Source organism: Palaemon carinicauda, chromosome 9 (genome assembly GCF_036898095.1).
Source record: "Palaemon carinicauda isolate YSFRI2023 chromosome 9, ASM3689809v2, whole genome shotgun sequence".
Lineage (NCBI taxonomy): Eukaryota > Metazoa > Arthropoda > Malacostraca > Decapoda > Palaemonidae > Palaemon > Palaemon carinicauda.
In genome coordinates, this window is record NC_090733.1 from 145490511 (window position 1) to 145551458 (window position 60948).

Below are 60948 nucleotides of genomic sequence, written 5' to 3' on the forward strand. Positions count from 1 at the left end.
CTGTTTCAGTTTGAAAACAAGGGCCTCATGATTAACACGGTCAAAGGCAGCACTAAAATCAAGGCCAATCATACGAACTTCCCGACCACAATCAAGGGATTTCTGTACAGCATTGGAGATTGTAAGAAGGGCATCACATGCTCCAAGGCCTTTACGAAAACCAAATTGCAAACTAGGGAGTAGATGATTACCTTCAGCAAACCTATTAAGACGTTTTGCCAGAAGACGTTCAAAAACTTTAGATAATATGGGAGTTATGGAAATTGGGCGGTAATCAGTGGGACTTGAGCTACCACAAACACATTTACATAGAGGAGTAACATTACCAATTCTCCAACTAGTGCTAAAAGCTCCTCTTCTTGCTAACTTGCGCAAAATAACAGATAACTTTGGAGCTAAGAAATCTGCTGTCTTTATAAAAAACAAAGGAAAAATACCATTTGGGTCTACACCTCCATAAGCATCAAGGTCCATCAACAGAGCTTTAATCTCACGAGATCGAAAAGCTAAACTAGTTAGTTTAGCCTCAGGAAAACAGGAATGAGGAAGTTCAAGTTTTTCATTACTCTGTTTACTGTCAAAAACATCAGCCAAAAGGGTTGCCTTTTCCTTTGGACAGTGAGTGACTGAGCCATCTGGTTTAAGTAAAGGAGGAACTGTTGCATCTACACCAAAGAGTGCAGATTTAAGGGTAGACCACCATTTATGTTCCTGAGTTGTACCAGAAAGTGTTTCTTTTATGGTTAAATTGTACTCCTTTTCAGTTGAGGCATAAACTCTCTAAGCAAAAGCTCGAAGCTGAGTATAGTTGTTCCAGGTCAAATCTGATCTGTTCCCCTTCCAAAGATGATAGGCCTCCTGTTTCTCCAAATAAGCACGTCTACAATCATCATTGAACCACGGTTTGTCCTTCACTCGATACCTTAGCACACGAGAAGGGATACGCCTATCAATTATGTTGACTAGATTCTCATTCAAAGGGACAACAGGATCTACACTATTATATAATTGTGACCAATTCAAGCACAAAAGATCATGTAAAATCCCATTCCAGTCTGCTTGGGATTTCATATAAATTTTACAAGAATATGATATATCAGGGACAGGTTGCTCAGTCTTCACTAATAATGAAATCAAGGCATGATCAGATGTCCCGACTGGAGAACCAACCTTACTAGTTATAACGCCAGGGGAGTCAGTGTATACGAGGTCCAAGCAATTACCAGACCTGTGAGTAGCTTCATTTATGATTTGCTCACAGCCTGATTCAGAGGCAAAGTCTAAAGCTCTTAAGCCATGGCGATCGGTAGGAGAGATAGAACTTAACCACTCCCTATGGTGAGCATTAAAATCACCAACAAAGACAAAAGAAGCCTTTCTATCATCTTCTTGTATCTCAGCCATAATGGTAAGAAGACAATCGAAGATAGAATCATCTATGTCGGGATTCCGGTAGATCGAACACAAATAAAAGTTGTTATGCCTGCCACAAACTTTTATTACCTGAATCTCATGACATCCACATTGATAGCAGGACTTATGAGAAGCAGGGTACTCGGTCCTAATATACACCGCCATTCCCCTGGCCCTAGGGATGGCATCACGTTTCAACATTATTGGCTTCTTAAAACCAGTTATAAGGAGCTCAGATGAGTGCCTCATATTAGAAACCAAAGTTTCTGAGCACAAAAGAATATCATACTGTCTGGACGCAACTGTAAGGTCTTGGATATTTGCATGAAGACCACGAATATTGCAATACAGAAGACGACATTGACGAAATCTAGGACGTACTGGTCCCGGATTTCGCTCAATGTCTCCAGACAGCATAAGAATTAATAGAAATAAAAAAGAGACAGCATACTTAAAAACTAGATTAACAAGAATTATAACAAAAACAATAAGTACAGAATTATAAACAAAGTGATTGATGATACCCATAGACTATAGTAAAAAGTCGGAAAAACTGGTCAACATGGAGGAGCCGATACACCATGCAAGGCTAAATGCCCTCCAGGATAGCCACTTCAACTGAAGGGAGGACAGTAAGGATGGTTTTGAGAAGAAAAATAATCAGAAAAAGGAAAAGACAACCTCTTGATAAACCACCAGGCATCCATGGCCCTTCTATTAAGCCTGCCCAACACACCATTTCAAAAAAACAAGAGGAAGAAAAAAAAAATAAGATAGAATAGTGTGCCTGAGTGTACCCTCAAGCAAGAGAACTCCAACCCAAGACAGTGGAAGACCATGGTACAGAGGCTATGGCACTACCCAAGACTAGAGAACAGTGGTTTAATTTTGGAGTGTCCTTCTCCTAGAAGAGCTGCTTACCACAGCTAAAGAGTCTCTTCTACCCTTACCAAGAGGAAAGTACACTGAACAAATTGCAGTACAGTAATTAACCCCTTTGGTGAAGATGTGTTAAGTATCTCATTGTTGTCAGATGTATGAGGAAAGACGAGAATATGTAAAGAATAGGCCAAACTATTCTGTGTAAGTGTAGGCAAAGAAAAAAATAAGCCGTGACCAGAGAGAGGGATCCAATGCATTACTGTCTGGCCAGTCAAAGGATCCAATACCTCTCTAGTGGTAGTATATACTAAATTAAAAATGTGGTAATTACTTAAAAGTGTTACTATTTGTAAATTGTATATTTCATGGACACTACTGTGTAATTACTCCATTTTTAATTTGGTATATATTTTGAATATACATCAAATGTACGCTGGCATCACGAACTTCTGTTTGGTTGACTATGTTGATGGTTGACGATGTCAGTTCCAGGTCGTTTAGTGGGGAAACCAAACTACCTTTTTTTATCATTTTAGTTTTTGTAAATTTAACTTGTTTCCCATGTGGCGAATTGTTTTAAATTATGAAAATGTAATAGAGAATACAATAGCTTTGCATAATTTGGCAGTAAATAGAGAGTGTGGTCTTGTAAATAAATACCATCATTGATGTACTCAACCACTGGATCAATTACGTACAACAAACCGGGCCGGGATGCCATCGATACATCACAAGATAGCGCTTTGCCACCTCAGCAACCGCAAGGTATGTTTGAAAATTAATTCAACTTGAGCGTCGGTAACTTAAATCGATTCAAGCGTGGATAGCTACTCCGTCTTTCGTTCCTTGAAAAAATTCGTGTCTCTGGGATAGCCATATATAAGAACAAAATACCAGTTTAGTTTCCTAGACTTCGTGCGCTTGGTGACATGGTAGTAGGCTGACGTGGACGTAGTTGTCAAAACCAGTTTGATCTCTCAAGAAAATTACATGTGAAATGAATATTAATGTTGAATCATTTTGAAAACACGGGAAAGTCAAAGAATTCAATCGGCTGATTGGCCTCAGCGTAACTGATTCTCGATCGGTATCTGAGATATGGTGAGTGAATCCTGTGCAACCAGTACGATAATATATCATCTTTAGTTGACTAAACTGATTGAGGAACATTCAGTGAAGTATCTATGCCTCATTTATTACTCCCTTAAATGACCGGCAGTAGGCTATGCATCATTTATGACATTTCTTGCTAAATATTTGCCGTTAATCTTGATAATTGCTATGAATGTTTTATACATAAAACTGAACACTGGAGCATCGCGGTATATATATATATATATATATATATATATATATATATATATATATATATATATATATATATATATATATATATATATATATATATATATATATGTGTGTGTGTGTGTGTGTATATATATATATATATATATATATATATATATATATATATATATATATATATATATATATATATATATATATATATATATATCGTTCCAACGTTTTATGAGTTCGGTTTGTACCTGTTAAGACATGCAAAATATATTTTCTATTCAACATTTCGCCATTGGCCCTGCAGAACAACTTAATTGACTAGCGCATTCATTCTTTAACTGCTGATTCACGGGTGATCCCACTTTGTAAAAAAATCTCATCATATTAGCTCTTCTTCTTTCCCACCGTTATCCCTACATTAAGGCATGATTTCTAATTTTGCAGAAGGTTATTTTTACGATCGCATTGTCTTGCTGTCATCAACCAGTTATTGTAATAGCGGTGGACCTAACCTTCAACTTAATAGTCCAACTGCGTGCCAGCAGGATCTGCATTAATTGGGAGTGGGCCTAGCATTTTGCTAAAAAAGGAAGACTGCACTTTGCAGCTGTCTTTTTTTTTCACTTTCGACGACACACAGGGCATACTATAGACCTATTCACGCACACAGGACATACTGTAGGCCTATTCACGCACACAGGACATACTGTAGGCCTATTCACACACACTGCGCCACGCTATCCTTCAAGCACTCAAATATAATAATAGGTTTCTTTGATATCAAGGCCTCTCAATTCCTATCCTTTTGAGACCTTCCCCCTACTATCTATTAACACTTCAGACTTATACATTTTTTCTCACTAAATCTTTGTCGTGCATTCTTACCACATGACCAGTCCACCGGAAAGTGCTACGGTAAATCATTACTTCTGCATGTCACCACGTTTTTCACTTTATTAACTCTTTTATATTACGCAAATGGTTCATCTCAACCACTTTAACATTTTCTTTTTAATTTGCATCCGTCCTCCATATTCCTTTCCATAAAGCAGGGTTGGGTAAAAAATCCATTTACACATTCAAGCACTTCTTTTTTCCAACATCCATATAAAGCAAAGCAAAGTGTAAAGAATTTTGAAATTTCATTTTATTATATATCTTTCTCATATACTGTATACTGTGTATATATGCCACCCGTTGAGATATTACCGTTAGAGTTATTGGGGCCTTTGACTGGTCAGACAGTACTTCATAGAATCATTCTCTCTGGTTACGGTTCATTTTCCTTTTGCTTACACATACACCTAATTGTCTGGCCTATTCTCAACATATTCTCCTCTTTTCTCATACACCTGACAACACTGACAATTTTTCCTCGCTCAATGGGTTAACTACTGCAATTGAATTGTTCAGTGGCTACTTTCCTCTTGTAAGGGTAGAAGGGACTCTTTAGCTATGGTAAGCAGCTCTTCTAGGAGAAGGACACTCCAAAATCAAATAATTGTTCTATAAGCTTGGGTAATGCCATGACGTCTGTACCATGGTCTTTCTCTGTCTTGGGGTAGCGTTCTCTTGCTTGAGGGTACACTCAGGCACATTATGCTATCTTATTTCTCTTCCTCTTGTTTTTAAATTTTTTATACTTGTGTATTTATTTTAATGATGTTACTATTTAAAAAAAATTTTAAGTGTTTACTGTTTGTAATTTACTTATTTTCTAATTTCCTTTCCTCACTGGGCTATTTTTCCCCGTTGGAGCGCTCGGGCTTATAGCATTCTGCTTTTCCAACTAGGGTTGTAGCTTAACAAGTAATAATAATAATAATAATAATAATAATAATAATAATAATAATAATAATAACCCTCTCACCAAGATATGACTACTTCCTCTCCCGTCTTCCGAGGGACGGGGAGACCTGAGCGAATATGTATATATATATATATATATATATATATATATATATATATATATATATATATATATATATATATATATATATATATATATATATGCACAGCCAGATATTTACTCTTTATTATACAAGTATAATCAGATGTTAATCCCAAAAATGCTTTTAAAATCGAATCCACTTTGCCTCAGGCATAAAGACCAAAATGATCATGATTATTCCTATAACTCCCTTGGCCAGGGTTCGAACCTATGCTTCAGAGTCTCAACAAAATAGTCATTAGACTTCAGTTCGTTTAATGTCAGTTTCAGTTTCGAATCTCAGACATAGGTGCTTATTAGTAGTATTATTATTATCATTACTTGCTAAGCTACAACCCTAGTTGGAAAAGCAGGATGATATAAGCCCAAGGACCCCAACAGAGAAAATAGCCAAGAGAGGAAAGGAAAAATGTAAAACTAAAATATTTTAAGAAGAGTAACAACATTAAAATGAATATCTTCTATATAAAATATATAAACTTCAACAAAACAAGAGGAAAAGAAATTAGATAGAATAGTGTGCCCGAGTGTATTACCTCAAGCAAGAGAATTCTAACCCAAGAGAGTGGAAGACCATGGTACAGAGGCTATGGCACTACCCAAGACTAGAGAACAGTGGTTTGACTTTGGAGTGTCCTTCTCCTAGAGGAGCTACTTACCATGGCTAAAGAATCTCTTCTACCCTTACCAAGAGGAAAGTGGCCACTGAACCATTAAAGTACAGTAACCCCTTGGGTGAAAGAGAAGCAGCATTATCCGCACAAGTTGTTCAATAATTTCTTAACTAAGAATAAAAATATTTTGCCGGTTCGCATATCTCTCTCTCTCTCTCTCTCTCTCTCTCTCTCTCTCTCTCTCTCTCTCTCTCTCTCTCTCTCTCTCTCTCAAAAGTATACAAATTGCTGTTTAAATAATACAACTTACAACATCAAAGTAATAAAAACGATGACATTGAGCATCCACCCGTGGCCCTAATCGATCGGTAGATCATCCAAAGTTATCTCGGAGCACCGAAACGTTTATATCTCAAGTACACCTGTTGAAGCCTTGTATGTTAAAATCTAACGGTGCAAAAAATGAAAAAAAAATGTATGTCGTATTTCGAATATATGATTCGGAGAAGACTCTGCGTGCTGGCAAATTGTTATGGTGCTGTGGGTGGCAGGGTGGTGATTACCGGAAAAAAAAAAAAAAAAAAAAAAAAAAAAACTTAGGACTTTGCTATGACGCGGGCGAGCTTCGGTGAATCTGTCGACATGGGTCCTGCTGTCGACTATATGTTGGCCTGCGCAGATGACGGAAAATCCGGAATATTAATAATCACCCAATGGCACAATTTATCATGCAAAGGCTTTAATGGCGATCTGGATATCATACACAGTGAATCTATTGGCAAATTTCAAATTATACAATTACATTTAGATTTCTTTCTCTGGGACATATGATAACATTTGAGAGAGAGAGAGAGAGAGAGAGAGAGAGAGAGAGAGAGAGAGAGAGAGAGAGAGAGAGAGAGAGATGTAAAGGCTTTATTGGGCAAACTCTGATTGAGCTGTATCATTCACACGAAGATATGGGCGCTAAGTTGAAGGTTTTTTTTTCAATGGAGAGACTGGTCCCCTGTCGATATTTCCTTACTGTAATGAAACCAGGGTTAAAAAAAAAAAATGTTCCAGCAAAGATACGGTAGATTCCAGAACCTGAAAGTATTCTCCAGTTGTCGAGACCTTTTTTCAAGATTACATGAAAGAAAGCGCAGTGAAATATGTGCAGAATAATTGCCTTATAGAACGACATGATGAAATGGCACTATATATTTATTCTATTTTTGACCTAAGTGCGTCTAATGTATATAATAGACCTTGGGTGCGTCGTCACTCAACAGTAAAAAGACCAAATTGCTCATGTAATTGGAAAGCTACCTCTCATATTTACGAAGAAATTCACCATAAACTTCGTGATCGTATAAATGACAGCTGCGTCCGGCGGTCGCACGCAACCTAGGCAAGGAAGCGATTTAACCATTGCTTCCTTGCGACGGTGAATGCTACGAAAAAAGAATATAAAAAAAAAAAAACAGAAGAAGAATTCGTGCGTGTTTGGACTTCATTCATAATGCAGAAGTTGAGAAGCCCTTTCTGAGGATTTAAACGCTGGTGGCCTCGGCGGTTGCGGTAATGGCTCTGAATATTGATTGGTCAGAGGGTGGCAGGGGGGAGGGGTCATCTCTAGGGTTGGTCGGAAGGATAAAGGGAAGTAGAATTGTTTTGTTCTCCGTCTTAGCGAGTGTCGGAATTTGACCTGATCCAATGGGTGCTCATAAATCAGCAATTCAGATGACCTGAGCAACTTAAAGTTAATCACTGTCTCATGACGAGAGTTTGCCTCAAACGAAGGTAAAAGAAATGGGCTCTGATCGGGACAAGAATTCTTTTGGCGAAGATAAGTAATGAAGCTGCCTAAAGTTGGTGGTATTACATTGGCTAAGACAGGATTAAAATGAAACTATTAGAAAGATTACTCGAGTGTCATATGTTGATGAGATCATGATGAGGGGTAGATGGAGATGGTTGGGGCATGCTCTTCGCACTCCCTAAGAGAGATTAGTTCACCAAACGGTTAACTGGGCTCCACAAGGCACTAGAAGAGTTGGAAGACCCAGGCCTACATGGCTTAGGACTATGAAGCGTGAAGTATGAGATGATGAATGGAGAAGTATTGAATCAAAAGCTCAAGGTAGAGACGACTGGCGAAATCTAACCGAGGCCCTTTGCGTCAATAGGCGTAGAGATGATGATGATGAGGGCTATCTCGTGCGCAAATGATAAAAGAAATAAAATAGTTATGAAAGAGATATGGTCAAATACAATATCTATTACGCGTATCAAAGATAAAACGCATTAAATGAAAATAGTAATTTTGAAAGCAAATTGCTTAAAGGAATGAAAAAAAACTGAATTGCAATAATAAACACCGAACATGCTCACATACCTTACTTTAAGGACTGCTTTTATGGCCCTATACTACAGGGGAACCCTACTCTCTACAGGACCTTCACAGTCATTTTATCCTAAAGCACAATTCCCAGCTTGGTCAAAGTCGTTTCGTGAGTTTTGGTGGGAGAATAGCACGCTCACGAAATGAAATGAATGTTTCAGTCGGAATGTAGTCAACAAAGGAAAAGAAAAAAAAAAACAGGTACTCTACTGCCACTCGATATGAAAAACACGCACTAAAACTGAACAAAGGATAGGACACGTGCTCATGTTTTCATATAATTTACTTTCTGTTAAACAAATTGTCGATAGGAAAGTTTTCAAGTCATTCAAACTTCGCACTCCCCAAGAGAGATTAGTTCACCAAATTTTCAACTAGGCTCCACAAGGTACTGGATGAGGTGGAAGACTCAAGCCTACATGGCTGAGGCCTTTGAAACGTGAAATAGGAGATGGTGAATTTAGAAGTATTGAATTAAAAGCTCAAGATAGAGACGATTGGCGAAATCTAACCGATTCCCTTTGCGTCAATAGCCGTAGGAGATCATGATGATGATGACGCTTTCATCAAGACAAGGCGTTAAGAGAAAATTTCTAAGAATATAAAAGAAGATGACATATTGAGGAAGAAACAATGTGAATCAATATATATATATATATATATATATATATATATATATATATATATATATATATATATATATATATATATATATATCATACGTCTTTTTCTTCTAGAGGTTGACATCTTACATATTTAACCCCTACAAACTTGTGCAAATCAGAATATTATGTATACTTATGTATTCTTATACATACAAATGCACGCAACGCCCAAGTCCAACCCGTTTCCAATGATAGATCATCCTTGTAATTACAATATGCAAGGGAAGCACTCGAAATCTTTACTTTACGTCCTTCGGTAATTACAGCCAGAGTTTTATGACTCATCCCAGGTCTGTCTCTCCGGTGCCTGAATAGCCCAAAGGAAGGGGGTTCGTTTGGGTGGGGGCTGGAAGTGAGGGTGGGGGGGGGAATGAGGTTTTCGCTAGCCATTCCAGACTTCGTTTTCAATTGCTTGTTTCCATACTAATGACGTCCCTCTTCCCCCAGGGGCTGGACGCCTCTTTTTCCATAAGTTATTGGTCATTTTTATTTTTATGGTTTTTTATGTCTTTTAGAACTGTTTTTTTTTTTTCTCTGGTTTAACATTATTATTTCTACTATTCGGAGAGTGGTGAACATGGCGGTGATGATGTACTGTAATAGTGATGATGATGATGGTGGAACTCCTTGTCATTATGAGAATCTTACTACTACTACTACTACTACTACTACTACTACCACTGATGACAACAATAATAATGATAATAATAATAATAATAATAATAATAATAATAATAATAATAATAATAATAATAATAATAATAATAATAAGAAGAAGAAGAAGAAGAAGAAGAAGAAGAAGAAATTCAAAGGTAATGAGAAATTGCTTAAAATATGTGTACAAATCTGAAAACTTAGAAAATAAGTATTGAAAATCGATTATCCTATTTCAAGGGAAGAAATTGTTAAGCTACTGCTGGGAAATGACCCAAGATTCTCTTAATATTTCCCACCTTATATCGTTCTCTCTTCACGTAATTAATCTTGGATATAACTGCGCTTGCTGGTTCAACTTGTGTAGAACATCAAAATCTTACTTAAATCATGATTCTGAGGTAAATTAATTCATATTTAACTCTTGCATTCGTTTGTTTTCATCTTACTAACAGTACTTCATTTCAATAATCCTAATGAATAATTTGTAATACCATTATTATTATTATTATTATTATTATTATTATTATTATTATTATTATTATTATTATTATTATTATTATTATTATTATTATTATTATTTTTTCTTCTTCTTATTATTATTATTATTATCATTATTATTATCATTATAAACTAAGCAAGTTGGAAAAGCAGGATGCTATAAACCCAAGGGCTCCAACAAGATTAAATAGCCCAGTGAGGAAAAGAAATTTATTATTATTATTATTATTATTATTATTATTATTATTATTATTATTATTAGCTAAGGTAGAACCCTAGTTGGAAATGCAGGATGCTATGAGCCCAAGGGGTCAAACAAGAAAAAATAGCCCAGTGAGGAAAAGAAATTTATTATTATTATTATTATTATTATTATTATTATTATTATTATTATTATTATTATTATGAGCTAAGGTACAACCCTAGTTGGAAAAGCAGGATGCAATGAGCCCAAGGGCTCCAACAAGAAAAAATAGCCCAGTGAGGAAAGGAAATAAGGATGACTGATTGGTTTTACTGGATCCACCAGTGTCTGACTTTAGTTAATGAATATATTTTTTTCAGTGGATATTAACTAATTTATTTTACAACTCACACATTTCTCACGATTCATTTCGATTTTCTTGTTGCTATTCCTGCAATTCTAGTTGGTAATGGTTAAACAATTCGTTGGAAGATTGCCTTAAATTTTCCATCCTCATCTACCAAATCTTAATACTTCTGATCCTACATTTTCTTTTATTGCAGTTAGTATTTGATAATTTATAGCTAGTGACACTTTTATCCATTACATCTTCTTTTACTCACGTGGGGCATTTTTCCATACATTAATTAGCAATAGTTTATTTCGGAGATGTTGTTTATCTTCCAAGTGACACTCGTAAATTGCCAATCATCGTCATCATCATCTCCTCCAACGCCTATTGACGCAAAGGGCCTCGGTTAGATTTCGCCAGTCGTCTCTATCTTGAGCTTTTGAATCAATACTTCTCCATTCATCATCTCCTACTTCACGTTTCAGAGTCCTCAGCCATGTAGGGCTACGTCCTCTAACTCTTCTAGTGCCCTGTGGAGCCTAATAAAAAGTTGAGAGTTTGGTAAACTACTCTCTCTTGGGTAGTGCGAACAGCATGCCCTAACCATCTCCATCTACCCCTCGCCATGATCTTATCCACATATGGCACTAGAGTGATCTCTCTTATAGTTTCATTAATAATCCTGTCCTGCCATTTAACTCCCAATGCTAACCTTTTATCCTTCTTTGGAAGACAAAGTTGTTTTAGAGCTTTCTAACTTTCAAGTAATAATAATAAACTTTTGGCGGTATGCCTTGCATTCCAGCTGATATTTCTGACGCAATTGGAACTATTTATTTTCACGAATTTATTTTTAAGATAAATTCATAATTAATATTTTCTGGGTTGAATATAGTACAGAAAGTCCCTCTTCAGTTGGCAAGTATTTGCATTTATATCTCAAAATGTTTTTTTCAGAATTTTTCTATAGGTTTTGCAAAAAAAAAAAAAAAAAAAAAAACGTAATAGATTCTACATTCTATATAGGAATATATTTCATCGAGTTGGATATGTGTATAACTGATCAAAAGAAACGAATCCAGTATAAAAATATTGACAAAGTTTTAGGACGATCAAGTGTTGTAATAAATTGCTGATAATTATAATCCAGGAATGACTCAAACTCTTTGGAAAATCCCACATATTTTAAAAAACGAAATGTAATTTCTCAATCGCATTTCCAGAGCTTTATTTACCTCGAATGACCTTTTGATTTTATTTTCTTTTTTTATTGTCACCTTATACCTGGACTCAAGGCTTGTATTCACCCACACTCTCCTGTATAGCGATAACTATTTGCCTTTGTTCATTGCAAGATTTATGGAACTGTTTTAAAACCTCTTTTATAAATAAGGAAAAGAACAAATGTCGATAGCCTCTTCCGGAAATCACTGGAACGTATCCAGCCACGCTCGTACGTCGAAAATCAGCCATAGAACAATTCTTTTCCACCCGCGCGCCCATCACATTTCCAAATATAATGGGCAGTATCAAATTTTAACCTTTAATTATTATTACTGTTATTACTTGCTAAGCTACAACTCTAGTTTGAAAAGCAGGATGCTATAAACCCGTGGGCTCCAACAGGGAAAGTAGCTCAGTGAGGAAAGGAAACAGGAAAAAAATAAGCTATTTTAAAAACAGTAACAGCATTAGAATAAATATTTCCTTTATAAACAATAACAAATTTTACCCAAAAAAGTGGAAGAAATAAGATAGAATAGTGGGCCCGAGTGTACCCTCAAGCAATAGAACTCTAACCCAAGACAGTGGAAGACCATGGTACAGAGGCTATGGCACTACCCAAGACTAGAGAACAATGATTTGATTTTGGGTTGTCCTTCTCCTAGAAGAGCTGCTTACCGTAGCTAAAGAGTCTCTTCTACCCTTACCAAGAGGAAAGTACCCACTGAACAATTACAGTGCAGTAATTAACCCCCTGGGTGAAGAAGAATTGTTTGTTAATTAAAAAAACGTAAATAAATACCACTTTAATCAAAGATATTCAATTGCGCAACATTGCTTATTAGTTGACCTTGAAATACAAAATGTAGCTCACGAAACTTAATCTTTTGTGAATTCACTCGATTTTGCTTCAATTTAAAGAACGTTTACGCAAACTCTTGCAATATAAGATGGAAAGGATTTCCAAGACGCGAATGATTTCGATTCGCTTATCTCTTATTCAATTTGAAAAACATGAAAATGGTTGGTCGGTTGAGACACCACAAAAGTGTCAAATGTAATACGATTCTGTGGTAGGGACATTGCGGAAGAATATTATTATCACGAGTAAGTAGATTTTTATACGCAATGAAAATGAAGTAATAATAATAATAATAATAATAATAATAATAATAATAATAATAATAACTATTATTGTTATTATTATTATGATTACTTGCTAAGCTACAACTCTAGTTGTAAAAACAGGATGCTATAAGCCCAGGGGCCCCAACAGGGAAAATAGTCCAGTGAGGAAATGAAAAAAGGGAAAATTAAATATTTCAAGAACTGTAACAACATTAAAATAAATATTTCCTATAAAAACTTAAGCAAAACAAGGGGAAAAGGAATTAGATAGAATAGTGAAGCCGAGTGTACCCTCAAGCAAGAGAACTCTAACCCAAGACAGTGGAAGACCATGGTACAGAGGCTATGGTGCTACCCATGACTAGAGAACAATGGTTTGATTTTGGAGTGTCCTTCTTCTATAAGAGCTGCTTACCATAGCTAAAGAATCTCTTCTACCATTACCAAGAGGAGACTACCCACTGAACAACTGCAATGCAATAATTAACCCCTTGGGTGAAGAAGAATTGTTTGGAAATCTCAGTGTTGTCAGGTGTATGAGAAGAGAGGAGAATCTGTAAAGATTAGGCCAGTATTCCAATTCCCCGGTATCTTATGACGAGTGATTCCCCTGTTGTATATGCAGATATTTCATTTTTATTTTCTTACATCATTCTGAATATAAAATGCCTAAAATTAAATTAAATTTGTCTTGGGAAACTTAAAAGAACTTTTTAAAAGTACAAGCAAATGCATTTCCATATGATCCTCGTGGTGTTTATATTATGTTGGCCATTAAATAATGATTTGAAATTCATTATATATAAAAGTGTAGCTGAAATATATCTTAATTGTAGCAATAAAGTAAAGAAATATATTTTAGCATTCATGATTTTAAGATTATTGAATTTATTGGTGATGAAAAGTGTGTTCGTTAAGTACAGCGTATTATGTATTAAGAAAATATTACTTTTTATGATAATAAAAACAATACAACAATTGAGAAACGAAAGCAAAAAAATCTTTATTTTAACATTTTCGAAGATATTCCCAATTTAATTAAACATTCTGGGCTATTTTAGCATTTAAGATCAATAAGATTTCTTTCATAAATAAATCTATCAATACTAAGGAATGCATTCAATTATCAAATACTGCGTAATTTTTGAGACAATTACTTGAAAAGAGAATAGAAAATGAACAATAAGTATAGGATATACATTTTTTCATGATAGGAAAAATTATGATAAAATATTTTTAAAGGTTTAAAGGTCTCATGAATGACCGAGATAAGGGGCAGTGACGTTGCCCTATCAAGCAGGACAATGCCCTAGAGACTGACTATATATACATCCGATCAGCGCCCAAGCCCCCTCTCTACCTAAACTAGGACCAAGGAGGGCCAGGCAATGGCTGCTGATGACTCAGCAGATAGACCTCTAGACTCCCCCAACCCACCATCCTTAGCTCACAGGGATGGTGAGGTTGCAGCGACCAAGGAACTAACGATTTTGAAAGGGACTCGAACATCGACCACCCCATAGTTTTATTTAAAAAAAAAAAGTATCATGAAAAGTCATATTATTGAATCTAGTTTTATAAAAGATAGTTAGATTGGGAATATGCATATCAGTCATGTCATGTATAAAATGGAGGAATTATTGGTATAGATTTTGAAATAACAAGAAAAAATCTCTAGGTATCAGAAACAAGGTTGGCTGAACACATGAAAATCGTATGCTATTATAACATCGTCCTCATGCTGGGTGGTCTAATATTGACATGCAATCGTAGTACAGTACAGCCCTCAGTCCCCAGAGATCTAGACCCATCCTACCATACACTGCATAGAGATATACTTGTAGGTGTTCGCCTTTTTCCCTTCATATCCCAAATAATACTCCACCATACATAATATGGAATTTATAATACACTATAACAATCTTCGTGAGGGTGCCTTGAAATATATATATATATATATATATATATATATATATATATATATATATATATATATATATATATATATATATATATATATATATATATATATATATGTGTGTGTGTGTGTGTGTGTGTGTGTGTGTGTGTGTAGATAGATAGATAGATAGATATGTGTATATATGCACATATGTATAATATACGGTACCCTTAAGTTCTCTTTTCGCATAGGAAATGAAAGAAAAATGTAAACCTTTTTTTTTTTCATTTCCTATTGATGATTCATTTATCATTCGTCACAACCTGTTTCATATTCATCCTCTTTGATATTTTTCCCTTGGCTTAGTGATACCATCAGCATACAATACAGTAAGAACTTTTTAATTTTACGTTCGAACAGGTCATGATCGTTTTCTATCAGAATCCTTTGTCTTCGCCACCGTTAACACTGACAGATTACAGGTTTAAGAACAAACATGAGTCCCTGTAGTCTAATCCCGTCGTTCTTTAGGAAATAAGCTTTTCATCGAAGGAGAACATATGATTTCATGTCTATTAAAACCTCTGTTCTTTCTTACTTTCATATTTTTTTCGGCATTAGTATTTTGCACCTTGATTACGAAGTCTTAATCTTCTCAACGTGATTATGTTACATGTTAGATTTTTCAAATAGTAGGCCTAGGCCCTATTGCATTTGTTGCAAAGCGTAACAGTACAAATTGAATGTGCTGTTTTTGCATACGCACATTTATACAAGCAAATCTTCATTACATTCATATTGCAGGGGAACTAAAAAGAGCCAGTTCTATGCGTATTTCAACACATCTGACCATACACATGTGGTTTTAAACATCTAGCAAGTGCTTTTTACTTTAGAATAATATACATTCCATGGAACACATAATAGTTGACACTATACGCTACAGCTAATCTCTGTCTTACTTTCAAATGCTTTCTAACAACAAAAGAAACATTATACATCTGTGAAACACTTATCACATGGGTCTAGGTCACTGTAAAGTTCACTTATGAATTTCTTGAAACCCACTTTGTCTTAAACATACAACAAAACACACTTCCATAAACCATCCATAATTCCAGTTTATCTATTCCTTTAACCACTAACAAGAACATCTCTCCAACACTGGGTCAGAGATGGTTAATGAAAATGTAGCAACTCATCATAGGACTATCTATTTTCAGTTTGCCCCTGAAGATAAATAGGTGTCTAAGTAAAAACAATTTGAAAGAGTAATATTCTTTTGCCTCTATAAAATGGAAACATTGAATGTATAAGCCTCTGCATCATGAAAACTCTATATAGCCAGCGTTTACTGTTAAATCGATAGATATATAAAATCTGAAATAATTGATTAAAGACTGATAATGTGCCACAGACCCCAAACCTAATGTTATGGCACTTCCGTTACAACGAAGCATAAGATTTAAGATTGTGAGTCATACGTATATTATTATGAACAGCATAAGAATAGGCCTAACCTTAATAGGATAAAGATCACCTTTATATACCGTCCTGTTTTGATAGTGCGCATTTCGACAGTAATAAACACCCATATCTGTAGTCTCTCTCTCTCTCTCTCTCTCTCTCTCTCTCTCTCTCTCTCTCTCTCTAACAACGACAACGTGATTATCCATGTCGCTCCTTTTTCAGTTTGATATCGTACACTGACCCCTGAAGTCTGCCTTTTTAGTTTGTGAATGGGCTGCTACTACACCACAAATAATGTTTGTGTGTGTGTGTATATATATATATATATATATATATATATATATATATATATATATATATATATATATATATATATATATATATATATATATATATATATATATATATATATATATATTTATATATAGGCCTAGCCTATATTAGACGAGAGAAAATATTGCGTATTGGAGTTGAATTGTATCGATGATGCGTTAAAAAGCATTTAATGCGCATTGCCGATGTTGATATTATTGTTGTGTCAAACATTTTATATATTCAATCGTTTAGGGACTGTCAGGATAGGACTATTTCCGTTTTGTTCTTGATAATAAGACTTGAATTAGGACAAATCTCTGCAAAGGACAATTTTAGATGACCGAAATATATGACTAAGTTTGTCAAAGAAAACCAGTCACTAGGAAAAGGTTTAAAATAAAGTAAGCAAGTTTTCCACATCGTCGAAAAAAAAAAAAAAAATAGAATTCGTTAGGCTGAATAACCAAGAAGTTTTATCTTAGAAACCGTTAAAGCACGTTAAGAATGCCGGAATTGAACCGCTGATGTGGTTAAAAGGATAAGATATTAAATGTTAGGGTTAATAAAAGTTTAATATCTCGCAACAAACATTCCGGTCTGAGATTAATAAATCATTTGATTTTGATGCATCTTGAAATTAAACAGGCTAGATTTCTTTTGGGGTTTATCATTGCAACGTGTAGCCTCTATAGGCCATAACTCGTTAACAAAGAAATTCGACCATCCTTACGCCATCGCATCAAACGTTCCAGGTGCTCTACGGTTACAGGTAAGAAAAGAACACCGGTCACTCATTTCCGGTTGAACCTTGTCGTCTTCGATTTCGATGCAGATAAATTGTGATCGTAAACTACAAACAACAGCATAATGTCATATGCTCATCTGCTCATCATAGAAAAATATTTTTTACTCTATAGCTGTAATATAATTTGATTATCGTGGAAGCTGAAAGAAAAGCGTGTTCATAACGAATTAAAACAGAAAAATACATTTCGAACACAACCGAAAGCGGAAGAGATAAAAGGCAGGTGGCAGGGAAGATCCTTTAAAATATTCTACTACGCAAGATTCGTATTAGGTGAATATGTAGTGTGCGTCTCTATTCAACGATAAAACATACTTATCATTGGTGAAAAAAATAAATTTTATCATTTAAACTTATAAATATCTACTAAAATTAAGTTTTATATAAAAGATGTATATCTATCTACAACATATACGACTTACTCTAACTTACAAATTTGGTAGGAAACGAGCTACTACAAAATTATGATAATCGTAGTATTTTATTTCTCGAACGATCGTGCACTTTTTAATATAATTTGTCATTTACTAAGAAAACAAAAATTATATGAAGACTTGATATAAATTGCCATAGTTTAGTGAAACAAACTGGACTTACACCTGTGACATTCAGTGACAGACGATTCATACTCAGTCAGGTAGAAATTTAACGCAGACGTTACACTTTGCAGTGAACATAAACAAAACACTTTGAAATGTCGTCTTCTAAGTGAACTTGCGCTCTCTAGGGATGCATCGCTTTATTGTGTTTGATTATGGTGTCATTCAGTATGTTGAATTTAAAGGTAATTAAGTGTATCTTTCTTTTTATATTCAAATGAAATAGTAAAGAAATTTTGACTAGCGTATACCACTCCAATGATTTGACAAGTGACAATTCTGCTCCTCTCACAGTTGCATCTAAGCTTAATCAAGCTCTTGGCATATGATCATTTTTTTTTTATGTTAAAACTTAGTATTTTTTAGGGTTAATTGAACCTAGGTTGATTTGGAAGCATAGTACTAATTACTGGTAACCCATATGGGAATTTAGTCAGTGGTGGCTTTCATATTATTTCCCTTGAAGCTGCTTTGAATGTTGACGTTTACCCTTAAACTATAAAATCAATTATATACTTTTCTTTGGGTGTATGTATGATGAGGGCCAGGCTCCATGACTCCCTTATTTTCAATCGTATCGCCAAAGATACGGCAGTCTATGGGGGGTTGCAGAGTGGGCGTTAACCCCGCCTGATGGGTAAGTAGGTAAATACATGGCTTATAGGTTAGGTTAGGTTAAGTAGTGTCTAATTGGAGCCTTTGTATATCAGCGGCCAGTTCCTCTCGCGTTCATTAAAAATGGACATCAACTACTGTAACCCAAACTTTCCCTCCTAACCTAACCTACAAGCCCTGTCCTTACCTAAATGGGGGCGTTAACACAACAACGCTCGATTACGGTAATCAAGGTACTTATTACCTACCTAAGTCAAATAATATTAATGTTTGAACAAAAGCGTCTATGCATAAATCTTAACTAGAAAACCTATTGCAAGTGAAGAAACAGATAAAAAAGAAACACACTTCCAATGGGGAATAGATCTGGTGCCATGAGTAATGCGAGGTGACCACATTACCACTGTACTAGGGCGTTCTAACGTTTCTTTACTTTGGGAAGTCTATTGCTTCACACAAGCTCATCTAATTCTTTTTATTTTCTCTAAGGATAAGAGTCAAATGCATAGATGTAGTTGTGGATTCACGAAACAGAGAAATGTTACAAATTTACAACAATTTGTATTTTCACTAAAAACAGCTAAATTATGAATTCCCTGAGTCAAGCCTTCCAAAATATTTTGGTAATCTGTACTGGCTAACTGGGGATTTTTATTATAGTCTTACAAGAGAGAGAGAAAAATTAGTAGGCAAATGTCAAATCCTCCTCAAACTTTTATCTCTTGTTGTGCAGCAGCCACTTGTGCTCTAAAAGGAATTAGTTTCCTTAATCACTTTCCAAAATGCGAATGCCGGATAGTATACACTTAAATACATCTAATTAGCTTTTGCGGACACACAGGTTTCTCGATAAGAAAATATATCCTTGAGGTCTTAGGCTAAAGTGATGCCAGTGCTCAATTATTATTAATATTATTATGACTGTATTATTATTATTGTTAATGTTATTATTATTATTATTATAATTATTATTATTATTATAATTATTATTATTACTAGCCAAGCTACAACCCAAGTAGGAAAAGCAAGATGTTATAAGCTCGAGGGCTCCAACAGGGAAAAATAGCCCAGTTAGGAAAGTAAATAAGGAAGTAAATAAATTAAATGAGAAAAAATTAACAATAGAATATTTTAAAAACAGTAAATGAACTACTTATTTTAGATTCTCAACTGCTTCACACATGTTAGGGGGCTTCGAAAGACAGTCACTAGCTCAAAGAGCACTCAAGAGAGAGCAAGTGCCCAGGAGAACCAAACAGCCTCTTAGTGTTAAGTGATGCTCTGCGATCACCTTAGTGATCGCTGAGATTCGAAACACAACAGAATCGCAAGCCCACACAGGATTGGGGTCTACCAACAGGTAGAGTAAGCTCAGAAGAGCATCAGCAGATATGATCTAGGCTAGCTGTGAGCCTGGATTGTGCTGCGATCCGGTCTCATTACGTAATTGGGTTGCAAGGTGCTTAGATATCGCTTGTTCCAAGCAATACTGTACAGTACTATCAGACGAAAGAGGCTTTCACCATTGCCACTGTGGTCTAGGCTAGCTGTAAGTTTGAATTGCCTCATGACCCGAATTGCATGCGAGCCTGGGTTGTGAAGCATTGAGAGATTGCTTGTTTTAAGGAAACCTCAAAGGTGAAAGGCTAACGTTCACCTTTGACACCACGATCTAGGCTAGCTGTAAGCCTGAATTACATCGCAAGCATAGAGGGATCGCTTGCTTAAGCAAAACTCACAGGTTGAAGGATAGCTTTCACCTTTGGTGTCATCAGCCACTGAGACCGTTCCAAAGATTTTCCAGTAGCTCCAAAGAGTTAGAACGCTCTCGCGTTGGAAACATGAGGATGTCTCTGAGCCGCCTGAATAGATTAACTACAGTACCAGGCTAGGACAGCAGGTAATGGTAGCAACTATGTTCACTAAAAACCCCAAAGAGTTCGCAAGCTCAGAGGGAGAAAAAGGTAACCATATCTCCCAGGTGAAAGGCTAGCTTCCACTTTAGTGCATTGAGGGTGCCGAGAGGTACCTTATAAAGCAAACTTCCTAAGGCAATTTGATTGTTGACCAAGTCTGGTGAAATCAAGTCTCCAACTCAAGGACAATACTTTATACCTGAGTTGCTAATGCATCATATCAGGAATAAAACCAAGAGTAAATAGGTTCATTTTGGCTGGTTAATCTCCTCCTTTTAATGATAAAATAGCCAGTTTGGAACATGGAAAGAGATGTCTGTCTTTGACCATGGCTGAGATTGAAATGAAGAAGATACCACTGGTATGTAAAAAAAACGTAGGATTTGAATTTTATCTAGGAACAACTATTTTTTCAAGCAAAAAGCATTTCTCCGGGAAAAGTTTTATGACTACAGTACACATAACACGAGTCATCCTCACACGCATACTGTATGTACATGTAAAACGTACAGTAACAGCAAAATACTGTTTAGTTCTAGCACCTTATACAAACCCTTTCACTCTTTATAGTGGGATATTATTTCAGTGAAAGCTGAAAACTACCCAAAACCCTTTTTAGTGAGGTATAAATACACTTTTCTAATTAGCAGGAGGGTAGACCGGCCACTGTGCTCACACAACATCACTTCTTATTTTGGCTTGGTCGATAATGAACGTGCTGTCGTTCTCTCGTTAACCCTTTCCTCGTTCCAACGATTAAATGCAAAGTGGCCTAAAACCAAGAATATCTTTTTATCTTCGTTTCAGGGTAACGAATGTGAGGCTCCACGATGTGGGTTTGTCCTGGCATTGAAGGGCGCCGATGCGGCACCTTCATGTCAGCCATGGAAACAGATCCTCGTATCCTTTGTACTGCGTACAGGGGTTACGCCTGTATGCAGAAGGTATGTAGGGAGTGACCATCCTTCCAGTGGCACAGGTTTGGTAGATGGCAGAAGAAAGCCAAGAGGGACTCTTTCCCTTTGAGTTCATCCTCAAAGGCAAAGAAACCTTGCCGTCTTACCCTGTCGGCTTGTTCTCATAACTCTGACTCTGCTCAATTGGTCTTCTCCGGGGAATGAACAACCTTTTGGTTCTGAGGACTCCATCCCTTCCCCTAGCGAAGCGGCGATGCCTTTGGCTGTAGAAGAGTCTGTCTCTGCTGACGTTGTGCATCAGCTATGGCCTTCCTTGGGGCTTTTGGGTTCCCCTGTGCAAGGAAGGGCTGCTTGAGGCTCTTTGATTAGGGACACAGCGTGAGCGTACCCCTGCCTCCCCAGGGGTTGACATAGGTCTTTCCCTGAGAGACACCAGAGATCACGTACCAGAGGAGCATCTCGTGTCACTACCTGTAGCAACCTCAGCTTCTGCTCTACCACCCTTTGTTCGTCCTCCCATTAGGGGGATCCCCTAAGGGTGAACCCAGACACTAGCTTTGGCTATATTTTGCAGCTCTCGGCTTACAATGCCTGCCCCCAACCTGAGCCTCCTCTTCAAGTTGAGTGTGTACAGAGTTCACTACATAAAGCTCCTCCTCCTGGTGATGATCGCCTGACTCATTCGCGAGTGAGGCACCCCTCTTCTGAGTAGTTGCCCGCAGGGTTTCCACAAGTGTATGCTTGCTTTGTTGAGGCTTCACTCTAGCTCTTCGGAACTTAGGTTTTCAATATTAAACTTACCCGATAATCATGTAGCTGTCAACTCTGTTGCCCGACAGAATTCTATGGAGGGATACGCCAGCTATCACAATACTAGAAGGGGGTGTTCTTACCAGCGCCACCTGTGGCCAGGTACTCAAGTACTTCTTGTTGACACCTCCTCAATTATTCCTCTGTCGTGCTTCTGACAAGACGTTCTGGGATACGCTTATGTTCTTGGAGTATTTTCACGACTTTGGTGAAGTATTTCTCTTTGATTTCGGCTGTCGCTTTACTGGAAACTTCTATTTTAGCTTAGTTAGCTTTTGGAATTAATTTGATTATTTTTGGTGACGAAGAGAGTATGAACTCTCGTTCACCTTTCAATGGCCGACCCTTCCCTTAGACGGAAGTGTTGGTGTCTAAGAGAGTATAGACTCTCTTTCTTAATTTTGCTTAACAAAAGTTATAGATTTATTTTATATCTCTCCGCCTCTTATAGGCCTCTTCGATTAACTTCCTTTTATTATAAACTTATTAAAATTAATTTTTATATTTGTTTATATTCGACCTTCCTAATAGTAGGCGGTCTTTTCTTGGTACCGAAGTTAATTATCGTGAGCCCGTCATTTCGGTTTTACCTGTTAACATATTATGCTATTTTAAGGTCTTTGAAAGAATTTCTTTGATAGTCTCGTACTTTTTCAAAGTTGAACTAACGTTTTGTTTGTCTCGGCAGTTGTTGACGTTCAGAACGTTTCAACTTGCACTCTATCGTTACGATAGAGAAAGAATGTTCACGGTTTCACATTGCAGTAAAGAGTAACCGTTTCTAGCGTTTTGTTCATTCTTTCTTAACTTAATGGTTTTGATCCTAATAAGGAACTTTTCTTTTTGGGAAATATTTCAGTTTTTTCCTTTAACAATAATATGTTTTAACGATATATATGATTGGGCTCTTCTCTCAGGTTCTAAGTCAAGAGAGAGAGAGAGAGAGAGAGAGAGAGAGAGAGAGAGAGAGAGAGATAGAGACGGAGGGAGAAAGAGGATAAACGTTTCCCTCAAGCCTGCCAGGCGTACGAGTAACGTCGTTATCGTTTTGCTCTTATCCCTAGTCTCTTTAGGGGAAGAAACTAAACGTTTCTAGAGTGATCTAGTGTTTAGTCTCTTTCCAGCCACTGAATTTTCTTTCATTAGATTTTTCTGTTACATTGTAATTCTGTTTTCGCAATTACTAACTTTTGAGAAGGATAGAATTGCGTGTTTCAGGTACAAACCACTTAAAGTTTCGAGTTCAGTGAAATAAGTGCAAACAGAAATCAAAGTGATAAGTGATTAGCGCAAAGTATGTCAGTGTTATGCGTGAGGGTACTTTTGTGCGCGCCAGTCGTCCTCCCAGTCCGGGACCTCTTGCAAGCTCCCAAGCCCAGGGGAGAAGCAATGTCGAAGGGCATAAGGGTTCGGCAGGCCTTGATCGGCGCACAGAAGTATCCTCGGTGGTTGTGGGCGTGTCTTACCGAGACCGTCACTCCCACCCGCAGACGATTGAGCCCTTATTTTGCTCGTCTGCAGAAGAGATTTAGAGGAGAAAATAAAGGCAGAGTTACGCTGGTCTCAGGTCTCAAGACCTCTTAAACGTAAAGTCCAGACCTATGCCAGACGTACGAAGTAAAGTTCAACAACCCGGATGCAGTCATTGGGTTAGCTCTGTCTCTCCTCAGTCACCAGTTTGTCGGGCTGAGAGTGCGCCTACACTCCCCCCCCCTATGCTCGCTCCGCCTGATCGCAGTACCACCTGCCAGGCGTACGATGTTGTGGACTCTACTACAGTCCATGCAAGCACAGCTTTCGGACCTGATGCGTGAGTGTCGTGCTGAGAGTGTTGCACCTCCTCCTCCTCCTGCACCGGTGGTGCACCAACCGCCTGCACCCGTTCAGCCTGTGCTGCACCCGCCTGCACCGGTGGTGCACCAACCGGCTGCACCCGTTCAGCCTGTGCTGCACCCGCCTGCACTCGCTGCACCCAGTCGCAACACCATCTGCCAGGCGTACGATGTTGTAGACTCTACTACAGTCCATGCAAGCACAGCTTTCGGACCTGTTGTGTGAGTGTCGGGCTGAGAGTGTTGCACCTCCCCTGCACCCGTTCAGCCTGTGCTCAACCCGCCTGCACTCGCTGCACCCAGTCGCAGCACCATCTGCCAGGCGTACGATGTTGTAGACTCTACTACAGTCCATGCTAGCACAGCTTTCGGACCTGTTGTGTGAGTGTCGGGCTGAGAGTGTTGCACCTCCCCTGCACCCTTTCAGCCTGTGCTCAACCCGCCTGCACTCGCTGCACCCAGTCGCAGCACCATCTGCCAGGCGTACGATGTTGAACCTCTTTCTGTGTTCGCTGTTCCCAGTGTTGTTCAGCCTCAGCCTTCTTTAAGGCAACCTTCGGTTTGGGATCAGGAGGATTACCCCACTCTTCCTCCTCCTCCCCTGGCTGCTCCACCGGTGGTGCAACTCTCGGTGGAGGTACAACCTCTTCCACCTGTGAGTCAGTCTCCTCAGCTGCTGCACCGAGCTCAACCCGTGCACCCTGATCCTGCGCCTCAGACACCTCTGCTTGCGGGAACTTTACCTTGTTCTGCGCAACCTCGGTCTCTTCACGCTCCACTCATACCACAGGAACAGGAACTTTCTGCACCTTCCACTGTTGTTGTTCCAGCTCGTTCTGACTCTGCTGTTCAGCATACCTTACCTCCATTTTCTAACCATGGCAAAAATATGAATCATGAGTTATGAATGTAAGGTAAACATTATGTTGATTTTTAAACCCCATGCAAGCATGCATAAAGCACTCTAGCACTGGTCATGGAATTTCTGAGAAATGTTAAACGCCATGCACACGCTCTGCTTTCCTTACAGCAGGCTCTGCTTACTACATGCTCAGCATTCAGCATGCTCTGCATTCAGCATGCTCTGCATACAACATGCTCTGCATACAGCATGCTCTGCTTTCAGCATGCTATGCATACAACATGCTCTACATACAGCATGCTCTGCATACAGCATACTCTGCATTCATCATGCTCTGCATACCTTACCGCATGCTTCTCAACATATCTTGGGTTGTTGCCAACTCACTAGACTGTCAAGCAGTTTCATAACGTTGCCTTCTAGTCTGCTGCTTTTGCACCAGTGAACCCTCACTCAGAGAACTTAGCTTTTCTAGGATAAGGTCCCTGTAGATGAGAAAGTTCTTTTCTCCCTCCTTCTGATATTCCCTTGAGGACTCTGTCATTTGGAGGGAGCCTTTAGCTGCATAACCTCTTATGGACTTTTATTTAAGCATAACATGCTTACAGGGAAGGTAATGGTTCCACTTCAGCCGCTAATCCCGTCTGTTACCACACCTGCTCCCATAGACCTTGAGCTGTGTTGCATGACATGCAGTCCAAGCTTAGTCCTTGTTAGAGGATTTTTGTTTACGGAGTCAATGTGTCACGGGGAAGACGTTCAACAACCAACAGAAGGGACTTGTTGTGACGCAGTGCGGCAACCTCAGCAACCCGTTAAGGAGTTGTCTGTACGACCCAGATAGTCTAGACAGATTCGGGTTGTCACTGTACTTCCTCGCTTGCCCATGATTGTCAGTTTACAGACTGTGCAGCAGTATCATGATCTTGTGTCCGGCTCCGTCAGACGACTGGCTTTTAAGAGCTCACACAAGTCGTCGCTGTCTGGAGATTTTCAAATGGACTATGGATCTGACCAAGGAACTGGGCCTCCTGGTCAATTTTGAGGAGTCTCAGCTCGTTCCATCCCAGACCATTGTTTCCTTGGGTATGGATCTTCAGAGTCGAGCTTTTTGGACTTGTCCGTCGGCCCCAAGGATCTTCCAAGCCCTAGAATGCATCCAGAGCATGCTGAGAAGGAACCGATGCTTAGTCAGGCAGGGGATGAGTCTAACAGGGACACTTTCATCGCTGGCCCTGTTCATCGAGTTAGGGAGACTCCACCTCCGCCCCCTTCAGTATCATCTAGCTGCTCACTGGATAAAGGACATGACGCTAGAGACGGGCTCAGTTCCTGTTTCCGAAGAGATGAGGTCTACTCTAACGTGGTGGAAGAACAGCATTCTTCTCAAGGAAGGTCTACCTTTGGCTGTTCAGACCCCCGACCACCGTCTCTTCTCGGACGCATCGGACACGGGCTGGGGTGCGACACTGGACGGACAGGAATGCTCGGGAACATGGAATCAGGAGCAAAGGACACTTCACATCTATTGTAAGGAGTTGTTGGCAGTTCATCTGGCCTTGATAAACTTCAAGTCCCTCCAGCTTACAAGGTGATGGAGGTGAACTCCGACTACACCACAGCCTTGGCTTACATCTCCAAGCAGAGAGGGACTCATTCGAGGAAGTTGTTCAAGATCGCAAGGGACCTCCTCATTTGGTCAAAGATCGAAAGCTCACGCTGGTAACGAGGCTCATTCAGGGCGATATGAATGTCATGGCAGATCGCCTCAGCCGTAAGGGTCAGGTCTTCCCCACAGAGTGGACCCTTCACAAGAATGTTTGCAGCAGACTTTGGGCCCTGTGGGGTCTGCCAACCATAGTTCTATTCGCTACCTCGATGACCAAGAAGCTCCTCTTGTATTGTTCTCCGATTCCAGACCCAACAGCAGTTCGCGTGGATGCCTTTCTGCTGGATTGGTCCCATCTCAACCTGTATGCATTCCCGCCGTTCAAGATTGTCAACAGGGTACTTCAGAAGTTCGCCTCTCACAAAGGGACACGGTTGACGTTGGTTGCTCCCCTCTGACCCGCGAGAGAAGGGTTCACCGAGGTACTGCAATGGCTGGTCGACGTTTCCCAGGACTCTTCCTCCTAGAGTGGACCTTCTGCGTCAACCTCACGTAAAGAAGGTACACCCAAACCTCCACGCTCTTCGTCTGACTGCCTTCAGACTATCGAAAGTCTCTCAAGAACTAGAGACTTTTCGAAGGAGGCAGCCAGAACGATTGCCAGAGCAAGGACGACATCCACTCTCAGAGTCTATCAGTCTTAATGGGAAGTCTTCCGAAGCTGGTGCAAGGCCAATGCAGTTTTCCTCAACCAGTACCACTGTAACCCAGATTGCTGACTTCCTGTTACATCTAAGGAACGTAAAATCCCTATCAGCTCCTACGATCAAGGGTTACAGAAGTATGTTGGCAGCGGTTTTCCGCCACAGAGGCTTGGATCTTTCCTCCAACAAAGATCTACAGGACCTCCTTAGGTCTTTTGAGACCTCAAAGGAACGTCGGTTGTCCACTCCAGGCTGGAATCTAGACGTGGTCCTAAGGTTCCTAATGTCATCAGGATTTGAACCGTTCCAATCAGCCTCTTTTAAGGACCTCACATTAGAAACTCTTTTCCTCGTGTGCTTAGCAACAGGTAAAAGAGTAAGTGAGATCCACGCCTTCAGCAGGAACATAGGTTTCACATCTGAAACGGCTACATGTTCCTTGCGGCTCGGTTTTTTTGGCTAAAACGAGCTTCCTTCCCGTCCTTGCCCTAAGTCGTTCGAGATCCCAAGCCTGTCCAACATGGTGGGGAACGAACTAGAGAGAGTACTTTGCCCTGTTAGAGCTCTTAAGTACTATTTAAGAAGGTCAAAACCATTACGAGGACAATCAGAAGCCTTATGGTGTGCTATCAAGAAGCCTTCTCTACCAATGTCTAAGAACTCAGTTTCTTACTACATCAGGCTTCTGATTAGAGAAGCAAATTCTCATCTGAAGGAAGAAGACCTTGCTTTGCTGAAGGTAAGGACACATGAAGTGAGAGCTGTGGCTACTTCAGTGGCCTTCAAACAGAACCGTTCTCTGCAGAGTGTTATGGATGCAACCTATTGGAGAAGCAAGTCAGTGTTCGCATCATTCTATCTCAAAGATGTCCAGTCTCTTTACGAGTACTGCTACACCCTGGGTCCATTCGTAGCAACGAATGCAGTAGTAGGCGAGGGCTCAGCCACTACATTCCCATAATTCCATAACTTTTTAACCTTTCTCTTGAATACTTTTTATGGGTTGTTCGGTCGGCTAAGAAGCCTTCCACATCCTTGTTGATTTGGCGGGTGGTCAATTCTTTCTTGAGAAGCGCCGAGGTTAAAGGTTGTGATGAGGTCCTTTAGTATGGGTTGCAGCCCTGTATACTTTAGCACCTTTGGGTTGATTCAGCCTCCAAGAGGAACGCTGCGCTCAGTAAGGAAGACGAACTTAAAAAAGAGACAGAGTAACGGTTCAATTCGACTTCCTTACCAGGTACTTATTATTTCATTGTTATTTGAGATAACTGTTATATGAAATATGGGATACTTAGCTATCCTTTAATCTTGTACACTGGTTTTCACCCACCCCCCTGGGTGTGAATCAGCTACATGATTATCGGGTAAGTTTAATATTGAAAAATGTTATTTTCATTAGTAAAATAAATTTTTGAATATACTTACCCGATAATCATGATTTAATTGACCCTCCCTTCCTCCCCATAGAGAACCAGTGGGACCGAGGAATAATTGAGGAGGTGTCAACAAGAAGTACTTGAGTACCTGGCCACAGGTGGCGCTGGTAAGAACACCCCCTTCTAGTATTGTGATAGCTGGCGTATCCCTCCATAGAATTCTGTCGGGCAACAGAGTTGACAGCTACATGATTATCGGGTAAGTATATTCAAAAATTTATTTTACTAATGAAAATAACATTTTTCTGAGCTAGACGACGATGGGGTTAGGTGGCTGTTTGCAGCTCTCTCCCCTCGCCAGCGTGTCTGTAGGATATTACAAAACATTTGTTGTTTTATGAGGCCAATTCCTTCAGGTTTTGAACCTGCTGTTCTGCCTGCGTGCCAGCCCTTAGTAACATCTTAGCCTCCTTCGACTCATTACGAGCGAATCCCTCCTCTTGTACGGGAGAGTAAGGCTGCTTGCCACCCTCCTGTTGGAGTCTTGCGCAGTGTTGCGCACCCATTTGCCAAGCACCAGCGAGGTGGGTGGACTAGCTCCTCTGCCTGACGAAGATCTGAGAGCGACCACGGATTTGCGCCATTCTCATAACGAGTTCGCGAGACTGCTCGCCAATGTGTCAAGCTTTGGCATTGCACTACTATGGTAGTGCGTAGCGAACCCTCTTGCCATCGAGAGAGAGCAGGCACAGGTGCTCACCACCCTACTTGTGCCCACCTATGCTGGTGATCGCCATGGCTTTCCGCGCCAGTGCTCGCTTCGCAACATTCGCTGTGCTAGCACTTGCCATCAGGTTGTACAACGATCACTAGGGTTCACTACTTTGGTAGGACAACCTACTATTGTACATCTCTTAGTCCTACTTCGTAGTTGGTGAGAGCACACTCGCTTACGATCGGCAAGCTGACCGTTTCCCCTTCCACAGAGAAGCGGAGTTTGTAGGTGAATGCGATAGAGCACCCAGTAGGTCTTATCTCTTTCTTGGGACTGCACCCAAACCTAGGAAGTGCTCTCATAGTTCCCCAATGAACTCCCTTGCTTATTTGAAGGACGCACCATGGTTTGCTGACCTGGTGCAGACAGTCTGCAGACCAACCTATGATCCTCCAGTGTTACCCCCACAGGATATACTGTACCGACCTTCCCTTTGTAGGTTTCAGTCTCTTCTGGGAGTAGTCCTCCTTCTGACCCTAGGCACAGTAGATTTGTAGTAAAGCAGGTTCCTCGCCAGGGTCTAGAACTGGCGAGGACCCTGAGTGGGAAAGGCTTGATATAATTCTGATCTGGCCACAAAAGAGGAAACAAGGACCCTTGCAGGGAACTCTTGTCATCCCAGAAATAGCAGTGGCTCAAGATCTGGGAGAGGTATCGTTTACAGACAGTTATCTGCTTTCGCCAATGGAGTGGCATCGGGACGAAGCTCCCACTCCACCTGCGGAGGTTCTAGTTCCTCCTCCCATACCTTCCAAGGACATTCAATCTAAGGAACCTATGCAGAAGGAGACTTCCTCTCTCCTTACAGGCTTTAACATTCGTCTGCGAGAGTGGAAAGATATGAAGACCATCCCGAAGAGCTAGCACTTGACATCCGAGCAACCAGATTTGAGTAAGGGTCTTTCCGATCCCAAGTCTGTCTCAGTAAGACTGGAGTATAGCAACTTCCTTCTGTGGACTCAAGTCTCTGCCTGCCAATCAGTTGATGACTTTGACCCACTTCAGTCCCTATGAATTGGAGCTTGGGAGGTGGAAGACCCTTTTGATGACGGTTCTGAACATTTCAATGGAATGATACCTGTGTCCGCCAGTCCAAAGATTTCTCCCTTGGAACAGAAAGACTTGGACCATGTCTTTCTCCAGGTGCTGTCTTGCACCTTTAAAATCAACTCATTGTGTGAACCGAATCAAGGGAAAGGATACTGTCCTTGACCTTTTCTATGACACCCACAGTCCCACCAAGATTAAGGTAGCCTGATCTTGGTCTAGAGGGGTTGAGGGTACTAATAAGAGGTCTTAGCCCAAACATCATAAGTTTCACAGTCTCTCAGGTTGGTAAACTCATAATTCTGTAATAATTAATCAAGTTTCTCTTTACTGATGACTTCTGATTTTAATTTTCTCTTTTACTTAAAATATACTGTACAGTATGAGAGGATTTTTCAATATTTAACTTAGCCGGTGATTATAATAGCTGCAACTCTGTTGCTCGACAGAAAAACTCTACGTAAAAATTCGCCAGCAATCGCTACACAGGTAGGGGGTGTACTCAACAGCGCCATCTGTCATTCAGATACCCATTACTCATTGTAAACAAAGAACTCAATTTTCTCTCTGTCGGGCTACCGGCAAGACCTACTAATTCGCTGTTGCTAACTGGATTTGTTTTCACAACTATTTGGTGAAATACACTATTCTAGTTTTGAGCTTTCGCTATGCAGGTGTTTTATCTTCATCTTAAAACTTGAACTCGTTTTGGATAGATTTAATTATGGTGACAAAGAGAGTATGGACTTTCTTTCACTTTTAAATGGCCGACCCTTCCCTTAGACGGAAGTGTGTTTAGGCTTTTAGTAATTATCTTATCACGTTATAGATTTTCCTATATATATTTTATATCTCTCCGCCTTTATTAGGCCTCTTCGATTAACTTTCCATTTTTTATAAACATATAAAAATAAATTTTAATGCTTTGTTTATATAGACCTTTCCTGAGAGTAGGCGGTCCTAACTTGGAAACCGAAGTTAATCAACGTTGAGCCCTTTATATCGTCTTTAGCTTTTAAAGAGCTAAGGATTTAAAACTTTTTAAATGTAATTTTTTATGAAAGAATTTCTTTGATAGTCTTCGTACTGTTTTCAAAGATGAACTAACGTTTAGTTTTTTATGCTACGCAGTTGTTGACGTTCAGGACATTCAACATGCGCTCTATCGTTACGATAGAGAGAGAGTGTATCACGGTTTCACGTTGCAGTAAGAGTAAATCGATTCTGACGTTTTGTTCATTCTTTCTTAGCTTAAATGTTTTAAATTCTAAATTAAAGGAACTTTTTATTTGAAAAACCTTTCAGTTTTTTCCTTTAGTCAAATAACATGTTTTTTTGACGATATATAATTGGGCTCTTCTCTTAGGTGCGAAATCAAGAGAGAAAGAGAGAGAGAGATAGAGACGGAGGGAGAGAGAGGAGAGAAAACGTTCCGTTCAAGCGGGTAACGTTGTTCTCGTGTTACTCACGTCCCTAGTCGCTGTACGGGGAGGAAGGATAAAACGTTTTTAGGTTTTTATTCTCGTCCCCAGGCTATGTGCGGTGAGAGATTGAAAACGTAGTTATATGAACTAGTGTTTAGTCTCTTTCCCAGCCACTGATTTTTCTTTTTATCTTAAAATATGTTTTCTGTTTTTTGCTGGTATTATGAGCTTGCATTATACGACTAATTTCGCAATTACTACCTTTTAATGAAGGGTAGAATTGCGTGTTTCAGGTAGAAATAAGTGCAAAACAGAAAATCGAAGTGATAAAGTGATATGCGCAAAGTGTTACAGTGTTGCGTCCGAGGCGCAAAGTGTTACAGTGTTGCGTCCGAGGGTTCGTCTGTTCGTGCCTGTCGTTCACCTAGTCCGGGACCTCTTACAAGCTCCCAAGCCCAGGGGAGAAGTAATGTCAAACGACTTATGGGTTCGAGAGGCCTTGACCAACGAACAGACATTTTCCCTCTATGGTATCGGGTGTATCTTACCAAGATCTCCCCTACCATAAGACGAGAGAGACGTTGTTTCTCCTCGCCATCCGTAGGCTTTTCGCATAAGAAACCTGTCACAAGGTTTCGAAGCCCTTAAGCGAAAGTCAGTCCTTTCAGGACAGGTCCAGCGTCCTGGTTACAGCCATTAGGACAGCTCTGACCCTATGCAGTCATCGGATAACTGCTCGCCGCCTAACAAAAGCGTAACACAGACTCCGAGAGTCTTTTTTTGTAGGCAAAGTGTTGCGGTCACAGACGTTACCCTCGTCTATTACCACAACCATTTCCGTTGATCCTTAAGGGGTTGTATGGCAAAACATGCAGTATATGCTTGCCTCCCTTATGGAAGACTATTCTGCCGATTAGTCCGTTGAGTCTAGCCGTTTATCTCATCGATATCCTGGCTTTCAGCCAACCTAACGTTCCTTTGTGCTTACTGTTGACGTTGGCGTAGCTTAGTCACGTCAGTCAGGTTGTTTAGAACCACACTCGATGCGGTCTTGTGTGGTTTTTCAGCCGCATTTGGACGTTAGGCCACTGGCTGATGCTCCTGTTGACGTTCAAGACGTTCACTAACAATTGGAGTTGACTTGTTTTGACGCTGTGCGTCAACCTCCGCATTCTAGAGTTGTTTTAACTGCTCAGTCTAGGCAGTCAAAGCAGTCTCGAGTGGACGCTGTGCGTCCTCACGCACCTGTTGTGGTTGACAGTTCAGTTGTTGACAGTTCACAGACTGTCAAGCAGTTACATGACGTTGCGTTCTGGTCCGCTACTAATGCACCAGAGAGAGACTCGGCTTTTATCGGACAAGGTTCCTGTAGATGAGGAAGTTGCTGTTCTCCCTCCTACTGATATTCCCTTGAGGACTCTGTCAGATGGAGAGGAGCCTAAAGCTGCCTAGCCTCCTATGGACTTTAATTAAATCATGATGATTTTTTTAAGGATCTTCGTCCGGATCTTTTTGTAACTGCTGCTCCTCGTTCGCCTAAACGTCAGAGCTTACACTAGGCCTAGCTACTTCGAAGCCGTTGTTTTTAAGCTAGTGCTCTCTCGCTCTCCTAGAGAGCGTTACGTTGGCTAGGCGACTGGTTTTTCACCAGGAGGAGTTTGGGGGATACAGCCTTTGCTTTCCCTTCTTTTAAACTGGTTTATAGAGCGAGAGTCTGATATGACACGAGAGAAGTTCTCGGCTTGGGAGTTCATGCCTCTGCCCAGATAGACTTCTCAATTCTGGTAGACTCTCTCTGGCGCTTAGCCAGGAGACGCTCCAAGTTGTTTACAGGTTAACTTCACAGCTGTTGTCGAGCCTTTGAAGTTTTGCTGTACTATTATGTCACGCATAACAAGGCTTTCAGGGATGGTAAACGGTTCCGCCTCAGTCGCTAACCCCGTCTGTTGCCACACCTGCTCCCGTAGACCCTAAATGGGCTTTGCTGCAAGACATGCAGTCCAAGCTTGCGTCCTTGATAGAGGACTTAAATGCGGAGAAGAACCTTCTGGCCAACAACCTTCCAACCGGTCGGTTGTGCGCCCTGTTGACGCTGAGGTAACCTACTCGCGTCTGCCAGTTGAGGTGGTTACTCCACCGATGCGACCCAGTGTGGGTTGCCAGCCGCACGTTGACATTAAGCGACGCTCGGAGGTGGTTTTTGACGTTCAGGACGTTCAACAACCAGCAGAGGTGACTTGTTTTGACGCAGTGCGTCAACCTCAGCAACCCGGTAGGGTGTTGACTGCACAACCCAGACGGTCTAGACCGTCTCGGGTTGACGCTGTGCTTCCTCGCACACCCATGGTTGTTGACAGTTCACAGACTGTGCAGCAGTTCCATGATATTGCGTCCGGCTCCGTCACGCATCCACCGGTGCGACCGGATTCAGCGAGCCAGACGTTGCCCACTCCGTTGCCGTTTCCTCATCAGTTTCGGATGAGGAACCCTCTGATGAGGACGTTGCTGAACAACAAGACGATCAGCCCCCAGCCCTGCTATCCATCCAGAAGATGCTGAAGAAGGAACGCTGCTCAGTCAGGCTGTGGATGAGTCTGGTAGGGACACTGTCATCCGTGGATCAAATGTGTCACTAGGAAGACTACACCTCCGTCCTCTTCAATACCATCTAGCTTTTCACTGGAAAAAGGACAAGACGCTAGAAGCGGTCTCGATCCCGGTTTCCGAAAAGATAAAGTCTTGTCTGACTTGGTGAAAGGACAATATCAACCTAAGAGAGGGTCTTCCCCTGGCTGTTCAGACTCCCAACCACGTTCTCTTCTCGGACGCATCGGACGTAGGCTGGGGTGCGACATTAGACGGTCGGAAATGCTCGGGGATATGGAACTCGAGTCAAAGGACAATGCATTTCAACTGCAAGGAGCTACTGGCAGTACGTCTGGCCTGGAAAAGCTTCAGGTCTCTCCTTCAAGGCAAAGTGGTGGAGGTGAACTCGGACAACACCACGGCTTTGGCGTACATCTCCAAGCAAGGAGGGACCTACTCTCTGACGTTGTACGAGATCGCAAGGGACCTCCTCACCTGGTCAAAAGGTCTAAACATATCACTAGTAACGAGGTTCATCCAAGGCAACTTGAATGTCATGGCAGATTGTCTCAGTCGGAAGGGACAAATAATTCCAACAGAATGGACCCTCCACAAGGATGTATGCAAGAGACTTTGGGCCACCTGGGGCCAGCCAACCATAGATCTCTTCGCAACCTCGATGACCAAGAGGCTCCCAATATTTTGCTCTCCAATCCCGGACCCAGCAGCAGTTCATATAGATGCCTTTCTCCTAGATTGGTCACATCTAGATCTATATGCATTCCCTCCGTTCAAGATTGTCAACAAGGTACTGCAGAAGTTCGCCTCTCACGAAGGGACAAGGTTGACGCTAGTTGCTCCCCTCTGGCCCGCGAGAGAATGGTTCACCGAGGTACTTCGATGGCTAGTAGACGTTCCCAGAACACTTCCCCTAAGGGTGGACCTTCTACGTCAGCCACACGTAAAGAAGGTACACCAAGGCCTCCACGCTCTTCGTCTGACTGCCTTCAGACTATCGAAAGACTCTCGAGAGTTAGAGGCTTTTCGAAGGAGGCAGCCAGAGCGATTGCTAGAGCAAGGAGAACATCCACCCTTAGAGTCTACCAATCGAAGTGGGAAATCTTCCGAAACTGGTGCAAGTCAGTATCCGTATCCTCGACCAGTACCTCTGTAACTCAAATAGCTGACTTCCTCTTATATCTGAGGAAAGAACGATCTCTTTCAGCTCCCACTATCAAGGGTTACAGAAGCATGTTGGCATCAGTCTTCCGTCACAGAGGCTTAGATCTTTCCAACAATAAAGATCTACAGGACCTCCTTAAGTCTTTTGAGACCACGAAGGAGCGTCGTTTGGTTACACCTGGTTGGAATTTAGACGTGGTACTAAGATTCCTTATGTCAGACAGGTTCGAGCCGCTACAATCAGCCTCCCTGAAAGATCTCACCTTAAAGACACTTTTCCTGGTATGCTTAGCCACAGCTAAAAGAGTCAGTGAGATTCATGCCTTCAGCAAGAACATCGAATTCTCATCTGAAACGGCTACATGTTCTCTACAACTTGGTTTTCTAGCCAAAAACGAGCTGCCTTCTCGACCTTGGCCAAAATCGTTCTATATTCCAAGCTTATCGTATGGTTGGAAATGAACTAGAAAGAGTCTTATGCCCTGTAAGAGCTCTTAAGTTCTATTTAAAACGAACTAAACCTTTACGAGGCCCGTCTGAAGCTTTATGGTGTTCAGTTAAGAAACCATCTTTGCCTATGTCAAAGAATGCTTTATCCTATTTTATCAGACTGTAAATACGAGAAGCTCATTCCCATCTGAATGAGGAAGACCAAGCTTTGCTGAAGGTAAGGACGCACGAAGTTAGAGCTGTCGCAACTTCCGTGGCCTTTAAACAAAATAGATCTCTGCGAAGTATAATCGACGCAACCTATTGGAAAAGCAAGTCAGTGTTCGCGTCTTTTTATCTTAAGGATGTCCAGTCTCTTTACGAGAACTGCTACACTCTGGGACCATTCGTAGCAACGAGTGCAGTAGTGGGTGAGGGCTCAACCACTACAATTCCCTAATTCCATAACCTTTTTAATCTTTCTCTTGAAATGTTTTTATTGTTGTTTTTGGGTTGTCCGGAAGGCTAAGAAGCCTTTCGCATCCTAGTTGATTTGGCGGGTGGTCAAAGTCATTTCTTGAGAAGCGCCTAGATTAGAGGTTTTGATGAGGTCCTGTTGTATGGGTTGCAACCCTTGATACTTCAGCTCCTAGGGGTCGCTCAGCATCCTAAGAGGATCGCGAGGCTCCGTAAGGAAGACGTACTTAAAAAGGCAGAGTAATTGTTCAAGTCGACTTCCTTACCAGGTACCTATTTATTTTGTTTAGTTATTTTGATAACTTCTAAAATGAAATAAAAATTCTTAGCTCATATGATGTAAACATATTTTGCTGGTCTCTACCCACCCCCCTGGGTGTGAATCAGCTATTATAATCACCGGCTAAGTTAAATATTGAAAAATGTTATTTTGATAATAAAATAAATTTTTGAATATACTTACCCGGTGATTATAAATTAAAGGACCCTCCCTTCCTCCCCAATAGAGACACAGTGGACCGAGGAGAAAATTGAGTTCTTTGTTTACAATGAGTAATGGGTATCTGAACGACAGATGGCGCTGTTGAGTACACCCCCTACCTGTGTAGCGATCGCTGGCGAATTTTTACGTAGAGTTTTTCTGTCGAGCAACAGAGTTGCAGCTATTATAATCACCGGGTAAGTATATTCAAAAATTTATTTTATTATCAAAATAACATTTTTCTTCTGTAAAAGAAAGCATTGTATTATTTTAAAAAGTGATTGTTATTACACAGATACAAACCCTTCGTATTTTATTATGGATATACAGTATGTTCCAATGCGAGCTGGAATCTAGCCATAAACTTTTGTGTGAAATATCAACAACCCTCTGCTAGTTACCAAGGATAGTGGTGAGTACCACCCCACTCACTCACTCACCTAGTGAGATCCCTCACTTTTGTTTTTGTCTCGATCAAGTGACGACGTATTGTCTCACTCTTCCGTTAACTGGCCGTAAAACTCAAATTTTCTCTCTTTCAGGTGTGGGTTGTCTTGAGGAGGTGTGACTGCGCTGGTTTGCCCTGGCATAGAGAGCCACTCTTGTGGCATGTTTGTGTCAGCCATTAAGACAGATCCTCACCATGTTTGCCCTGCATGCAGACGGCACTCCTTCACACAGGCTTCTCAGGGGCCTCATACCGTTCCCTCTGCTTCTTTTCATTTGGCTTCTTTCAGAGGCCCATTGGGCAAGAGGGATGACCATTACTCTGGACAATTTTTGGGTCTGGAGGACCCCACCGCTTCCCCTAGCGAAGCAGTGGCACCTTCCACCTGTGAGAAGTATACCTCTCTTGATGTGTTGCATCAATTGTGGCCTTGGTTGGGCCTTTTGGGTTCTCCCTCTAAAGAATTGCTTTAGGAGGTTTTGAAGCAGGAGTGCACAGCTGTCTCCGCAGGAGTTAGTCTTAACCTTCCCGACTAAGCCATTAGAGGGAATCCATTCCAGTCGGTCTCATGCCCGCAGTGGATTCTTTCTCCACATTTCCTTGCCCATCTGAAGAATTGCAGGCTGGTTCTCTTCGGAGTTCGAGCCTAGCGTACGGGGTGGGTGAATCAGTCAAAGGATCCTCACGATCCTTCACTCTACGAGGATGGTTGTTTCTCTCGTTAGCTTGGGAGGGTGTATTTCCTCAAGAGGTTACCATCTCAAATTCCTTGTAAGTGAGTTCGCATGTCTTCACATCCTCGCTCTAGGTCTTTGGAGCACCTGGGTAATCATGACCACCGACTCCCTGTAATCAAAGCCCTTTGTGACCATGCCTCCCAGGGACAACGAGCCTTTGCAAGGCCTACGAAAAGCCCTCCTGGGTTCTTCTATGAGTGCCTGCCTCTTTGGGGGAAGTTCCAGTTTGGCCTGATGTTCACGAGTGACGGCAGCCTAGTCTATCGGCCAAGCCAACCTTGCCTTGCTCGCTTCCGCCCAGACACTCTCAAGGGAATTCGCGAACCTACCGCTAGTGCTCTTGTGGATGTTCATGCGCCAGGTTGCGATGCTTTGGCTCGCAAATGTCCAGACCTAAGTCTAGGAATAGAAGCGCGTGCCAAGCTCGCTAAGTAAATGCTTTACTAGTGGTAAAGCGACAATTTACACTGTCTAATACTGTACTGCCGGTATTTTGTGTTGTTTATACCATTGCTTATTAGGGGATTGCCTTTTAAAGCAAGCATTTAGTAAGAACACAGTCAGAGAAGCTAGGCAGTAGTAAGTCAGGTTTTGTTTTCTCACACAAAGACCAGTAGGGAGGCATTTAAGATATGGTTTGTATCCTTGAGGCATAAAACTTGTCTGGAATGTATGATTATTTTGCAGTTTTAAATGCTCTTTGTTCCGTAACCGAAATACAAACCACGCTATTTACATTGGGTTTACCTTTCGGCGTAGCTGAAATGACTTGCCAATAGTTTTTAACGAGGGTTAACTACCCCCGCGCTAGTTAGCGGGGGTAGGGGAAGGGATAGCTTGCTACCCCTCCCCCCACACACCGGTGATTTGCTTCACTTCACTTTTAGCTCCGGCGATGAACAGACATGTCTGTCCATCGTCCTCGTTGACAGCCTTAATCTTTTTTTGCCTTTTCTTTCAGTTTGTGTGTGTGTGTTTTGAAGTTGGCCTCACCCTTATTGTTCACTATGCGCAAGTGCCCTGGAATTGCCGGCCGCCCTTGCGGTACTTTTATGTCGGCGGTGGACACAGATCCTAACACCCTTTGCCCGCAGTGTCGAGGCCGACGGTGTGATAAAGAGAATACGTGTAGTGAGTGCAGGGAGTGGTCTGCCTCCCAGTGGGAGAGGTTTGGCCGCCGGCGTAAGAAGAAGTCCAAGAGAGACCGTTCTCCTTCCGGGGTTGCCTTGAAGGAGGAAGGATCCTGGGACTCTTTTTTTTTCGCCGCCCAAACCTCCTCCGAAGCTCCCCCCTCGTTCGGCTCCTAAGGAGAGTCTGCCGAGTGGGAGCGCAGGCCCTAGTTCTGTTTCCCGACCTTGGTTTGGGGGAGAGGGCGTCGCCTCCCATAGCGGGGCGGTTCCTCCTCCTCCTCCGGGGGAGGTTGTTGCTAATGAATCTTTGTGTAATGATGATCTTTTTCAGATTTGGGCTTCCCTGGGGATTAAGGGCCTGCCCTCCATGGTAGCCCTGATTGACCTTGTCCAGTTGGGGGCCGCTGTTAAGCGGTCGCCGGTGATAGCAGAGGTAGATCCTCTGTCTATCGTCGACGTCGTGGTGTCAGAGGCTTCCGACGGGTCGGGTCAATCCTCTGCAGGTACTGTTGTGGATGATGGTGCTGACGGCTCTCCTCCCCCTTCCGTACATCCTCCGAAGGGGGAAGGGAGTCCCGCGGGCTCTTCTGCTGCCAAGCCTCCCTCTAAGGGGAGTGCTTTGACTGAGACTCCCCTTCGGAGGACTGATGGTCCTGACGATCTTCCTCGTGGCCGCCTTCGCCGTAAGGCTCACCGTCCGCTGCGCCGCAAGGGCCTCCCGTCTCTCTATAAGGGTGCTAAGAGGCGCCTTTTTGAATCTTCGCCTCCTTCCTCCGAGGGGGACTCTCCCCGCCGTAAGCAGCCTACAGCTCCAGCTTCCTTAGACCTCTCTGGGGATCGGTCTCCTACGCCTTCTAGACCTTCAGCTTCTGGTGCAGATGTCCAGCAGCCTGACCTCGTCACCTGACGGGCAACGGTCCCTTCGGGGCAAATGGATTCTTCCCTTGCGCGTCAGGGTTCCCCTGCGCGCCCTTCTGCAGTGTTAGCGCAAAGGCGCTCTCCTGCTTCGCCAGCGCTCTCCTGATGATCGTCCCTCTTCTTGCCAGCGCTCTCCTGAGGACATCCTTCAGCCTGTTGTTCCTGTTGAGCGCCCAGCGTGCCAGCGTTCCCCTGCTTGCCCTTCTGCAGTGTTAGCGCACAGGCGCTCTCCTGCTCGTCAGCGCGCTTCTGATGACCATCGCCCCACTGCTCGCCAGCGCTCTCCTGTGGACTCCGAATATCCTGCGGTTCCTGTTGTGCGCCCTGCGCGCCATTAGTCTCCTGAGCGCTCTAATTTGGCCAAGGCCTCTTCTCCTCGCCCTCGCGATCCTGTTCGTCAGCCTGTTCCTACGCAACATCGCTCGCGTTCTCCAGTGCGTACTTCAAAAATGCCTGTACGCCCACGCGCCTCCTGTTCCTGTGCCCGTTCGTGAGCATTCGCCTCTGCGCCCCGTGCCGGCAGTTCCCTCACAGGATTCCACGCGTCGCCCTCTTGCTCGCCAGCGATCACCAGGTCGCCAGCGATCACAGACGCATCAACATTCGCCTGCTCGTCAGCGATCTCCTGCGCGTCAATGGTCCCCAGCGCATCAGCGATCACCTGAACATCGGCAATCTCCAGACCGCCCGCGTGACCTATCGCCTGCACGCAAGCGTTCTCCAACGCACCGTCACCCAGAGGATCTGGAGGGACATGGGTCGCCTTCTGTTAGCTCGACCTTGCACGGTCGGTCTACGCGCTATCGCTCGCTAACGCGCCAGCGCGCCATCGCTCGCCTACGTGCCAACTTTCACCAGCGCACCGCCGATCGCCTGCTCGCAATCGCTCTCCCACGCGCTACAGGTCTCCTGAACAACATCGTCAGCGGTCATTGGAGCGTTCTCGTTCGCCCGTGCGTCAACGCGTTCGTTCACCAGCTCGCCCGTGCGTCAACGCGTTCGTTCACCAGCTCGCCCACGCGCTCGTACGCCCTCGCGACCGCTCGCGTGCGCGCCCGTGCGACTGCTCGCCGGCGCGACCGCTCGCCTGCGCACGACCACCATTCGCGTCGGATTTCGCACCCCCCAAACAACAGCAGGAACGCGTGTCGCCAGACTGCACTCAGGATCACCTCTACCAAAGCGCAGGACTCTTGTGCAGGATAGGGAAGACACCTCAGAGAGGTCAGTGCAACTTTCTTCCCCTTTTCCTTTTCAGGCAGGTCCAGTGGTGTCCACTCCGAAGTATCGCCTGATCCCCTTCCCTCCAGCGGGGATTTCGGACTCTGTGTCCGCGGAGCGGCAGACTTGGTTTGGTCCTCTGATGCGGGCGTTAGTGAAGGCTATAAAGCCGGCACTCGCCGATCAAGGACACAAGCCAACGGCTGCCTCGCCCCTGTTGAAGAGAAGGAGAGGAGTGGACTTCGTGGTGACCTCCCTCAGGTAGAAGTTGGTTCCTAAGAGGTCTGTCAGGAAGGCCCCATCCCCTTCGCAGGCGTTTTCTCCTTCTCCCGTGGACGAGGCTTTTCCGTCTTCAGGTGAATCCAGTGAAGTGATAGTCTCCCCCTTGGCACCAAGGGGGGAGTCTTCTCCTCGTGGAGGAGAATCATCTCGCGCAGAAGGTGCTCTCCGAACCTCTTGGTTGGGATCCTGTATCCCTCCCAGGAGGGAACCCAAGGACTCCAAGACAATCCCGAAGTTGTCTTCAAGGATTCGCCAGGAACCCGCTGCTCCCCGGGAGATCGTCCACGCTTCGCCCCAGGAAGAGATTCCGGGGACGGGAGACTTAGCTGCCAGTCCGCAAGGAGGAGACCAGCAGGAGTCTGAGCATGCCTCCTGGCAGGTCCTGAGCCTGATGAGGCAACTCAATGGGTTCATGGACCCCGTGATCGCCCCCCGAGAAGGCAAGGACACGGTCCTGGACCAGGTGTTCGATGTTCAGAAGCCCCCTAAGACCAGTGCGGCTCTGCCCTTGTCTCGGGGGATGAAGAGTGCCAGAGCCAGGGCCAATGCCCAACTCGCGACTCTTGCCTCCTCCAGTCGTTCCTCTGCCGGGAGCAAACTCATCCCACCTCCTCGTCTCCAGCAGAGGAGGTATTTTGAGATCTTGGGTGAGTCTAGTCTCGCTCTTCCTCTCCATCATTCCGTAGAAGAGCTGGCTAAGGGAGTTCCTCTCGAGAAGCTCTCCGCCCGGTAGGTAACGTTCTCGGCGTCGGAGATCCTGAGCCATGAGAAGGTCGCGAAGTGCGCCTTGCAGGCCACTTCGTGGCTGGATATATGGCTAGGGACTCTGGGCATCCTATTGCGCTCTGAGGACTTGTCTAAGGAGACCAATAGGAAGGCCTTGGAGACCTTCTTACTCTCGGGCACCCGCTCCATCGAGTTCCTGGCACACCAGGTCACCACCCTGTGGGCCAACTCGGTATTGAAGCGGCGCGATGCGGTGACCGAGAGGTTCCACCCGAACGTCCCCGCTGTGGATGTCTGTAGGCTCAGACATGCTTCCCTCCTTGGGGAGAATCTGTTGGAGCCACAGGATATGGAACGAACGGCTGAGAGATGGAGGAAATCTAGCCAGGACTCCCTCCTCCATAGGGCCCTTACAGCTAGGTCCTATAAGCCTCCAGCTCCGCAGCAGCAGCAGCAGCAGCCTCGCAAGGCACCGAAGCAGGCACCGGCAGCTAAGAAAGTGGTGTCTAAGCCAAGGTCAAGAGGGGCGGTAAGTCCTCCAGAGGAGGCAAGACTCCTAGAGGGAGCGGCCGCAAACACTAGGAGTGGCAATCCCCCCGCGTGTCCACCTGTGGGGGGATGCCTTCGACGTTGCGGGCACAGGTGGCAGCAACACGGGGCCGATGCTTGGACGGTTTCTGTGATCGGCCAAGGTCTATCGCGTCCCGTTCATAATATCTCAACCTCCCCTGACAGCGAATCCAGTGCCGTTGAGCTCCTATGCCATGGGATCGGTAAAGGGGCTAGCCCTTCGGGCAGAAGTCGACACCATACTCAAGAAGGATGCTCTTCAGGAGGTCGTCGATGGCTCCCCAGGCTTCTTCGGTCGACTCTTTCTTGTAAAGAAGGCGTCTGGAGGCTGGAGACCTGTCATCGACCTCTTGGCTCTGAACGGGTTTGTCAAGCAAACTCGGTTCAGCATGGAGACAGCGGACACGGTCAGACTTGCGATGAGACCTCTAGACTTCATGTGCACACTGGATCTGAAGGACGCGTACTTCCAGATCCCAATCCATCCGTCTTCCAGGAAGTACTTGCGATTCTGCCTAGACGACAAGACCTACCAGTTCAAGGTGCTGTTTCGGTCTCTCCACAGCACCTCAGGTGTTCACCAGAGTGTTCACCCTGATTTCTTCTTGGGCGCACAGGAACGGCATCCGTCTCCTTCGTTATCTGGACGACTGGCTGACCCTTCTTCGGCACCGAGACAGATTGTGGTAAACCTCGAGAAGTCCTTTCTGCAGCCGTCCCAACGACTGGTTTATCTACTGTAGGTATGTTGATGGACACCAATCTCCACAAAGCCTTTCCATCAGACGACAGGATAGCAAGGCTGAGGAGGGTGGTGGAACCCTTCCTCAGGCGAGAAGAGCTTCCCGCCCAATCGTGGTTGCGTCTCTTAGGTCACCTGTCCTCCCTGGCTCGTCTGGTTCCAAACGGCCGCCTCAGGATGAGATCCCTGCAGTGGCGGCTCAAGTCCCGGGACGTACAGGTCCCGATAGGATCTTTGGAACGGACGGACCTGCAGTGGTGGCTGGTCGACGAGAACCTGCGAAAGGGAGTGAGTCTTCTCGTCCTCCCCCCGGAATTGACACTGTTTTCGGACGCGTCAAAAGAAGGGTGGGGGGCGCACGTTCTGAACCAGAGGACCTCAGGCCTTTGGTCAGAATCAGAAAAGTGCCTGCACATCAACCTGCTAGAGTTGAAGGCCGTCTTTCTGGCTCTTCAACAGTTCCAACGGCGGGTCACTCCGTGGTGGTGATGAGCGACAACACCACGGTAGTAGCTTATATCAACAAGCAGGGAGGTACTTTTTTCACAGCAGCTATCCCATCTTGCAGTAGAGATTCTGAGGTGGACCGAAGTCCACTCGATAACACTATCAGCTCGCTTCATTCCTGGCAAGAGGAATGTGCTAGCCGACAGTCTGAGCAGGGCTTCGCAGATAGTGAGTACCGAGTGGTCCTTGGATCCTCAGATAGCCAACAAAGTCTTGACTTTGTGGGGTTCCCTGTCCGTGGACCTGTTCGCGACAGCGTTGAATTTCAAGCTGCCTCTGTACTGCTCCCCAGTCCCGGACCCCAAGGCTCTCTGGCAAGATGCTTTCCAGCAACGGTGGGACAACATCGACGTGTACGCCTTCCCACCATTCTGTCTGATGAGAAGGGTGCTCAACAGGACCAGACTATCGGTCAACTGTTCGATGACTCTGGTAGCTCCGCTATGGCATCACGCGGAATGATTCCCGGACCTTCTGCAGCTCCTGACGGAGCTCCTGAGAGAACTTCCTCCATAACGCGAGCTTCTCAGACAACCCCACTCCAACATCCCTCACAAGGCCGTGGCCTCGCTTCCGCTTCACGCCTGGAGACTGTCCAGCGTCTCCTCACGGAGAGAGGCTTTTCGCAACAGGTTGCGGAGAGAATGTCTTGGCACCTGCAAAAGTCCTCTGAGGGAGTCTACCAGGCGAAGTGGAGAGTCTTTTGTGGTTGGTGTCGTGGGAGGGGTATCTCTCCACTCGATGCCACTATTCCAGCAATAGCGGAGTTCCTCGTATATCTACGGGAGGAAATGCGCCTTTCTGTCTCGTCAGTGAAAGGCTATCGCTCGGCCTTAACCTTGGCTTTCAGGCTGAAAGGCGTGGACATTTCTTCCTCACTAGAACTCTCTCTACTCATACGTAGCTATGAGCTTACCTGCCCCCAGTCGGAAGTGAGACCTCCTCCTTGGAACGTGGTTCGGGTCCTCAGGGCTCCCTTGGAACCATTACGCCAAGCCTCTGATCGCTACCTGTCTTGGAAGACGGCTTTCCTGCTCGCTTGGCTTCGGCCAAGCGAGTTAGTGAACTTCATGGTCTCTTGTACAACATCGCCCATTCAAGGTAATGGGGGGAGGTAACATTCAGGTTCGTCCCTGAGTTTGTTGCCAAGACTCAGAATCCTGGAGGGCCGGATCCACGGTTCGACTCTTTCAGGATCGAGAGTCTCCGTTCTGTAACAAGCGACCCAGACCAGCTGCTACTATGTCCAGTGAGGTGTCTGAGGTACTACTTGAAGAGAACAGCTGCAGTCCGTCCTCAAGTGCGAGCATTGTTTGTAAGCACAGGCAGGACGAAGAGGAGGGTCACCAGGAACACCATCTCGGCTTGGATTCGAAGGGTTGTCCACCACGCCTTGAATCCAGACCCTCCTCCGTCACGTCCCCTGAGGGCACACGATGTCAGGGGTGTTGCTACGTCCCTGGCCTTCAAGAGAAACTTCTCTGTGACGCAGGTGCTTCAAGCTGGGGTCTGGAAGCGTCAGACGACCTTCACAGCCCACTACCTGCAGGACGTGACCCACAGGAGCCTCGATACGTTTTCTATTGGCCCTGTGGTGGCTGCACAACAGCTGGTCTAACCTTAGGCTCCTTTATGGACAAGTAGCAGTAGGTTGAGGGCGTTGTTACCCGGTTTTAGTCTGCGTGAATGAAAGAGTATGTCTGACCCTTACTTCTTTCTTCATTCTCCCCTCTCTTGGGGAAGCAGCATCCTGGTCTTCGCATAGCTGACCTCGACCTCTGCAGGTAACCCATGCTTCCTTGTGCTCCTAGTATTAAGCTTAATTCTGTCGCGTCCCCCATACCCTGACGAGGTGGTATTGGGAACGTCCTATCCTAGATTCCTATTTAAAGGTCTCAAGGTCAATTTCATAGGACGAGTCACGCTTTCCTCCACACACAACTTATGTAGGCCACTCGTTCCTAGCGAAGCAAGGAACTTGTGAGGTGTAGGGGCTCCTTCTCTCAAGTGCTACTCACTGGGAGGCGGAGTCCCCGGGCAAAGCCAAAGTCAGTAAGGCTGGGGACTTTCCACCCTTCCAAAGGGGTAAATCACCCAATGTAAATAGCGTGGTTTGTATTTCGGTTACGGAACAAATGACAAATTCGGAGATAATTTGTATTTTTCCTAACCATACAAACCTTAGCTATTTACACATATTTTCCCGCCAGCCCTGGCCCCCAAGTCAAGTCCTACCTCTAAGTGAAGTGAAGCAAATCACCGGTGTGTGGGGGTGGAGGGGTAGCAAGCTATCCCTTCTCTTACCCCCGCTAACTAGCGCGGGGGTAGTTAACCCTCGTTAAAAACTATTGGCTCATCATTTCAGCTACGCCGAAACGTAAACCCAATGTAAATAGCTAATGTTTGTATGGTTAGGAAAAATACAAATTATCTCCGAATTTGTCATATTTATTTTATATGTGCTCTGTATCTAATAAATCTCATACTTTGGTAGTATAAGTTACTCTTTGTACAAATAAAAACAACATTTACCAGTTTTAATTCTGTATATGGTAATTACATATCTAACCATTCTCCTAATATAGTTAAACTCAACCTTTGAGTGACAGACATTAAAGAAAATCTTTTTATAAAGTTTTTATTTAACCAAATTATTATTATTATATATCTCAATGAAGTCACTGGCAGCAGGGTGATGGATTAGGTTAAAGGGATTAGACAAGATATCTTCGGCTTTTACTCTTATGCGTGGCTGTTGATTTTACTGAAATTAATATGGACCAGCAGGGGTCACCTGCCTTAGTTAGATAGGCATTGCGCATCACAAGGAACTGGCTATCCTTCGATGAATTTAACCAATGAATCCTCAAAGGATTTAATCAGTCTGTGGAAAGCAAAAATAACAGAATGGCCCCCAGTCCTAGGCGTGGCGGGTCGCTAAGAATCTCCCGGTCTATAAATATCAAGGAAAAATTGGAAAGTGGTAATTGGAATGATAGAACCATGAATCAGATTGGAAAGTTACAGCAAGTGGAGAATGAATTTAAGAAATATAGTTTGGATATCTTGGCCCTAACTGAAACACGTTGTAAGGGTATTGGTAAAGAAATCTTAGATCAAGGCAATACAGTACAGTATATATATGTACTTAGGAAGAACGGATGGAGTTGGAAGAGAAAGGGTAGGAATGATGATGACACCAAGAGCAGAAAAGGCATGAACGGAATGGAGGGCTGTAAATAGTAGATTGTTACTTGCAAGGTTTAAATCCAAGCAATGCAATATGAGTATTATAGTTTGCTATGCACCAACAAATGATTTGAATGAAAAAAGGAAAGATGGATACTATGAAGAACTGCTGAGTGTAATAGATGAAATCCCAGAGTGAGATAAGAAAATTGTGATTAACGACTTCAATGCTAAAGTTGGAAGGAATAATCAAGGTACTTTATAGAGAATGTGATGGGTGTTGGGGTTCTTGAGGAAGTTGCAAATGAGATTGGGGCACATTTTATAAGTTTTTGTTCAACAAACAATCTTGTTATTGGAGGTACTCTCTTCCAGCACAAGGACATTCACAAATATACATGGACTTCACCATGTGGCAATTACAAAACTCAAATAAATCACAGCCAATAATAAAGAGAGAAGGAGGACTCTTGAGAAATGTAAGAAGCTATAGAGGTGCAGATATTGGCAGTGATCAACAGCTCCTCATTGTTACACTGAAATTAAAACTGAAAGCACCCAACAGAAATGTAGATAGAATACCTAGGTTTGATACAATTAAGCTTCTAGAAGATGAGCACAGGAAAACCTTTGCAATTGAATGTAGGAATCAATTTGCAGTCTTAGAGACTTTTAAGAGACGAAGAACAGACAATTAATGAAGAATGGTGTGAAATTAAGAACATATGTCAATCAGTTGGTAGTGGAGTTTTGGGACATGCAGTTACAAGGAGAATACCATGGATATCAAATGATACTACATAAAAGAGACATAGACAGAAATTGATTGTTGAAAGTTTTTGAGGAAGTAATGAAAATTACAAGGTAGAGCATGCTAAGTATTCCAGGATTGATAGTGAAGTCAAAAGAAAAGCCAGGAATGACTGGAGAGAATATTTAGACAGGAAAGCAGACGAAGCTGACAAAGCTATGAATTCAAGGAGTGGCTATGGTGTAAGAATTACTCATAAAATTATTAATGAAATCTTTAGTGAATCTGTTATCTGTTATAATAACAGAAGATGAAGAAAGGCAACATTGGATTGAACACTTTAATGAGGTCATGCATAGGAGATATGAAGGGAATAATTTTATTGATAATAACTGAAGCTGAGGAAGATCGTGATGTGCCCATGAATGAATTCAGTGTATTTGAAGTTGAAGATATTTAAAAACTCAAGAGATGGAAAGCCATAGATATGATAGAATAACTGCTGAGATGATATTGGCCGAAAATGAAGTGACTCCTAGAATACTTACAAGATTATTTTGTAGAATGTGGTGGGAAGAGGCACAATCTGATGAATGGGAGTTAGGAGTGTTGGTGAAAATGGCAAAAAAAGGATAACTGACTGACTGCAATAATTACAGAGCCATCACACTTATGCCAGTTGTCATGAAAATATATAGTATGCTCACATTAAAGAGACAAGAGAGAAAGATTGATGAAAACCTGAGAGATGAACAAGCAGGATATAGAAAAAGAAGAAGTTGTACTGAACAAATTTTCATTTTAAAACATGTACAGCAATGTGTAGAATATAGAAATCCACTTTGATGGCATTTGTGGACTATAAATAAATTTTTGTATCAATTCCTGTCAGAAATTATCTGGAAAGCTTATTTATATATATATATATATATATATATATATATATATATATATATATATATATATATATATATATATATATATATATATAGATAGATAGATAGATAGATAGATATATATATATATATATATATATATATATATATATATATATATATATATATATATATATATATATATATATTAAATTATGGCATTATCTGTTTTTAGTTTAGTGGTGTATTTTCTTGGTTCATAATTTTTAACTCCTTTAAAATTTATTTTCAGACTTAACTTGTGATCTACAGCATGCCAGAAAGACTAGATATACAGCATGAAATGATGGCATCATCCCAGCCGCTTAGCTCTGAAGGTGGAGCTTCCTTGGCTAGAGATGTTCACAGTCCCCAAAGAACGCGCATCCCTAAGGTTTCTCATTCTAATCAGTATGATAGAATGAAAGGTAACTTCCATAATTCTGACCTAGATGTGAGTGCTATTGATCCTGATGAAATTTCTGTTACTTCAGTTCCGGAATATGATGCTTTTAATAGAAATGGAGATGTATTGTTTGGACACAGGAATCTAGGAGAAAGGTCATTAGATAGGCTATTTCCAGGGTTACTGACTTCTGAGAGAAGTAAGACAAAGCATATGTCTGAGAATCATGCTAGGAGCAATCGTGACTTTATAGGTAGCACTAAACATGTTAGCCAAACTGATATTACAGGTACAATGCCAACCCTGGTTTTATCTGAAGACAATGCAGAAAATTCTGAGACCTTTGGCCTAGTTGCTAATAGTACAAGTCCCCCAATCTCAGAAAATTTTGGAACAGTTGAACAGTTAGTGCAAGAACAGACACCAATTACAGATGCCTCTATGTCTTTTGCAGAAGAAATAGTAGAGGATACCACTCCCAGTTCTATTCCTACCACTGTTGAGTATGAAGAATATATTCCATCTGATGTCCAGTTAAGACACAATGCCCATGATACTGTTGTTCAATATTCTGAACTGATAGTGGAAATTCCTGTAACCACTACCACAACTGATATGCCTAGCACAAATGAAATTGCTAGTACCAGCACTGGTTTTGTAAATGAATTGGCTAGTACCACTGATGAACCACAGGAAGACATCACTGGAATTACCTGGCCTGTAACAGAAGATTCTCCAGAAACTTTTGTAGCTTTTACAGGTGAAAATTTTGAATCTGTTGAAATTGGTAGAAAAGAAAAAAATGAAGACGCCACTACGCTTGTCACTGAAGAATACTTGTACTCCACCGTACCTATCTCTGAGGAAACCACAAGCTTCTTATTGCCAGTGACTGATGATAGGGATTCTAAATTTAATCTCAAGAACCATAACCCTGTTGCATCTCTTATTCTAAAGACTGCTGGAGATGATTTATTAGATATGGAAGAAACAGATGAAAGAATATTACCTGAAGTTGGAAATTCCAAAAATTTTGAAACTGTTACGGTGGGATTTGATGAGAATCATACTGAAATCACTGAAGATAATAATTCTGTCACAGAGAAAGCTATGGACATTTCTGAAGACAGAATATTTAATGATCACACAGAGGAAAGCAATGTAGAGGATAGTACTTTTGAGATGAGTGATATTGAAACTACAGAAGTTGTATTATTGGAAGCATCTATGGGAGTCAATCATGTGACAACAGAAAGCCCTCTTGAACCCACAAGCTTTGATGTTAAGATAAAAACAATTAAAGATTTACAAGTGGATGCTATTTTTGATCCAAGTCAAGTTGCCAAAGCAACGAGCTATGAGGAGTCGTCATATTCTACTGCAACAAGGAGTGCCACAGTTACTACTTGGGTAGATCCAAACAGTAAGAACCTTGTTAATCAAGGTTCTGCTAACTTAACAGATCTGAGAGAAGTAATAAATTCAGGCCAAAACCCAAAAGGTGATCAAGAAAATATTAGATTGTTAACTGATTATCTTAATGGGGGTCATGGTATGGAAAGTATTGATAATAGTTTTCCAATCACACATGTTCCTTTTGTTGATGATAAGTCCTCTTACAGCACTACCTACTATGAAGCTACAGCATCTAATAAAGATGCCGGTTCTAAAGAAGAGAAACTAAGTACAATCGAGTTGAGCAGTACTGAAAATAGTGACAAACTTTCAACATCCCGGTTGAATCCAGAATCATATGAGAGTGATACTCCTCGAATTCCAGTTTTAAAGTTTAATATTGGTGAATTTGAAACCGTGAATGGAACCCGTGTGTACTTAACGGACAATGGGAAAACTGCAACTCAGTTCATATATGAAATGCCAAATATGAATAGAAGTTCTGGTACTCATTTAACTCCCTCAGTGGTCATTGCATTGTCCATTTGTTGTAGTCTTATTGTCCTCATCAGTATTCTTACGGTTTCTTTGTGGTTTTGCCGTAGACATAAGAATAGAAGTAAAATTTATTTGAGCCGTGATGCCGCAAGGCCTAGAGCCTTCTTTACAAAACCAATGAATCCTGCCCTTCTCCCTGAGGAAACTCCTGATTTAGCAGATCCTATGTATTTGATGGAGTTTCAGAAACCACGACCACCAATTGTTTTAAGTGATGACCCAGATTGCATTATTATTGATGGGCAAACAGTCTTGAAGTCAGAAACTGAAGGCTATGAGGGAGGTATTGAAAATAAGGGATTTGTTGATATACCATTAGAAGAAATAAAGTCTGCAAATTACACTAATATTTGTAGTACTAATGATACATGTGGTCATGTACCGCCTAAAATTGGCTTGAAAGGTGACCATGAATGTGATTCAGACTCTGGAATAAGAGTTTGGTCATCGACAGGTTCCCTTTATGCAGTCGCAAGAGATTTGAGTCATTGCTCCTTGCCTCCACCGCCATATTCATCGTCCATTGGCGAAGAGTCCATCAACCTTGCAGTTGACACATTTTCTTCATTAGGAAGTAAACCAGGGCTTTTATATGTTTAATATAATTCCACTTATTTGTGGGAAGATATACACATTCCATTGGTAATAGTCATTAAATTATATTCCCGGTACTGCGGTGAAGTAGCCTACAGAAAGTTTTGAATGACGACATTAATAACTATAGTTAGTGAACAATTGATCTCATAAAGAGAGCAGGGAGTTGTCATGGATACACATTGCATTTTGCTGTTGTTACCTATGTAAGCTTAAGCTCCTGTATAAGTGTACAGTTTTCAGATGTTAACTTTTATCCTATGATAATGTATACAGTATATATTGATTGTGAATCATGTATGTAAGTTAATGCATGTTTCTTAAAACTTTATTGGCTAATGTTAATGAAAATACAGTACTGCAGTGTGAAAGGTTAAAAGTTGAGATTGTTAACTTTCAGCGAAGTTTGCTGTTTGTTAAAGGAACCTTGAGAAATTGCTAGAGATGAGTAACCTTTTGTTCTTGAGAAATTATTAAGACTGATGGACAGAAGACAAGGATATCTATAGTTCAGATATGTGCTGTAGTTTTCTCTTCTTTCTTGGCTGTGAAGGTACAAATATAAATGTTTGTTGCATAATAATCCCAGTGTTTAAGACATTTCTCTAGCTATGTTTTTTAGTTCAGAATTGTACAGTATTTTATTTTTTTTGAATCTCGGGACATATTCTGACCATTTTATATTTTTGCAAGTGTTTTTTTCTATTCTGCATGAACATGCCTCAGACAAAATTATTGTTTGTTTTAAAGTTCATCTACATACACCTTATTACTCATTGGTGTCTGGTTTAGTTGCTTTTTCTCTTTCTATTGAATGTTCTTATGAAAGTAGAGGGAGATTGAAAAAGTTATACCAAAGAAATAGTTCACAACTAGTCTAAAGGCATTTTGTAATTTGACAATCATTTGTAACAATGTTTGATCACTTGCCTGTGAATGCACCTTGTGATGTGTAGTTGTATTCAACAGTTTATTGTTATTTCCACCTAAGATATGCTAGTAGTCCACAATTGTAATTTCAGTAGTACTGTATAACATAAGAAAGCAGCCTTTCATTTTTGTGATACCTTCCCATTACGCTGTTGTGAATCACAAAATATTATCGTTAGAAAACGCAGCTGCCTACTAAAATAGTCATTATACACAATAAACTGAAGAGAAATAGGTTTTAAAGCATTAATGAAATTTCCTTGTCTGTTAAACTGGGACATTTACACACATGAAAATGGAAATTATAACTTTATCTTGTAGTTATTTTTATTTGTACTTATGTGAAAAACTTATCTTTTACAGAGTGATGAGAAGTCTTGCATGTTATTCTGTTCCCAGAAAACATAAAAGATTCAGAATATTAGCATATATTGTACATATTTGATTGATTTTGTTTATATTTCTGGGTTATGAGATTATGTTTCTTTCGGGTTTTAGTCTAAAAGTGTACTGTATATTTTGGTTTTTAATCCTGATTAGAAAATGAAAAGTACAGCGTGTGATATATTTTGCGAATGTTAGTGGTTAGTATGGATGTCATTTTTGGGAAGAGCGGCCATGTTCAGTTTTGGGCAGAGTGAAGCTTTTCAGTCGTAAATTTGGACTGAATTGTGTCAGAATTGTGAGTGTGCTGTTAGGTGTTAAAATGGTAACCAGAGGAATCTAGGTAAACACAGTATGAATTTTAGTAGTAATGTATTACTCCATGAATATCATGGCACTGGGTATTGTATTTTTAACACTTGTTAACTCCTGTGTGCTCATCTATCATCACTAAATAATAAATAATTGTTCTTTTCCCATGATTGCAGATTTAGTGCTTAACTGGAGCCTACTATATTTGAATCTTTTATCTACCTCTTGGAGGGAATTCTTTTATGGAATGCCTTATATGAAATAGAAGTTCATTAGTTTAGTTTCAATTTTCTCTTTATTAGAGATAGCAAGCAGCTACTGCAAGGTTTTAAAAATAAGAATTTTTTTCAATGAATTTTACTTTGTTGTCATCATATATTGCTAAATGATTTTAACTTGATGACTACAAGGTAACTATTAAAATAATTTTTTTATAAAATTCTATGTTTAGACAGATGTCACAACAGTTTGTGTGGAATTGTTTGGATTTTGACCGCTGCATGGTCATAGAGTGAGAGGATGAAGGCTTACATGTTAATTTTATATAAGTAAAGAGCACATTAGTTAATCCAAATCTTCCTGTCAACTGTATGACAATTACCATACGTCTTTTAATGTAATTGGAAATGGGGACTTTAAGGTGTTATCTTTACAAAAATACTGTAATGTAAATACTGAAGCTTTTATTAATCAGTTACAATTACTATATATTATTGTCTTCCAGATTTTTTTCATATTTATGATACTACTTAAATTTTTCTAATAACTAAAATTTTTCAACATTATGCTTCTGGTAACTATGAGATGATTAGTATCCCTTGAAGATAGTTGATGAGTTTTGTTATAATTCACTGTTACCCATTCTAAATTGTGGTTCAGTATCACAAGTCATACACTTCAGCTATTAATTTTTTTGTCTTTACTAAAGTTCGTCTAATCACCTATTAATATTTTGTATTTACCTAAGTCCTTCTGCCCACTTCAGGTAGACTGATTTAGGGCTGAATTGTTGGTTAGAACAGGATAGGTGAAATGATATTTAAAAGGTAAAGAAATCCTTCTCAGTAATATGTGGGATCTTGAAGGGGTCCACCGCTCTTATTTATTGTAGTTTTCTAAATATTAATGCAATGCATTGACAAAACTTTGCTACCAGGCATCTTCATGAATCTTTAAATACAGTTGGATTACCGTTATTACCAGATTTTGATAGTTTACTTTGGGTAAAAATACACTGTATACTATTTTGGACTGACAGTTGCCTCAACAGGAGTTAGAGAAGCCCCCAGAAATCATAAGAACTTGGAAAAATGTGCATGAAATCATGATCGACAATATGGCATAAAATCTGGATCCCTCAGTTATTGTATTCCTTTAGATCCCAGGTTCCTTATTCCATGTTAATTGCTTTGAAATTGTTTGGGTTACCAAGGAAGGTCTTATTTGTCTTGAATCTCAATTTTTTTTTAATTCTATGAGTTTTTTATAAGGCTGGAGTTACATCTTTCCCTGTACTGTTCCATATAATTATTTTGGTGAACTATTGAACTTTTTAAACATCTTTTGACACACTTGAATGATGAGTTGCATGAACCATCAGATTTAGAATGATACAAAGCCATACACTTAGTTGATACAGCAATCAAGTTTGTTAGTAGTAGTTATAGATTTAGATACACCCGAGGATCCAGGTAAAGACAAGATACTGCGAGTTCCAAGTACAAAGAACCAAGAACAAGCACAAGAATAGTTGTGTGCAAACTAGTTCATTGATTCTTTTAAGCTCTTGGGTATTTTGCATTACTGATAGTGTTAGTTTAAAGTTCTGGGGCCTGTTAGCATCAACTGACATAAATTAGAGTGAAGTTTATTTTCTTTGCACCCAGGATGTCACTTATGCTAGGTTCAACTGGGAGGAATTTAAATACTTGAACACCAGAAAATACGTTACCTATTATTGAAACGGCAATGTTGGTGTTCAGACTTTTCACATCATGCTTTAGGTAGCATTTTGAGCTTTCCTCAAACAACACCCTTACACTATGCTTCCATGAGTGATGCCTTTATGATTCTTTGTCAAGCATAAAGTTGGAGCTAGGAAATATTTCAGTATGTTTTGGTGACTAAGTTAATGCATTTGAAGACTGGTGCTCAATTTTTAATGTTACCAAGTTAGGTTTTGAGACCAAAGTATATAACTGTACTCGTGCCAATAAATTACACTTATAAATGTGTATCAGTAAGGTGTACACACAAATTGTACAGAAAGCACAAATACAAAAAGTGTAAGTAAAGAGATGTCATAGCAGTGTCAAGGAAAACCTTTGCAATTTTACTGGTTGTTATGCTCTAATTGCTTGGATACATAATTCATAATTAATATAAGCAATTGGCAATTCGAAATTTCAACAAAAAGCAAAGTAGTTCTTTTAATTGTGTATCTCATATTGAAATTGTCTGTCATGAAACAGTTATACACTATATAAAACCATTCAATATAGTCTTTACTTTTATCAGACAGGAATGATGATTAGAGAACAAATGAGAAATTTCAAGAAGCACCTTGTAATCTCATAATTAGGTCATATATAAACATTTTTCCAAAGTTTATATCAAAATTTCAATTACTGTTTTATTAGGAAGAAGACAGGATGATTTATAATCGTTGGAGGTTGACTCTCTGGACATTAACGATAACATTTTCTTGTTATTAATGCTAATGATTTTGATTATTTATATATACATATACATATAAATATTATAACATATAAATATTATAACATTTATGTTTTTGGAAATTATTTATGAAAATGAAAAATTCGGTAACATAAGTGTCCCAGAGTTACTATTTCTGTGCTGAATATTTTTGTTTACTAAAGGATTTTTCTTTTGAATTTTTAGTATTTGCTGTTGTCATAATTGCATTTGTTACATTTCGTTAAGAGACTAGAGTAATTTGGGGCATGAGCAGCATTTCATTGAGGTTAATTTAATTTTCAGTCAAGTGAAAGGGATTACAATGAAAATTCTATGGGTTTTTAACCTTGGTGTACTTTGAGTGATACTGTTAATCAATATTTGTGACTAAATTAGATAAAACTCAATTGATTTATTTGATCTAACATCTTTTACATTAATTTTTCTAGACAATTTATTTTAATTTTTACTGAAAACATTTTATGCTAGGTTTTCAGTTATTGCTGTATATCTAACAATTTTGAGTAAAACTTATTCCCATCTGTTATGCCATGCAATTGTCTTTTGCAACTGTTAGACCATGCAAACTAGATCGTTACTAAATTTTTCATGTAATTGTTTAAATTTTTTGTTACTTTTACTGTACAGTATAATATGACTGGTTAATATTTTCATTTTTAAAATGTGTAATTCATGGACAATTTTCAAGGCTTGAAAATTTTCTATTGACAATCATTACTGATGTGTAAAGTACCGTACTTACCTAATGCCTTTTCTTTTATTATGGTTTGAGAAATTAGACACCTAAATTTTTATATTAATTTTGCTATATGCAGAAGCTTTATTTTGCAGCTTTTGCCATTACACCAACAGTTTTCAAATTATATCACAGATGGTCTTTCAATTTTTTGTCGTGGATATTGTGGCATAAGCAGTGTGCATAATGCATTTGTCCTAATGTTTGGCACAGCAATGTAGAAGGTTTTTCTTTTGATTATAAGTAATGATGCAAGTGGATAGTGGCCCAAGTAGATCCAAATGAAAGGACAGTTAAGCATTGAGGCCTGTAACCTGTAATAATGTTTACAGTGTTTTGGAGCCTAGTGACATTTATACTCTGTTCCAACTTTATTGCAATTTCGGTAAACTATTGCACAAAACTGGCAGTATTTACAAGTCAGATATAGGTACCTGTAGTCAATTTTTTTTTTTTTTTAATTTGCTTCAATTGTAAGATGCACTTAAAATATTTTATAAAAATATAGGTGCTTCCAAAACAAGATAACTGTAGAAATTTATGGAAAATTGACCTGAGATCCTTTATACATGTGAGATAAGCAAGTTGTGAAGAAGCATTTAGTTGTATTACTAGAGAGACACTATTATATTGAAAGGCTGTAAATTATGGACTTGCGAAATAACTTTTATGGATAGAAAGGATTTGCATGTACTCTACAAAAACTTTTAATGTAAATATTTCTTCTTTACTTTTTTTGAAAGTGGGTCCTTCCTTCAAGTTATCCTAACTTTGCAATCATGGTTTAAAATATAATCTCCTTCATTTCATGTGCACAATTTTAATGAGAAAAAAGAAGGGTTTCATTGAGATTTATATCTTTTTGGTGTGGTGCTCTCATGCTTTATGGCAGGGGTTAAGCTGTTTCACCTGATCTGGTGTTGTCAGAAAAAATGCCAGAATTTTAGTTGTGAAATGGCTTGTTTATGAAGGAGACAACCTTTAAGAAAATCAATTATCAATGAGAAACATTAAGTGGCCAATAAAAGTACTTTATACTGTAAAATATATACAGTACAGTATTGGCAAGTTTAAATTATTCCAAATTAGAGACTTGCAACAAGAGAAACCAAACCAGTCCAGTACATTTATACTAGTCAAAAACATAGAAGTGGTGTATTATACACAATTGCCAGTAGACTATTGTATAATATGCATGCCATTTGTTACATAAGTAAATCCTTTTTGTATTATCCCAGAGTTCTTGGAATAAAATTCTTATTATTATAAAGTCCTTCTAAACCTTATTTTTTTTGTTGAACAATGGTGTAGTACCTTGAGAGAATTTTAAAAACTCTGGAAACATTGTTGTTTAATTATTCATACTGTATTCCTTTACCTTGGGGTACCTGTTTGAAGGTACATAAACTATACTGTGTGATATCTCAACTGTTCCTTTAGCTTCTGTGCTACATTCAGTACTAACTTAGGCAAATGTATTATTATTACTTACTGATTTTAATGTTTGTATTTTTTCTATTTCATTGTAAGGATATATTTAGTCAATTTATTTTAGTGAGGCAGGTTTCCACCAACTTGCAGGGGTACCCTTTTAGCTTGGAAAATTTCCTAATAGCTTGATTGGTCGGAAGTATTTTTGTCTGAATATCACAAATTTTTAAGTAATTTGTATTTTTCCTAACATACTTACCGAGGACTATTTTCTTAGGAGGTACCTGGAATCTCCTCTCAACCGACCAGAGTTTTGTGTAGTTTACCCTACTTCCGTTTTCTGTGAGGACTACCCCAGGCGGAAGGATACGTGCCCTGAGGCTAGTCCCAAGCCAGGTCGCGTGTTAGCTTGGGTCTCGACCCTCAGTAAGTTCTCTGGTCGCGTCGTGATACCATCCCGACGCTCTCCTTTCTCAGTGCAACCCTTTGTGTCCCCGACTCGCGTGTCCCACGTGGTATCCCTGTATTTTCCCTTGTATTCTTGCGTGTTCGCTTGACTCCCTTGTGCTTTCCCAAGTGTATTCCTTATCCTTTCCTTGCGTTCCTGTGTCTTACGGTGTTGTGTCGTGCATAATGGAGCATGCCCGCCGTTGTCCTGGGCCTAGAGCCGGGAAGTCGTGTGGAGCTTTTTTGTCCAAGCCGGAGGTTGACCCGCATTCCCTTTGCTCTTCGTGTAGGGGTAGAGTGTGCTCTCCGTCGGACACGTGTCTAGAGTGTGTGTCGTGGAGTGAAATCCAGTGGGTTCGTTTTAGTACGAAAAAGAAGAAGTCCGCTAAGCGATCTCCCAGGAAGGCGAGCACCTCTTCGCCCTTGACGTCGCCAGGAGGGAAGTCTGACGGTATTTCTCTCCCATCTTCCCCTACCCAGAGTAGGGGACGAGGTAAGTCCGTTGCGGGGAAGAAGCTGATTGCTCTTCCCCAGGAGTCTAGTCATCGAAATGTTGGGGTTGCTGACTCTTTGCAGGCAAGTGGGGGGCCTGAATGTGTTTTTAGTAGGGGTCTTGGAGACACTGCCCTTGTGCTTGGGGGGCACGTCTCGTCAGATGACCCCATATGGGGTAAAAATGTCCCCGTTTGTTTGCCCGCTTCATGGGCCTACATTTCAGGTACCTCCTCAGCTGATGGCACCCAAGATAAGATACTCTCCGGTAGCGGACCCCTTCAGATGGGGACCCCGAAAACTCCAGGTAGGTCCCCGTTGAGGATGGAAGAAGGCCTTGGTTCCTGGTTACCCAACGTAGAGCAACCGAACTCTCCCCCAGCTCCTCTTTCGGCGGTTCCTGACATGTTTCTGCAACCTTCGACCTCCGGAACCCAGCAAATCACGAAGACGTCTATTCCCCATGCGCCTGCCCCTCGGTCGCGTTATGCAGAGTCGTCGGAGTCTTCAGCGGCAAGTTCATTGTTCTCTTCGGAGGGAGAAGCGCGGAGGAGGCGCCGCCGGAGGAGGGATAGATCCAGAAGCAGACGTTCCCGTTCGAGACATGGGAGAAGGCGTTCCAGGTCTCCGAGGAAGAAATACAAGAAGAGTAGGTCTCCCAAAGAAGAATGGGTCCTCGTGCCCCGCAGGAAGCTCGCGGACTTCGCTGCGATCCCGAGCTCTGCGAGTTGGCGTACCAGAGACTGTTCTCCAAGGAGGCCCTCTTTCAGCCACAGGTTTGACCCTCGGAAGGACGAGAACGAAAGGACCTCTTCAGACAGGCGTAAGGCCGCGAAACTAACGACTCAACCCGCCCAGTGGATGGGAGTCGCTTTTTCGGACGGGCAGCCTCGTCGAGTCAGCAAAATTGGCTCGACCTTTGGATACACAGGGACGGCTTCCTCCGTCGGGCTAGCCCACGGAAGCCTCACCCTCATTGTCTTAGGACATTTTAAGGACGGAAGCCCTCGCTGACACGGCGGTGCCCGT

General features: G+C 41.5%; 1 protein-coding gene across 1 annotated transcript; it reads left to right on the forward strand.

Moving 5' to 3' along the window:
• Positions 1-18366: 18366 nt before the first annotated feature.
• Positions 18367-56824, forward strand: LOC137647231 (uncharacterized). Its single transcript, XM_068380603.1, has 2 exons — positions 18367-18524; positions 49770-56824. Exon 2 carries the CDS (start codon positions 49791-49793, stop codon positions 52473-52475), a length of 2685 nt encoding a protein of 894 aa, XP_068236704.1. The 5' UTR covers positions 18367-18524; positions 49770-49790; the 3' UTR covers positions 52476-56824.
• The last annotated feature ends 4124 nt before the right edge of the window (positions 56825-60948 follow it).

Excerpts from the sequence above, each read along its gene's own strand:
- LOC137647231 (XM_068380603.1), top strand. The coding sequence starts at position 49,791 with ATGCCAGAAAGACTAGATATACAGCATGAAATGATGGCATCATCCCAG.